Source organism: Triticum urartu, chromosome 4A (assembly GCF_056163025.1).
Source record: "Triticum urartu cultivar PI428250 chromosome 4A, HENAU_Tu73, whole genome shotgun sequence".
Lineage (NCBI taxonomy): Eukaryota > Viridiplantae > Streptophyta > Magnoliopsida > Poales > Poaceae > Triticum > Triticum urartu.
Window position 1 is genome coordinate 517,306,891 of NC_141876.1, and position 72,089 is coordinate 517,378,979.

Consider the following 72,089-nt stretch of genomic DNA (forward strand, 5'->3'; position numbering starts at 1 on the left):
TTTCCATTGATGAGTGCAAAGAAAGAACCACTAGGATGCGTGCTAAGAAAGATTGCTTTATAAAAGTGTGTTCTTCTAGTTTCCATGATAATAAAGATGAAGATCTAAAAGTTATTGGTGTGTCCCCTATTAAATCTTTGTTTTGCAATATGAATCTTGATAATGATGGGACTGAATATGATCCACCTTTACCTAGACGGCATTCCAAAAATTCTGAGTTTTTAGATCTTGATGCTAAAATTGTTAAAAGTGGGATTGAAGAAGTCAAAACTTTAAATATTAATGAACCCACTATTTTGGATCTCAAGGAATTTAATTATGATAATTGTTCTTTGATAGATTGTATTTCCTTGTTGCAATCTGTGCTAAATTCTCCTCATGCTTATAGTCAAAATAAAGCTTTTACTAAACATATCGTTGATGCTTTGATGCAATCTTATGAAGAAAAACTTGAGTTGGAAGTTTCTATCCCTAGAAAACTTTATGATGAGTAGGAACCTACTATTAAAATTAAAATTAAAGATCATGAATGCTATGCTTTGTGTGATTTTGGTGCTAGTGTTTCCACGATTCCAAAGACTTTGTGTGATTTGTTAGGTTTCCGTGATTTTGAAGATTGCTCTTTAAACTTGCACCTTGCGAATTCCACCATTAAGAAACCTATGGGAATAATTAATGATATTCTTATTGTTGCAAATAGGAACTATGTGCCCGTAGATTTTATTGTTCTTGATATCGAATGCAATCCTTCATGTCCTATTATTCTTGGTAGACCTTTCCTTAGAACGATCGGTGCAATTATTGATATGAAGGAAGGAAATATTAGATTCCAATTTTCGTTAAGGAAAGGCATGGAACACTTTACTAGAAAGAAAATTAAATTACCTTATGAATCTATTATGAGAACCACTTATGGATTGCCTACCAAAGATGGCAATACCTAGATCAATACTTGCTTTTTATGCCTAGCTAGGGGCGTTAAACGATAGCGCTTGTTGGGAGGCAACCCAATTTTATTTTTATTCCTTGCTTTTCGATCCTTTTAGTAATAAATAATTTATCTAGCCTCTGTTTTGGTTGTGTTTTTTGTGTTTAATTAGTGTTTGTGCCAAGTAGAACCGTTGAGAAGACTTGGGGGAAGTCTTTTTAATCTTGATGTAAAAAACAGAAACTTTAGCGCTCACGAGAACTGCTGCCATTTTTTATTTGGAAAGTGCTATTTAGTTAATTATTTTTTCAGAAGATTAATAGATAAATTATGCTAAAAAATATTAATAGATAAATTCCTCACGTCCAACAATTTATTTTAGAATTTTTGGGGTTCCAGATCTTGCGTTAGCTACAGATTACTACAGACTGTTCTGTTTTTGACAGATTCTATTTTTCGTGTGTTGTTTGCTTATTTTGATGAATCTATGGCTATTAAAATAGTTTATAAACCATAGGGAAGTTGGAATACAGTAGTTTTATCACCAATATAAATAAAGAATGAGTTCATTACAGTACCTTGAAGTGGTGTTTTGTTTTCTTTCGCTAACGGAGCTCACGAGATTTTCTACTTTAAGTTTTGTGTTGTGAAGTTTTCAAGTTTTGGGTGAAAGATTTGATGGATTATGGAACAAGGAGTGGAAAGAGCCTAAGCTTGGGGATTCCCATGGCACCCCCAATATAATCTAAGGACACCTAAAAGCCAAAGCTTGGGGATGCGCCGAAAGGCATCCCCTCTTTCGTCTACTTCTATCGATAACTTTACTTGGAGCTATATTTTTATTTACCACATGATATGTGTTTTGCTTGGAGCGTCCTGTATTATTTGAGTCTTTATTTGTTAGTTTACCATAATCATCCTTTCTGTACACACCTTTTGAGAGAAACACACATGATTCAGAAATTGTTAGAATACTCTATGTGCTTCACTTATATCTTTTGAGTTATATAGTTTTTGCTCTAGTGCTTCACTTATATCTTTTAGAGCACATCGGTGGATTTGTTTTATAGAAACTATTGTTCTCTCATGCTTCACTTATATTATTTTGAGAGTCCTACAAAACAGCATGGCAATTTGCTTTAATTATTTTAGGCATTCAAGATTAATAATAATAATGATCTTATGAGTGTGTTGAATACTATGAGAAGTTTGATACTTGATAATTGTTTTGAGATATGGAGATGGTAATATTAGAGTCATGCTAGTTGAGTAGTTGTGAATTTGAGAAATACTTGTGTTAAAGTTTGTGATTCCCGTAGCATGCACGTATGGTGAACCGTTATGTGATGAAGTCGGAGCATGATTTATTTATTGATTGTCTTCCTTATGAGTGGCGGTCGGGGACGAGCGATGGTCTTTTCCTACCAATCTATCCCCCTAGGAGCATGCATGTAATACTTTTATTTGATAACTTGTAGATTTTTGCAATAAGTATATTAGTTCTTTATGACTAAGGTTGAGTCTATGGATCATACGCACTTTTCTTCCTTCCACCATTGCTAGCCTCTCTAATACCGCGCACCTTTCGCCGGTATCATACACCCACCATATACCTTCCTCAAAACAGCCACCATACTTACCTATCATGGCATTTCCATAGCCATTCCGAGATATATTGCCATGCAACTTTCCACCATTCCGTTTACTATGACACGCTCCATCATTGTCATATTGCTTTGCATGATCATGTAGTTGACATTGTATTTGTGGCAAAGCCACCGTTCATAATTCTTTCATACATGTCACTCTTGATTCATTGCATATCCCAGTACACCACCGGAGGCATTCACATAGAGTCATATTTTGTTCTAAGTATTGAGTTGTAATTGTTCAGTTGTAAGTAAATAAAAGTGTGATGATCATCATTTTTAGAGCATTGTCCCAAGTGAGGAAAGGATGATGGAGACTATGATTCTCCCACAAGTCGGGATGAGACTCCGGACGAAAAAAAAGAAGAGGCCATAAAAAAAGAAAAGGCCCAAATAAAAAAATGAGAGAAAAAGAGAGAAGGGACAATGCTACTATCCTTTTACCACACTTGTGCTTCAAAGTAGCACCATGATCTTCATAATATAGAGTCTCCTATGTTATCACTTTCATATACTAGTGGGAATTTTTCATTGTAGAACTTGGCTTGTATATTCTAATGATGGGCATCCTCAAAATGCCCTAGGTCTTCGTGAGCAAGCGAGTTGGATGCACACCCACTTAGTTCCTTTTGTTGAGCTTTCATATACTTATAGCTCTAGTGCATCCGTTGCATGGAAATCCCTACTCACTCATATTGATATCTATTGATGGGCATCTCCATAGCCTGTTGATACGCCTAGTTGATGTGAGACTATGTTCCCCTTTTTGTATCCTCCACAACCACCATTCTATTCCACATAAAGTGCTATGTCCATGGCTCACGCTCATGTATTGCGTGAAGATTGAAAAAGTTTGAGAACACCAAAAGTATGAAACAATTGATTGGCTTGTCATCGGGGTTGTGCATGATTTAAATACTTTGTGTGGTGAAGATAGAGCATAGCCAGACTTATATGATTTTGTAGGGATAACTTTCTTTGGCCATGTCATTTTGAAGAGACATAATTGCTTAGTTAGTATGCTTGAAGTATAATTATTTCTAAGTCAATATTGAACTTTTGTCTTGAATCTTTCGGATCTGAATATTCATACCACAATTAAGAAGAATTACATTGAAATTATGCCAAGTAGCATTCCACATCAAAAATTCTGTTTTTATCATTTACATACTCGAGGACGAGCAGGAATTAAGCTTGGGGATGCTTGATACGTCTCCAACGTATCTATAATTTTTGATTGTTCCATGCTATATTATATTCTGTTTTGGACATTATTGGGCTTTATTATACACTTTTATATTATTTTTGGGACTAACCTATTAACCGGAGGCCCAGCCCAGAATTGCTGTTTTTTTGCCTATTTTAGGGTTTCACAGAAAAAGAATATCAAACGGAGTCCAAACGGAATGAAACCTTCGGGAACGTGATTTTCGGAACGAACATGATCCAGAGGACTTGGACCCTACATCAAGACATCAACCAGGAGGCCACGAGGTAGGGGGCGCGCCTACCCCCCCTGGGCGCGCCCTCCACCCTCGTGGGCCCCCTGTTGCTCCACCGACGTACTCCTTCCTCCTATATATACCTACTTACCCCCAAACTACCAGATACGGAGCCAAAACCCTAATTCCACCGTTATAACTTTCTGTATCCACGAGATCCCATCTTGGGGCCTTTTCCGGAGCTTCGCCGGAGGGGGCATCGATCACAGAGGGCTTCTACATCAACACCATAGCCCTTCCGATGAAGTGTGAGTAGTTTACTTCAGACCTACGGGTCCATAGTTATTAGCTAGATGGCTTCTTCTCTCTTTTTGGATCTCAATACAAAGTTTTCCCCCTCTCTTGTGGAGATCTATTCGATGTAATCTTCTTTTGCGGTGTGTTTGTTGAGACCGATGAAATATGGGTTTATGGTCAAGTTTATCTATGAACAATATTTGAATCTTCTCTGAATTCTTTTATGTATGATTGGTTATCTTTGCAAGTCTCTTCGAATTATCAGTTTGGTTTGGCCTACTAGATTGATCTTTCTTGCAATGGGAGAAGTGCTTAGCTTTGGGTTCAATCTTGCGGTGTCCTTTCCCAGTGATAGTAGGGGCAGCAAGGCACGTATTGTATTGTTGCCATCGAGGATAACAAGATGGGGTTCATTTCATATTGCATGAGTTTATCCCTCTATATCATGTCATCTTGCTTAAATGTTACTCTATTCTTATGAACTTAATACTCTAGATGCATGCTGGATAGCGGTCGATGTGTGGAGTAATAGTAGTAGATGCAGGTAGGAGCCGGTCTACTTGTCTCGGACATGATGCCTAAATACATGATCATACCTAGATATTCTCATAACTATTCTCAATTCTGTCAATTGCTCAACAGTAATTTGTTTACCCACCGTGAATACTTATGCTCTTGAGAGAATCCACTAGTGAAACTGATACGTCTCCAACATATTTATAATTTTTGATTGTTCCATGCTATTATATTATCAACCTTGGATGTTTTATATGCATTTATATGCTATTTTATATGATTTTTGGGACTAGCCTATTAACCTAGAGCCAGTGCCAGTTTCTGTTTTTTACCTTGTTTTAGAGTACCATGGAAAAGGAAAATCAAACGGAGTCCAATTGACCTGAAACTTCACGGAACTTATTTTTGGAAGGAAACCAACCCGGGAAACTTGGAGTCCACGTAAGGGAAGCAACGAGGAAGCCATGAGGCAGGGGCGCGCCCTCCACCCTCGTGGGTCCCTCGTGGTTCCCCTGATGTATTTTCTTCCGCCTATATATCTCCATATACCCTAAAATGATTGGAGAGCACAATAGATCGGTAGTTCCGCCGCCAGAAGCCTCCATAGCCACCGAAAGCCAATCTAGACCCGTTCCGGCACCCTGCCGGAGGGGGAATCCCTCTCCTGTGGCCATCTTCATCATCCCGGTGCTCTCCATGATGAGGAGGGAGTAGTTCTCCCTCGGGGTTGAGGGTATGTACCAGTAGCTATGTGTTTGATCTCTCTCTCTCATGTTCTTGATTTGGCATGATCTTGATGTATCACGAGCTTTCCTATTATAGTTGGATATTATGTTTCTCCTCCCCCTCTACTCTCTTGTAATGAATTGAGTTTCCCCTTTGAAGTTATCTTATCGGATTGAGTCTTTAAAGATTTGAGAACACTTGATGTATGTCTTGCCGTGCGTATCTGTGGTGACAATGGGATACCACGTGATTCACTTGATGTATGTTTTGGTGATCAACTTGCGGGTTCCGCCCATGAACCTATGCATAGGGGTTGGCACACGTTTTCATCGTGATTCTCCGGTAGAAACTTTGGGGCACTCTTTGAGGTTCTATGTGTTGGTTGAATAGATGAATCTGAGATTGTGTGATGCATATCGTATAATCATACCCACGGATACTTGAGGTGACATTGGAGTATCTAGGTGACATTAGGGTTTTGGTTGATTTATGTCTTAAGGTGTTATTCTAGTACGAACTCTAGGGATGTTTGTGACACTTATAGGAATAGCCCAACGGATTGATATGAAAGAATAACTTTGAGGTGGTTTCGTACCCTACCATAATCTCTTCGTTCGTTCTCCGCTATTAGTGACTTTGGAGTGACTCTTTGTTGCATTTTGAGGGATAGCTATGTGATCCAATTATGTTATTATTGTTGAGGGAACTTGCAGTAGCGAAAGTATGAACCCTAGGCCTTGATTCAATGCATTGCAATACCGTTTACGCTCACTTTTATCATTAGTTACCTTGCTGTTTTTATATTTTCAGATTACAAAACCCTTTATCTATTATCCATATACCACTTGTTTCACCATCTCTTCGCCGAACTAGTGCACCTATACAATTTACCATTGTATTGAGTGTGTTGGGGACACAAGAGACTCTTTGTTATTTGGTTGTAGGGTTGCTTGAGAGAGACCATCTTCATCCTACGCCTCCACGGATTGATAAACCTTAGGTCATCCACTTGAGAGAAATTTGCTACTGTCCTACAAACCTCTGCACTTGGAGGCCCAACAACGTCTACAAGAAGAAGGTTGTGTAGTAGACATCAAGCTCTTTTCTGGCGTCGTTGCCGGGGAGGTTAGCGCTTGAAGGTATATCTTTAGATCTTGCAATCGAGTCTTTTAGTTTCTTGTTTTATCACTAGTTTAGTTTATAAAAGAAAATTACAAAAAAATGTAATTAAGTTTGTCTCATACGCTTCACCTTTTTAATATCTTTCGTGAGTGTGATGGAAAGGATAATTGTGCTCAAGTGCTAGAAGAAGAAATCTATAAAATGTTTGGCACTAAATATTTGAATGATGAGCATGATTGCAATGTTGTTACTACGAATTCTTTGAATATCCATGATACTAATGATGATTGCACTAGTTATGATGTCTCCTATAAACATGTCAATTTTTGTGGAGTACATTGGGTTTGTAAGTACACACCAAATAGGGAAGATAGATATTGCAAGAGGCATAAGTACTTAGAAACTAAATTGTTGCAAGAAAGGCTAGATGAATGTGCTGAAAATTTAAATTATATTGGCCATACTTGTGAGCTTTGCAATGAACATGATCATTTCAATACCCAATGCAAATTGTTTAATGATCGTATCGTGTCCAAAAATTGTGATGACTTGATTTCCCATGTACATCATAATGAATTTAGTTTGCTCTTGGGTTATGAAGAAATGAAACGTATAACTAAGGATATTCCAAAATTTGCCCTTAATAGAGTTCTTCATTTTGATCTAGAGGAAATTTATATGTATTGTGCGGTGAATTGTATTGAAAATCCTTATATTGCCAACTACATAAAGAAAAGAAAACAAATAGAAGATGAAGAGAATACTAATGAAAGGGGAGAGATTTCCCAATATCCTCCTATTATTTCTTATGATGAATCAGGTAACGAGGAGGAGCCTCCTATTCGACCAATCTCATTAATAAGGAGCTCCAAAAAGAGGATTGAACCCACACATGATGTGGTGAAGAAGAAGAAAAGAAAAAGGAAGAGAGGTAAAAATATATATCCCCCAAATAATGCTGCTCCTATTATTATTGTGCCTCATGAAAATATAATTGTGGAAGCTAAGGATACTTCTTATGATCTTGAAAATCTTTTTGGCACTTGCTTAAAATATTATGATAATTGCTATACTATTGGTGCTATCCATACTATTAATGATGAGAGTGATTATGCTTATGATATGAAAAGGCCCAAGCTTGGGGATGCTATGTTTGATGAAGATGATGTTTTTGAGAATATATTTGCTGCAATTAATGTTTGTCCCAAGCTTGGGGATGCTACGTTTAATGAAGATGATATTTTTAGTCTCCCAAGTTTTGATATGCAAATTTATAATGATGATAGCATGCCTCCTACTTATGATGATTATTGTGATGATACTTATGCTATAAAAAGTAGTGATTATATTTGTAAAACTTGTCATGATTATGATTACCCTTTTTCTGAACATTACTCTTTTAATGTGGAAACAATTTATAGTATTCAAGTCTCTTATGATACTCCCACTATTCCGAATGAGAAGAATTTTGCTTGTGTGGAATGTATTAAAATTTCTATGCTTGTAGATCATGAAAAGAATGCTTTAGGTGCTGGTTATATTGTTGAATTCATTCATGATTCTATTGAAAATTATTATGAGGGAGGAACATATGCTTGTAGGAATTGCAATAATATCAAGTTTCCTCTCTATGTGCTTCAAGTTTTGAAGTTATGCTTGTTTTGCCCTCCTATGCTAGTTGATTATTGTTCCCACAAGTTGTTTGCTCACAAAATCCCTATGCATAGGAAGTGGGTTAGACTTAAATGTGCTAGTCATATTCTTCATGATGCTCTCTTTATGTTACAATTCTTATCTTTTATGTGAGCATCATTGAAATTATCATGCCTAGCTAGGGGCGTTAAACGATAGCGCTTGTTGGGAGGCAACCCAAATTTATTTTTGTTACTTGCTTTTTGCTCCTATTTAGTAATAAATAATTCATCTAGCCTCTTTTTAGATGTGGTTTTATTCTTTTATTTAGTGTTTGTGCCAAGTAGAACCTTTGGGAAGACTTGGGGAAAGTCTTGTTGATCATGCTGTAAAAAACAGAAACTTTAGCGCTCACGAGAATTGCTTCCATTTTTATTTGAAGAGTGATATTTAGTTAATTCTTTTTGAAGATGATTAATAGATACATTACGCAGGTCCAACAATGTATTTGAGAATTTTATGAGTTCCAGAAGTATACGTTTGATCCAGATTACTACAGACTGTTCTGTTTTTGACAGATTCTGTTTTTCATGTGTTGTTTACTTATTTTGATGAATCTATGGCTAGTAAAAGAGTTTATAAACCATAGAGAAGTTGGAATACAGTAGGTTTAACACCAATATAAATAAATAATGAGTTCATTACAGTACCTTGAAGTGGTGATTTACTTTCTTATACTAACGGAGCTTACGAGTTTTCTGTTAAGTTTTGTGTTGTGAAGTTTTCAAGTTTTGGGTAAGGATTCGATGGACTATGGAATAAGGAGTGTCAAGAGCCTAAGCTTGGGGATGCCCAAGGCACCCCAAGGTAATATTCAAGGATAGTCAAGAGCCTAAGCTTGGGGATGCCCCAGAAGGCATCCCCTCTTTCGTCTTCGTTCATCGGTAACTTTACTTGGAGCTATATTTTTATTCACCACATGATATGTGTTTTGCTTGGAGCGTCAATTTATTTTGTTAATATTTTCTTTCTGTTATTTAGAACAATGTTTTGCATCTTTTATTTCAATAGAAGTGGAATTCATAGCCTTGACTATGCCAATTTTAGAAGTCCACATGTTGCTGTTTGAAAACAGAAAGTTTACCGCTGTTGCAATAATTCCCTAGAAAATTAAGAATGTGATAAAATGTTGAAACCTTTTGCATATTAAGCTCTGATAAATTTACTACAGTGGGAATTTTCTTTCATAATTTTTGGAGCTAGGGAAGTATGGATATTGCTGCATTCTTTACAGACTGTCCTGTTTAGGCAGATTGCTGTTATGTTTGCATTGTTTGCATATGTTTGCTTCTTTAATGATTCTATTTGAGGATAGGACTATTAAATATGCAGAGGCATTTAGTATGCAATGTTGAACAATAATTTTAGTGATTTGCTATAGTAGATTATGATAAGGTTTTTGCAATGGTTTATACTAACTTATCTCACGAGTCCTTGTTGAGTTTTGTGTGGATGAAGCTTTTGAGATTTAGGGAGACCGTGATATGAGAGGAATTAAGGAGACACAAAAGCTCAAGTTTGGTGATGCCCAAGGCATCCCAAGATAATATTTCAAGAAGTCTCAAGCTTCTAAGCTTGGGGATGCCCCGGCTGGCATCCCACCTTTCTTCTTCAACAACTATCGGTTAGTTTCGGTTGATCCTAAGTTTTTGCTTCTTCACATGATGTTTGCTATTCTTAGATGTCATTTTCTTTTGCTTTGCTTGTTGTTTGAATAAAATACCAAGATCTGAAATTATTAAATGTTAGAGAGTCTTTACATAGTTGCATAATTATTCGACTACTCATTGATCTTCACTTATATCTTCACTTACAATGCTCTAATAATGATGATCATCACACTTTTATTTAGTTAAAACTCAAGAATTACAACTCGATTCTTAGAACAAAATATTACTCTATATGAATGCCTCCGGCGGTGTACCGGGATGTTCAATGACTATGATTCTCGTAAGGAAAGGATGATGGAGACTATGATTCCCCCACAAGTCGGGATGAGACTCCGGACGAAAAAAAGAGGCCAAAGAAGCCCAAATAAAAAAAGAGGCCATAAAAAGAGAAGGCCCAAATAAAAAAATAAAAAAATGAGAGAAAAAGAGAGAAGGGACAATGCTACTATCCTTTTACCACACTTGTGCTTCAAAGTAGCACCATGGTCTTCATGATAGAGAGTCTCCTATGATATCACTTTCATATACTAGTGCGAATTTTTCATTATAGAACTTGGCTTGTATATTCCAATGATGGGCTTCCTCAAAATGCCCTAGGTCTTCATGAGCAAGCGAGTTGGATGCACACTCACTTAGTTTCTTTTTGAGCTTTCATACACTCATAGCTCTAGTGCATCCGTTGCATGGCAATCCCTACTCACTCACATTGATATCTATTGATGGGCATCTCCATAGCCCGTTGATACGCCTAGTTGATGTGAGACTATCTTCTCCTTTTTGTCTTCTCCACAACCACCATTCTATTCCACCTATAGTGCTATGTCCATGGCTCACGCTCATATATTGTGTGAAGATTGAAAAAGTTTGAGAACATCAAAAGTTTGAAACAATTGCTTGGATTGTCATCGGGGTTGTGCATGATTTAAATATTTTGTGTGGTGAAGATAGAGCATAGCCACACTATATGATTTTGTAGGGACAGCTTTCTTTCGCCATGTTATTTTGAGAAGACATGATTACTTGGTTAGTATGCTTGAAGTATTATTATTTTTATGTCAATATTAAACTTTTGTCTTGAATCTTATGGATCTGAATATTCTTGCCACAATAAAGAGAACTACATGGATAAATATGTTAGGTAGCATTCCACATCAAAAATTCTGTTTTTATCATTTACCTACTCGAGGACGAGCAGGAATTAAGCTTGGGGATGCTGATACATCTCCAACGTATCTATAATTTTTGATTGTTCCATGCTATTATATTATCAACCTTGGATGTTTTATATGCATTTATATGCTATTTTATATGATTTTTGGGACTAACCTACTAACCTAGAGCCCAGTGCCAGTTTCTGTTTTTTACCTTGTTTTAGAGTATCGCAGAAAAGGGAAATCAAACGGAGTCCAATTGACCTGAAACTTCACGGAACTTATTTTTGGAAGGAAAGCAACCCGGGAGACTTGGAGTCCACGTAAGGGAAGCAACGAGGAAGCCTAGAGGCAGGGGCGCGCCCACCCCCTGGGCGCGTCCTCCACCCTCGTGGGCCCCTCGTGGCTCCCCTGATGTATTTTCTTCCGCCTATATATCTCCATATACCCTAAAACAATCGGAGAGCACAATACATCGGGAGTTCCGCCGCCAGAAGCCCCCATAGCCACCGAAAGCCAATCTAGACCCGTTCTGGCACCCTCCCGGAGGGGGAATCCCTCTCCGGTGGCCATCTTCATCATCCCGGTGCTCTCCATGACGAGGAGGGAGTAGTTCTCCCTCGGGGCTGAGGGTATGTACCAGTAGCTATGTGTTTGATCTCTCTCTCTCTCTCTCTCGTGTTCTTGATTTGGCACGATCTTGATGTATCGCGAGCTTTGCTATTATAGTTGGATCTTATGTTTCTCCTCCCCCTCTACTCTCTTGTAATGAATTGAGTTTCCCCTTTGAAGTTATCTTATCGGATTGAGTCTTTAAAGATTTGAGAACACTTGATGTATGTCTTGCCGTGTGTATCTGTGGTGACAATGGGATACCACGTGATTCACTTGATGTATGTTTTGGTGATCAACTTGCGGGTTCCGCCCATGAACCTATGCATAGGGGTTGGCACACGTTTTCGTCGTGATTCTCCAGTAGAAACTTTGGGGCACTCTTTGAGGTTCTATGTGTTGGTTGAATAGATGAATCTGAGATTGTGTGATGCATATCGTATAATCATACCCACGGATACTTGAGGTGACATTGGAGTATCTAGGTGACATTAGGGTTTTGGTTGATTTGTGTCTTAAGGTGTTATTCTAGTACGAACTCTAGGGCTATTTGTGACACTTATAGGAATAGCCCAACGGATTGATTGGAAAGAATAACTTTGAGGTGGTTTCGTACCCTACCATAATCTCTTCGTTCGTTCTCCGCTATTAGTGACTTTGGAGTGACTCTTTGTTGCATGTTGAGGGATAGCTATGTGATCCAATCATGTTATTATTGTTGAGGGAACTTGCACTAGCGAAAGTATGAACCCTAGGCCTTGTTTCAACGCATTGCAATACCGTTTACGCTCACTTTTATCATTAGTTACCTTGCTGTTTTTATATTTTAAGATTACAAAAACCTTTATCTATTATCCATATACCACTTGTTTCACCATCTCTTCGCCGAACTAGTGCACCTATACAATTTACCATTGTATTGGGTGTTTTGGGGACACAAGAGACTCTTTGTAATTTGGTTTCAGGGTTGCTTAAGAGAGACCATCTTCATCCTACGCCTCCTACGGATTGATAAACCTTAGGTCATCCACTTGAGGGAAATTTGCTACTGTCCTACAAACCTCTGCACTTGGAGGCCCAACAACGTCTACAAGAAGAAGGTTGTGTAGTAGACATCAGAAACCTATGGCCCCGGGGTTTATCTTCCATCATATTAATCTTCCAATACTTAGTTATTTCCTTTGCCTTTTATTTTACTTTGCATCTTTATCATAAAAATACCAAAAATATTATCTTATCAAATCTATCAGATCTCACTCTCGTAAGTGACCGTGTAGGGATTGACAACCCCTTATCGTGTTGGTTGCAAGGATTTATTTTTTTGTGTAGGTGTGAGGGACTCGTGCGTGGCCTCCTACTGGATTGATACCTTGGTTCTCAAAAACTGAGGGAAATACTTACGCTACTTTGCTGCATCACCTTTTCCTCTTCAAGGGGAAACCAACGCAAGTGCTCAAGAGGTAGCAGACCCCCACTTAGATTTTCATGCCGCCATAGCCCCCATGCCCGGGGTTATCCGGGACAACCTGGCGTACTGGGTGGCCGATCATGTGGACGCTCTAGTCACAGGTTTCGCCCCCGAGGACGACGCGGCGATGATTGTGGCGGATGAAGATGGCATGGACAACGATGTTGAAGACGACGTCAGTGGCAGCACAGGTAGCGCGGACGAAGGCGACCAGGACGGTACTGGAGGTAGCACGTCCAGTTAGGCCTACATTCCTTCGCGTTGATCTGTACGCAAAAACTCGTACATGGCCCCGCAGGGCATGAGATCATTTTGGAGGGGGAGCCCCTTGTAATGTATAAACCAATGTCCCGTCTTTTTAAAGTAGGACTTGAAATGTGCTATCGCGAGCTTGTGAGCCCACAAGCAGGGTTGTTGATGAGACTTATCTTGATTTTAGTAGGCCTTGAGCGGGTCCTGTGGTCACAGAGGTGCCTTCCTTCTAAGGCGAGCTCTTCGGGGCTCGCGCGGTTTTAGGTCTCCCGAGGGGCCTGCTGGCTCGCCCAAGAGGGCCTCACAAGGAACGGATGCCAGACTATGACAGGGTATGCGCGTGGCGATCCTACGGTCATTGCATCCTTGGCCTGGGGTTATCTGGGCCAACCCGAGCGTGCTTGGCGCGCCATACCACGCCCAGCCCCCGCTCGCGAGGCGCTCGCAGGGGGGAGCAGGTGTGAGCCCCTCAGAAAAACATGCAACCGGAAAGCGAGAAACCGACACAAATCAAGAGAAAATTCCCCCCGTTTTTTATAAACACGAAGAACTTCAAATCTCAGTCCAAAAAGCGGTGAATCGAGTTACAGAAGAAGGTACAAAAGCAAACAGCCGTGTCTGGCACCTAGCTAGTCTTCTTGTCTTCTCACCAGCGCGGAGCTAAGTGCTTTCACTGGATGTGAGCAAAGTCATTGGGGGACAGTGTCGACGGCTAGCGCAGAGCATGGTGCTTCCATTTGGACGTGGGCGGGAGCCCCGTGAGGCCCGACGGCGACACTCAGGAGACTTCGGGGCGTGTACAGCCCCACTCATTATTACGTGAGAGTGTCATGAGCGGAGACCATCACAGGCGTTAGCCTTGCTTCATGTCACCTGACGAGGGCCCCGCCCTACGCCTCCCCCGACCAATGTTGAGGTGTCCGAAAACCAGGATGAGACCAAGGGGCAAGGGGGACACTGGCGGCGCCCTCGGCGACCACGGGCCCTCTGCCAAGGGGAAGGGCTCGTCGGCGCCTTCCCCGGCATAGTTCCTACCTCCGTGTTGCGCCTTGCTCCATGCCGCGCGGGGGAGGCCTTGGCTCTGGGCCCCTCCCGCGCAGCCCCCAATGTGCCTTCCCTGCCGGGGGCAGAGCCACTGCCCTGGGGTCTCTGGCCGCTGCTGTTGCCTGGTTCACTTGCGGTCCATGGTTAGCATAAGCATGCTCCTGAGATACTGGTTGTACCCAACGGTTATTGTCATTGAAGGGGTCGACGATTCTTCCTGGCGCCTCGTGGAAAGCCTCAGCCTGTTGCGTCCCTTCTGCCCAGCCTGGCTCGGGGGACAAGCCGAGGCCTTCCCCTGGCGTGTACTCCAGGTCCATCATGCAGGGCACGTAGGCGTCTGGGGTTGTTGTGCCGGGGCCATCGCTTGGGTGTCCCACGCCATGGGCCACCAGGCCCGGCGCCTGGCCCTAATGTCCATGGGGTGACATCCCGCCGCAGCCCCGCAGGGGACTGCCAGAGCTTGTCTCGCCTGGAGGCGGCGCAGTTGTGGTAGGACGAGCGGCGCCGCGGGCCATGTTGATGCTGTCGGGTCCCCCAAGCGCTCTGGAGGGCACGCAGGCACGCCGAGATCCAACGCGCGCTCCTGTCACAAACCTGCGGCATGGGCAGGGTGCAGAAGGGTGCCGCGCCCCTACAGGCAGCGTCAAGCAGCTCGGCGACCTGCTCCAGCAGGGCGTCGCGACCGCCCTCCGCCAACCTGCAGTGCAGCAGCTCTCGCGCCACGATAAGGGCAACCCGCATGTTCGCCTACTCCCGACAAGTGTGTGGTGCTGTCGCCACGACGTAGCCCGAAGATCGTGTGGTGGCGCGTGTACGCCGCAGTGCGAGGGCGGACGGCGCCGGCCCACGCCGCCCGCATCCGGCGGTGTTGGGCGGTGCGCGGGCCGCCTGGAGCACGGAGTGGTGGTCTTCTTGGGCGGACGGCACTGCCCGAACGGTCCAAGCAGCCCAGTGCTTGACATGAGCCCTCGGATCATCGGCCATCAGAGCTGTGGGGCGATGGCGGGCCGACTGGAAGAAGAGAAGTTCTGACGCACACTTACCTGGCGTGCCAAATGTCAGATTCGGGGTTCCGCAGACCCTTGAGAGGTTCGAACACTAGGGTGCGTGCGAAGAACTCGTCCCCCGCAACCTGCCTGCTCGCTAATCCCACGGCCTAGCTCGACGAACCCAACGAACAAGAGACTTAGCAGTTTACCCAGGTTCGGGCCACCTTGCAGTGTAAAACCTTACTCCTGCTTTGTGGTGGATTGGCCTTGAGGGGCTGAGGATGAATTAGTATAGTGGAGAACAACCTCCGGGGGAGAGGTGTTCTTGAGCTCAATGAGCTGGTGGGTGTGAGGGAGGTCTGAATGATCCGTCCCCCTCTATGGTGGCGGCTAAGTCCTATTTATTGTGGCCTTGGTCCTCTTCCTAAATGAAAGGTGGGAAGGGATCCCACAATGACCAAATTCAAAGGGAGACAACTAGTACATGCTATCCTGACAAAAGTAGTCTTCGCCTGCAAAAGCTCTTGGTCGTGACGCCGCAGTGGGCTCTGCGGCGACCTCCGTCCTGCCGTCCTAGCGGTCTTGGTCTTGTTGCACCGGAATGGAAACCTTTGCTTGACGCCTCGGGACTCCGCGCCTGTGCTTGCCTCCTTAGCACCAAAGAGGAAACGGGCACACTTTGCCCACTAACGCCCGCCTGGCCTTGGTCGTCATGGCTCACGTCATATGAACCTCGCGAGGTGCACCTTGCATTGATATCTCCACTCCTCGGGAGCCAGCCTGGTGAAGCTGCCTCCCAGGGGGGTCTTGGTGTCGTTCGCCTCGTGAGGCTTGGTGAGGGAGTCCTGGATTAGGGGGTGTCCAGATGGCCGTACTATACCTTCAGCTGGATTCCTGGACTATGAAGATACAAGATTGAAGACTTCGTCCCGTGTCCGGAAGGGACTTTCCTTGGCGTGGAAGGCAAGCTTGGCGATACGGATATGTAGATCTCCTACCATTGTAACCGACTTTGTGTAACCCTAACCCTCTCCGATGTCTATATAAACCGGAGGGTTTTAGTCCGTAGGACAACATACAGAACAATCATACCATAGGCTAGCTTCTAGGGTTTAGCCTCTCCGATCTCGCGGTAGATCTACTCTTGTACTACCCATATCATCAATATTAATCAAGCAGGACGTAGGGTTTTACCTCCATCAAGGGGGCCCGAACCTGGGTAAAACTTCGTGTCCCTTGCCTCCTGTTACCATCCAGCCTAGACGCACATTTCGGGACCCCCTACCCGAGATCCGCCGGTTTTGACACCGACATTGGTGCTTTCATTGAGAGTTCCTCTGTGTCGTCGCCGTCAGGCTTGATGGCTCCTACTATCATCGATAGTGATGCGGTCCAGGGTGAAACTTGTCTCCCCGGACAGATCTCTGTCTTCGGCGGCTTTGCACTGCAGGCTAATTTGCTTGGCCATCTGGAGCAGATCGAAAGCTACGCCCCTGGCCGTCAGGTCAGGTTTGGAAGTTTAAACTACACGGCTGACATCCGCGGGGACTTGATCTTCGACGGAGTCGAGCCACTGCCGAGCGCGTCGCACTGTCACGACAGGCATGATCTAGCTCTGCCGCCGAACAGTGCCCTGGAGGCCGCACCCGCATCGGCTTCGACCCTTAATTCGGAGCCAACTGCGCCGATCGAGGATGGGTGGTTGGATGCCGCGTCGGGGGCTGCGATCCCAACGACAATCGAGCCGAACACCAGCCCCGCACTCCGCGAGACTCGTGACTCCAAGGAGCCGGACTCCTCCCCGAACTCCGAACATTCCGCGCCCTTGCCGATCGAATCCGATTGGGCGTCGATCATGGAGTTTACCGCCGCAGACATCTTTCAGCACTCGCCCTTCGGCGATATTATGAAATCACTAAAGTCTCTCTCTTTGTCTAGAGAGCCCTTCCCGGATCATGGCCAGCAGGATTGGGATGCGGAAGACGAAGAAATTCAACGCCCACCCACCACCCACTTTGTAGCCACTGTCGACGATTTAACCTACATGCTCGACTTCGACTCTGAAAACATCGACGGTATGGACGACGATGCGGGAGGCAAAGAAGAACCACCGCCCACAGGGCGCTGGACGCCCACCTCATCATATGACGTATACATGGTGGACGCACCAAAAGATGACGACGAGGAGCGGAAGGACGCACCGAAGGCGCCACCCCAAATCCCGCCTCGACAGAAATAACGATCACACAGACCTAGCGCTGGAGCAGGGCGAACCACTGCCAGACAATGGCAATCCGGATAATCAAACCGAACAAACAAATTCTACCAAGGATAATAGTCCGGACGACATAACGCCGGACAGGCACCCGGAGCAGCAGAATGCCCGTAAAAGGCTTGTTGCCACCGCAAGGAGTCTTAAAAAGCAGAAGCAAAGGCTCAAGGCTGCGCAAGACACACTCCAAATCATATGGAGTAAAATATTCAACATAGCAGCGAGGTACGGCGACAATCGCCCCTCCAAGAGCTACCCAAAGCAGAAGCTGCTACCTGAATTCGATGAGGAGGCCTCAGACCCCCCACAACCAAATATCAAAGCAGCCACCTGGCCGGATAGACGACCTCTCTACCAACACAGAGCGGCATACAACGCCACTCACAATACAACACGCGACCCATGCGAGGGCTCGCACCCAAAGGACGGCGCAACAAGATCCATCTATGGACCACGCAAGCGCGCCCCAGCATACAATGCAACACAACAAACATCCGAACAACGCGGTACACCCAGCTACAGGGGTTCCGCACACCCCCTATGTTTCACCGATGAGGTGCTGGACCATGAATTTCCAGAGGGATTCAAACCCGTAAACATAGAGACATACGACGGAACAACAGACCCTGGGGTCTGGATTGAGGACTACATCCTTCATATCCATATGGCTCGAGGAGATGATCTCCACGCCATCAAGTACTTACCCCTCAAGCTCAAAGGGCCAGCTCGTCAGTGGCTTAAAGGCCTCCTCGAAAGCTCCATTGGAAGTTGGGAAGAGCTCGAAGACACCTTTCGGGCAAATTTTCAAGGGACTTATGTCCGACCTCCGGATGCGGACGATTTGAGTCATATAACTCAACAGCCCGGAGAGTCAGCCCGAAAGCTTTGGAACAGGTTTCTTACTAAAAAGAACCATATTGTCGACTGTCCGGACGCCGAAGCCTTGGCAGCTTTTAAACATGGCGTCCGTGACGAATGGCTCGCCAGACACCTCGGCCAAAATAAGCCGAGAACGATGGCCGCATTAACAAGCCTCATGACCCGCTTTTGCGCGGGTGAGGACAGCTAGCTAGCCAGATGCAGCACTAGCGACCCCAGTACATCTGAAGTTAGAGATGGAAACGGGAAATCACGGCGCAATCGCAATAACAAACGCCGGAATAAAGAAGACAACACGAAGGGCACGGCAGTAAACGTCGGATTCAAAAGCTCTCGGCCAGGTCAGCAAAAGCCGCCCTCTAAAGGCACCAGGGATGAACTGTCTGGTCTCAACAAAATTCTGGACCAAGTATGTCAGATCCATAGTACCCCTGGTAAACCTGCTAATCATACCCATAGAGAATGTTGGGTCTTCAAGCAGTCCGGCAAGCTTAACGCCGTACACAAGGGGGACGATACACCAAGTGAAGACGAGGACGAGCCTCCCAAGCAAGACACTGGGGAACAAAAGAAATTTCCACCAGAAGTCAAAACAGTAAACGTGTTACACGTGATCAAGGGAAAAAACAACGCGGCACTCCCAGGAAAATATACCCAAGTGCCTGTCACCGCGAAGTCCTGCCACTGGTCGTCTCAACTGATCACTTTCGACCATCGCGATTACTCAGCAAGTATCCGACGCGCAGGATGGGCTGCCCTGGTATTAGACCCAGTAATTGGCGGATATCACTTCACACGAGTCTTGATGGACAGTGGCAGCAATCTAAACCTAATATATCAGGATACAATCCGCGGGATGGGGTTAGACCCAACAAAAATTCGCCATAGCAATACTACCTTTAAAGGAGTAACGCCAGGCCCAGGGGCTCGTTGTACGGGCTCTCTCCTACTACAAGTTATATTCGGCTCCCCCGATAACTTCCGTCGCGAGCATTTAACCTTCCACATCGCTCTATTCCAAAGTGGCTATCAAGCACTGCTCGGACGCGAAGCTTTCGCTCGCTTTAATGCAATACCACACTACGCCTCCCTCACACTCAAGATGCCCAGTCCACGTGGCATCATTTCAGTGAACGGAAATATCAAGCGATCTCTGCACGCCGAAGAGAGTGCGGCTGCCTTGGCAGCCGCACACTAAAGGCGCTCGGACCAGCGAAAGCATCCAATAGGTCGTCAAGACCTCAGACACAACTAATCAAGTCCGGCGCCGCTATTTATACCGAATAAATGGTCACACCCCTATTTTTCAATACAAGGGGCTCAACGCACGCAGACAAGTGGCAATTTTTTCTCATCTTGAATTATACATGGTTTCTTTAAAAACTATATTTTTGCACGATAACTTTTTCACCTAAATTCCTCTCTTTTATAGACGATCATCGTGCTACACCCGTCCAGGATACGGCACAATGGAGACACAGGCGCAGACGTGCAGCAGGGACCCGCTCCAAGGATTCTTTTTAGATTAAGACCCTGCGTAAACCTTTTTTACTGTCTCTTGTTGATACGTATCCACCGTTGAGAAGGATGCTGACGTCTTGGCATGTGGCCACGCCAGAACAATGCACGTAGCTGGACACAAGGGGCTTCTTACAAAGGCCATTATTTAGGCCCGGTTTATACCACAAAGACCGAATACCTTAGGGAGTGTTCGGCGTCGCGAGTTTGGCCCTATATGCATCAGCTCCGAATCATTGTCTTTGGTCAAATGTTGGGTTTGCCTGGCTCCTGTGTTTTGGTGCCTTACGTTCTGCTTTACCGGCTAAGGTAGCACCAGGAGAACTACTGCGATTGTGCCCTGGTTCATCCGGACGAGCACCTCAGTAGAGATAGCCGAAAACTAACTGTCATGATATAGCGTGAGACTAGTCAACCACTCGATGACCTGTTGGAATGTTAGAATTCCTCCGCCTTAACGAAGGGGCATTTTCCGGCCAGGCATGTACGCACCCCGGGATTGGGAGAGTGCGGAGCCACCAGGGGCTATCTAGTAGCCCCACTGTCAAACTCCTATGGCTAAGTGAAAGTGCTAAAGCATTATAGTCCGGTTGCCTCGCTCGCTCCGCTATCACCTCCTTAATAGGACCAAGATGTTGGGTTAAGTGTGAACGCGTGTTTTTTGCGAGCACCTCCGCATTATATGCGTGGGGGTTGAAGCCGACGGCTGCAATATTTCAGGTTATACACATGTATACATAAACGGCCGCCCAGGAGGCATCATATTACTTTCAGGCAAAAGTATAAAAATAGCCTTATAAAAATTTATAAAAGCATTTCGCTTACAATGAGATTACATATCACTCAAACATAATATTTTTTGAGCATTGGGTCTCTATCAAACGAGCACCCTCAAGAACTTCTTCAAAGTAGTGCTTAGCAGCCATTCGGCCTATGGCCGAATCCCGCGCTGCAACAGTGGTAGCATCCATCTCCGCCCAGTATGCTTTAACACGGGCAAAGGCCATCCGTGAGCCCTCTATGCACGCCGACCTCTTCATCGCATTAATGCGCGGCACCACGTCAAGGAACTGCTGCACCAAGCTGAAATAGCTGTTCGGTTTTGGCCTTTCCGGCCATAGCTGATCCACAACAGACCTCATGGCGAGTCCGGACAACCTATTCAGTTCGGCCCATTCGGCTAATTGGTCAGTCAATGAAAGCAGACACTCGGGAGAATGGAATTGTGTCCAAAACAGCTGGTCCACTTCACGGTCCGTCTGACCCTGGAAGTACTTGGCCGCATCGGCAGCGCTCGCCGCCAAATCCATATACACATCCTCCGAACTCCACGGCCAATCCAGAGGGGCATACCGTGGATCTCCGAACTTCCTCCACAACATAAAGGATTTCCCATCTACAATATCCCCGGCTTCCCGCAGCTCCTCCTTCTTCGCCCTCATAGCAGAGCGGATGTCTTTTCTCGTCGCAGCAGCCTTCTCAAGGTCTGATGCCTTCGCTAGGTTTTCCTTTTCAAGAACCCGGCAACTGTCGGCGGCGGCTTTTAATTCTATGGCCATCTTGGCCATCTTATCTCGGCTCTCGACATGCGCGGCCTTCTCGGCTTTCAACTCTTCGGCCGCCTTCAAAGCAGCTGCATTACCAAACCTCGCTTGTTCCTTGGCTCGGGCAAGTTCTGCCCGCAAGGCTTCAACAATGGCAGCTCCATCTGCAGTCACAACATATTAAAGATACTGGCATCATGCTGCTCTTACTATGTGGCGTTTACCAGATAATGACACTTACCCTGTGCCTCGTCAAGCCTTTTGTTAACAAGCTCGATGTCGGCGTCTGCCGCATCCAACTGCCGTTTTAAATGGGCAAACTCGCTAGTCCGGCTAGCCACCGGAGCTTCCGTCACCTGCACATAGAGGCAGTATGGTTATTACCTGGGAATATGATCCTCTGTTCATCCTTGTTCCCGACGACAACCAGAGTCTCAGGGGCTACTATCTACACAGGGCACACCTAGCATGTGCAGGACTATCATACATTATTTTACGTACCTCAAAGCCTGTCAGTAGACTCATAAAAGCTTCATGCAATCCGCTTTCGGCGGACGAGATTCTCTCCATCACCGTATTCATCAGCATACGATGTTCATCTGAGATGGCCGCTCGCCCCACCTACTCCCTCAGAACATCCGATCGCACACTAGACGGTGCCGGACTCTTTTGTCTGCTCTCTTTGGGAGCCGGACACAGGGAGCTTGGGGAGTCAATGGGATTATCTTCTGGCCTCACCGGACTCGGAGAGGCCCTCCGCGATGACACTTCGGGTCGCCCGCTTCCGGAGCGGAGGAGTCCGGAGGAGGCGTTTCGCTCTCCATCATCTCTGGAAGAAGATCCCCCGAAGACGAGCTCATTTGAGAGGGGCTAAGGCCCGAACTGCAAAGATATATGCGGTGGTTATTTTCTCAGAAGAAAAAGATGGCATACCTGTACTATTAAAGTATTTCGGGTCACTTATGACTCGCTGGAGAATTGATCCCCCCGCGGACTTTGTGCGGCAAAAGCACCCCCCCAAGGTAGTACCCTCTGTGGGAGACTTCTTCTCCCGTTTGGAAGCTTCGGCTTCCGAATCCCCGGGCGCAGTCCTTTTCCTCCTTCGGTCGTCTTCCTTCATGAAGACGCTCGCTCCCTCGGTTAGAATGGGCAGCGTTGGGGGCCCGCGTCCGCCCGTATTATCCTCCCCAGTATCTTCCTTCAAGGGCTCCGGGCAAGGTGTGACCTGGAGCATCTTTTCCAATACCGGATTGTCCAAACCCTCAGGGAGGGGGGCCGAACACCGAATCAACTTCGCCTTTGTTAGCCAGTCCTAGTCAAAAAGCAAACTCTCAGAAATAACTTCGTAACAAATGAGAGATAGTATGTTTGGCCGAAAGATTCCTTACCTGTTCGGCGGCACGGTTACTGCTCAGGCCCACGTCCTCGGTGATTTCCGGACACTCTACCTGAGGTCCGAAGAATGACTTGTACATCTCCTCGTGCGTCAGGCCGAGGAAATTTTGAATGCAATGCGGCCCCTCGGGATTGAACTCCCACAAGCGAAGGGGCCGGCGTTTGCAAGGCTGGACTTGACGAACCAGCATAACTTGTATTACCGCAACCAAACTAAAATCTCCATTGAAGAGATCTCGAATGCGGCTTTGCAGTATAGGCATGTCCTTGGCTGGACCCCAGCTCAGACCTCTGCTGATCCATGACATCAGTTGTGGTGGAGGGCCCGAGCGGAAAACAGGGGCGGCCGCCCACTTGGCACTTCTAGGAGCCGTGATGTAGAACCACTCATGTTGCCACAATTCAGACACCTCTGGAATGGAACCTTTGGGCCATGGAGCTCCCGTCATCTTGCATATTGAGGCACCTCCGCACGCTGCATGTTGCCCCTCGATCATCTTCGGCTTTACTTCAAGGGTCTTGAGCCATAGGCCAAAGTGAGGGGTAACCCGGAGGAAGGCCTCACACACGACAATAAATGTCGTGATATGAAGAAAGGAGTTCGGAGCTAGATCATGGAAATCTAGCCCGTAATAAAACATCAAACCCCTGACGAAATGATCCAGAGCAAGGCCTAGACCTCGGAGGAAGTGGGGGACGAACACGGCGTTCTCGTTGGGTTCGGGGGAGGGGACGACCTGCCCTCGGGCAGGCAGCCGATGCGAAACCTCGACGGTCAGATATCTGGCCTCCCTCAACTTTTTGATGCCTTCTTCCGTAACGGAGGAAGGCATCCATCGGCCTTGAAGGCTAGATTTGGACATGATTGAAGGTTCGGAGCACCTGACCTGAACTTTGGGTGTTTGAGCTTGAGGTGGGGGAAGGATTCGATTGAGCACGGGAGGGAAAAAATAAAAGCCTTGTCCCTTTATAAAGAGGGTGAATATCAAGCGTCCTCTCCGTGGCCGTTTGGACTTGCCTATAGTCTAGGAGTCCTAGAAGCGGTTGGGTTACCCATGCTCGTATCGATGAGAATCCCGGAATAAGGGGACACGATCTCTGCTTTAACAAGACGTGCCAAGGAAACCGCCTTGCATGACACGCTGAGGTGGGATAATAAAACGATTCGAATAAAGGCTTGGCTGTGGTGTTGTCATGCTACGGAATACATCAGCAGATTAGATTGGTGTGAACATTATTCTCTCTATGGCAATATGTGGAAATTTATTTTGCAGAGCCGGACACTATTCTTTGTGTTCAAAATCTTCTATGAAGTACTTGGAGGAGGAACCCACCTTGCAATGCCGAAGACAAACTGCGCGCCGGACTCGTCGTCATTGAAGCTTGGTTCAGGGGCTACTGAGGGAGTCCTGGATTAGGGGGTGTCCGGATGGCCGGACTATACCTTCAGCCGGATTCCTGGACTATGAAGATACAAGATTGAAGACTTCGTCCCGTGTCCAGAAGGGACTTTCCTTGGCGTGGAAGGCAAGCTTGGCGATACGGATATGTAGATCTCCTACCATTGTAACCGACTTTGTGTAACCCTAACCCTCTCCGGTGTCTATATAAACCGGAGGGTTTTAGTCTTTAGGACAACATACAGAACAATCATACCATAGGCTAGCTTCTAGGGTTTAGCCTCTCCGATCTCGTGGTAGATCTACTCTTGTACTACCCATATCATCAATATTAATCAAGCAGGACGTAGGGTTTTACCTCCATCAAGAGGGCCCGAACCTGGGTAAAACTTCGTGTCCCTTGCCTCCTGTTACCATCCAGCCTAGACGCACAGTTCGGGACCCCCTACCCGAAATCCGCCGATTTTGACACCGACACTTGGCCCCTCGTGAGGGTCTTGGGTTGTCGATGTTGAAGTTGGGTCGTACTGGGCTGCTGACAGAGCCACGCCGTGGGCCGCAGGCAGGCGAGTCTGGGTACCCCCATTCCCAGAACGCCGACAGGGTATTAACCCGGTCGGCCCATTCTCCCCGGGTTGGGCCGGTAATCGTGACAGGATAACTTAGTCTGCCGCGATTTGGGGGAAGCGATAACTGCTCCACCTATCGTGGGGTGAGTCATTTCGATAAAGTTGTCAGACTAAGTGGGATTATCCACACCGAGATGGTTGGCCTTCGAGGCTAAGTTATCCGACCTCTTCGGGAAGATAGTACAAGTTCGGCTGAGCCTCGGCTGGCATCGCTCATTTGAAGGGGTGATCTAAGGATTATAAGGTGGAACTCATCTATCGAGCCAAGGACTCCGGATCCGAGGTTATTATTATCGGGAAAGACATCGTTGACATAGAAGACCAGTTCGTGGGCTACTGACGGTGTCCTGGATAAGGGGGTACTAACCCAGTCAGCCCATTCTCCTCGAGTTGGGCTCATGGGCCCTCATTTGTGGTCAAGATGGACTCCTGAGGCCCTACGCAGGAGGCGTGATCAAGACTACCTCCACCGAAGACTTGACGTATACTCCAAGATCCCTCCTGCCGCCTTGCTCCTAGATGCTAGCCTTGTAACCCTAGATACCCTCCCTGGCGTGTATGTAAGCCAGAGGTTTTAGCCTGTAGAGGGGACATCAACGCAAAATCATTCACCTAGCCTTAGAGTTAGACCACACATTACGATCTTGAGGTAGATAAACTCTATACTTGATACAACTTCATAAATATAAAAAAGAGCAGGACTTAGGGTTTTACCTCCATCGAGAGGTCCCGAACCTGGGTTACCTCCATCGAGAGGTCCCGAACCTGGGTAAACATCGTCTCCTCCGTTCATGTTACCCTCGATCCAAGATCCACAGCTCGGGACCCCTACCCCGAGATCTGTCAGTTTTGACATTGGCAGGCCCCCTTCAAGATGTTTATGAAAATTTAATGAGCGAAGGCGAGCAGGAGACGCCTTGCGTCGGAGGCGTTGTGTGCCACCGCAATGGCAAACACACTACACGACCAAGCTAATATAACAAGCTACATGATTGTGCCGCTGGTCTAAGTCAGCAAGCTGATACACCTCATGCCTCTGGTACTATACGCTTGTGCCTATAATAGAGGCTTCATTCAAATCTGTGCGCTTGGACGGTCGACACCCATGCCTGAACATGCTTCCCACCCTAGTGCGTGCATGATAAAGTTTATCTTTGCTTACTTGAAAGCTGACATTCGATAGTGTTGGAAACCCCCGCCCGTAATTACCCTATAAATCTTCATTTCCTGGAAATATAATGCGAAAAGAAAGGGAAATAGAGAACCAACAACGCGGTAGCCTGGTATTTGTGTCTGTTATCACGCGAAAAGGAAAAAACAAAAATAGAAGTACTACGAGGGTTAGACTTCAAAACGTACGAAACCAGCGACTCCCCCTGAAAACCAGCGATACTATTGCCTCGGTTAAAGGGAAAACCAGCGACTCCCCCTGTTGGAAGGCAATAATGAAAGTAAAAGACCTTTATATGGCAGGTAGACGTGTGGTGATACAATCTGGTAATATAGCCAGACTTTGGAAGGACCCTATTGGGGATCAAGTTCCATTTTGTGAACAATTTCCCAGATTGTTCTCTATATGCAATTTTCCTGAATGTACTGTCAATACTTGTCTTACGGCTGATCCCATGTCTTTCTTTCGAAGAAGGCTAAACCATGAAATGGGGGAACAGTGGCATCAGATAGTAGATACAGTCAGTAAGATTTGCGTTTCTGGTGAGGAGGACAAAATCAAATGGGGGCTGGGGTCTAAAACTTACTTCACCACCCGCTCAGTTTACACTTTCTTGGAAAAGCATATTGTGGGGTGTGACTATAACTCGATCTGGAGGGCAAGTATACCTCTGAAGATCCAAATTTTTATGTGGCAACTATCGCAAAATGCTATTTTAACTAGAGATGTGATGAAGCACAGGGGGTGGAAAAAAGACCCAAAATGCTCCTTTTGTGCAGCAAAAGAGACATCCCAGCATCTCTTTTTTACCTGCCCAGTGGTGTGATAGTCTGGCTTATTAGGGATGATAGACTACTCATATCAATAAGGAATTCCTTCTTTTCCGGGAGCCCATTCGGACAGAACTCCAAAGTTAAGCGTGCTCAGCTTGGAGTAGTGTCAGGATGGGTGACCGACCGGGAAGTTGCTCCTGGGTGCGCACGAGTGAGGACAAAGTGCGCAGAAAAGACTAGTATTGATCTGTGGGGCCAGTCTAGATCCCGCCAGGAGTAACGACCACCGGCGGGTGTGTCCGGGGCGTTACAAGTGGCCAGGGTAACTTGGAGAGCAATGGCTTGTATGTTTGGGACTAACTTATGCCCAAATGATCTATGGCAAGCATATGTGTGGTGCCACTCATTTTTCCCAGAAGGAGAAGTTTTTTACACAGTGGGCATTGCTGCCATATGTTGGGCGATTTGGACGTGTTGTAACAGAGTTACATTCGAATTTGTACCTCTGAGAAACCCTTTTGAATGCATTTTCTCTGCTTGTGCTCTCCTTTGTTACTGGGCAGGGTTGATGAAACAGCAAAAGGACGCAGAGGACTAGGACTGGAGCGAACATGTTGAAGAGCAATGCTTCAAGACTGATGCAGATATGTGCTGGGGCGCATCAGGATGAGGGAGCCTGCTGAGGCCAGAACAAATGAAGAAGACCAAGTACAAAAGAGGTGGTTCCTGCTGCTGTTGCTCTGAGAGGGAAGCTGTTTATGCTGGTTGTGTGTGGGTTGGGTGATTAGGCCCTTTTATCCTTGCTTACTAAAAACAGTCTGGTAGTTTTGGTTTGATACTGTGATGTAATGGTGTCGCCGGGTTTTCGTCCCACAGTAGGTAATCTCGATGGCGAGTGCTTACAGTGGGTTTCCCGGCGATGCCTGAACTCGCTTTCCCCTTTCCTGCCTCTTTCTCTGGACATTTGATATATTTCTGTTATGTTGCAGTAATGGAAAGGGATAATGCCCGGTTCAAAAAAAACGTACGAAATCAGAAAACGAAAAAGAAAAATCGGGACCACATTGGCTGGTTTCTTTTCTGAAAGCTCCGCGCGCGACAAGTGTTGTGCGCGGAGCGCTCCCGAACCATTCATTTGTAAACACTCCGATGAAACGCTCGCCGACTAGCTGCTCACCGTCTCACCTCACGGGTTTTCTACCTCCGTGTATTGCGGATGGGGCATATGCCGAGCCCTCGAACCGAGTCAGCCAGAGAAAAGTAGAGCGACTGACCACCAGATCCCCTCCACTCAAAGGAAAAAAAAAAGACCACCAGATCCCCAATGGCCGCAGCTCACTCCACCGAACACGCCGAAATCCCTCATCCACTCCTCCTAAACCCCGGCCGGCCATGGCAGCAGCACTGCCGTATCTCGTCCTCCTCCTGCTGCTCCTCCGCCCAGCGGCCGCACCCGCCGCCCGCCCGCCGCCGCCCTCGAAGCCTCCTCCGCCGCAGCCGCACCAGAAAGTGTTCGTCTGGCCCAAGCCGACGTCCATCTCGTGGCCGTCCGTCGTGTACGCGCCGCTCACCCCGACCTTCAGCATCCGCGCGGTGCCGCCCCACCCGGCCCTCCGCCACGCCATCGCCTACTACACCCGCCACATCCGCGCCGAGCGCCACACGCCGCTGGTGCCCCCCGCCAACTACACGGTCGCCCGCGTCCCCGTCCGCCTCCTCACGCTCTCCGTCGCCGACGCCAAGGTCCCGCTCGGCCCCGACGTCGACGAGTCCTACACGCTCTCCGTGCCCGCGGACTCGGCCTCCGCCGACATCTCCGCGGCCACGCCCTGGGGCGCCATCCGCGGCCTCGAGACCTTCTCCCAGCTCGCATGGGCCGGCGGCGGCGAGGCTGCGGCCGGCCAGTCGATCGTCCCCAGCGGCATCGAGATCTCCGACCGCCCCCTCTTCACCCACCGCGGCATCCTTCTCGACACCGCCCGCAACTTCTACCCCGTCCGCGACATCCTCCACACCATCCGCGCCATGGCGTTCAACAAGCTCAACGTCTTCCACTGGCACATCACCGACGCCCAGTCCTTCCCCATCGTCCTCCCCACCGTCCCCAGCCTCGCCCACCTCGGCTCCTACTCCCCCTTCATGCGCTACACCGACAAGGACGTCCGCCGCATCGTCAACTACGCCGCCGCCTTCGGCGTCCGCGTCATCCCCGAGATCGACATGCCCGGTGAGTAAGAAACCCCTAGCTCGTCTTCCCCGCATTTGGCCACCGCAATATCTATCTTCAATGCCATTGTTTCGCACATTTCATCAGGGCACACGGGTTCGTGGGCGGCAGCGTACCCGGAGATCGTGACCTGCGCGAACAAGTTCTGGGCGCCCACGGCGAGCCCCGCGCTGGCGGCGGAGCCCTGCACGGGGCAGCTGAACCCGCTGAACCCCAAGGCGTACCGCGTGGCGCAGGACGTGCTGCGTGACCTGTCGGCCCTGTTCCCGGACCCGTTCCTCCACGGCGGCGCCGACGAGGTGAACACGGCGTGCTGGGAGGACGACCCGGTGGTGCGGCGGTTCCTGAGCGAGGGCGGCACGCACGACAACCTCCTGGAGCTGTTCGTGAACGCGACGCGGCCGTTCATGGTGCACGAGCTGAACCGCACGGTGGTGTACTGGGAGGACGTGCTCCTGGGGCCCAAGGTGATGGTGGGGGCGACGGCGCTGCCCAAGGAGACGACGGTGCTGCAGACGTGGAACAACGGGGCCGAGAACACGAAGCGGATCGTGGCGGCCGGGTACCGCGCCATCGTCTCCTCGGCGGCCTACTACTACCTGGACTGCGGGCACGGCGGGTGGGTGGGCAACGACAGCCGGTACGACAAGCAGGAGGAGGAGGGCGACGGCGCGCCGCTGTTCAACGACCCCGGGGGCACGGGCGGGTCGTGGTGCGCGCCCTTCAAGACGTGGCAGCGCGTGTACGACTACGACATCCTGCACGGGCTCACCGAGGAGGAGGCCAACCTGGTGCTGGGCGGCGAGGTGGCGCTGTGGTCGGAGCAGTCGGACGCCGCGGTGCTGGACGGCAGGCTCTGGCCCAGGGCCGCCGCCGCGGCGGAGACGCTCTGGTCCGGGAACAAGGGCGCCAGCGGGCGGAAGCGCTACGCCAACGCCACGGACCGGCTCAACGACTGGAGGCACCGGATGGTGGCGCGCGGCATCCGCGCCGAGCCCCTCCAGCCGCTCTGGTGCCCGCTGCACCCCGGCATGTGCAACCTCTCGCAGTAGCCAGCAGCAGACCGGCGAAGCCTGGCCGCTGCTTTGCTGCCTGCCGTGCCGCAGAGCGAGCGGCGTGGTGGGAAGGAATGTTCACAGATCGAACTGGCACGGGGACCGAGAATTTGGAACGTGGAAGCAGCAGCGGCTATCCGTGGATCGACATGGTGATGAACATCCTTGTTTCAAAAAAAAAACATGGTGATGAACAGCAGCGGGTGACCAGCCAAGAAACTGCAAAATAAACCATTCTATGCTGCTAGCTTCCACCTCTTGACAGTCTCGTGGTACTGGCGGTAGGATCAAAGTGATGTGCGTCAGTGCGTGTTTTACTGTATTTGACACTGAACAATTCATTGCATGTAGGAGTACTTTTCAATAACATGAGTAGATAGATAGGAGTAGCTAGCTATTCGATTAGTGCACAGCAGAGTCCCATCGTGAGCAGTGGTGCCAGCGGCTAATCCCAAGCATCATGGCTGCGTGCCTTCACATCAAGATAGCCAGCACCCCTGCCGTTGAACTCATCAGTGAACGGCGCCTTCGACGATAGCGTCTTGTTGCGGTCTCACGACGGCAGCGACGCATCGTCCCTTCGCCATCATGGTGGCAGCATTCGGTTTGGCACCGGTGGTGGGAGCGAGACATGGTCCAGGTCGTCCACGCCCAGTGATTTTGTCCCTACGACCGGTGGCTTTCCGACGTGCGTGCGGTGTAATCCATCCATCCATCGCTTTCCGCTAGCTCGCGAGTCCGGTAACGCCGCCGTGCAGCCTCGCTCCTTCTTCTCCCCTCCAACCTTTTCCCCCCTGTTCTGCAAGCCCTTTCCGTCTCCTTCTGGCTGCTTCCTGGCGCAGGTGCTATTATTTCTGAGCTTCCGAGGCCACAGAGCTGCACAGCAGAGCAGAGCTGATCAGATTGAGCGATGAGGGAGATCATAAGCATCCACATCGGGCAGGCGGGCATCCAGGTGGGGAATTCCTGCTGGGAGCTCTACTGCCTCGAGCATGGCATCCAGCCCGACGGCCTCATGCCCAGGTCAGCTACTCCTCCTCTGCTCCGATTTGTTGCCCTCTTCCTTACAGAGCTCCGAGAAATACTCATGGTCACCCTTTCTCTTGATCGGAGTTCTTCTCCTGAAGAATAATTTATCTTGATTAGATTCTATCCGATGGTGTTCTTGAATTGTGGGTGCTGAACATATGTAAATACTCTTGGATTTTATTTACTAGATGGATTGGATGATCCGGTTTAATTTTAGCGTGCCCCTGAGCAGCACAGCCCGAAGTATTGTTTGTGATTTGGTGACACCACTTGCTTCAGGATCAATTTGGTTTTTGCATGATAGAATCTGAAAAAACTGACCAGCTCCATCTGAAGTTTTTATCATCGGATTGCAGTGATACCTCGGTTGGGGTTGCAAAGGATGCATTCAACACATTCTTCAGCGAAACGGGTTCAGGGAAGCATGTTCCGAGGGCCCTGTTCGTCGATCTGGAGCCCACGGTCATCGACGAGGTGAGGACGGGGGCATACCGCCAGCTCTTCCATCCTGAGCAGCTCATCTCCCACAATGAAGATGCTGCTAACAACTTTGCCCGCGGACACTACACAGGTAGAGTACCATGCTTCGGCCTCACCTACCTTTTTGCCAAAAAGATCTTTTCTGAACACCAACTATTTAGAAGTCAACTGAGCGATTCTTATTTATAATTTGAGGATCTTGAATGTTGATCGTCGATTCGTCATCTAATGAAATTTGGGTAGTTGAACATTTTATAATTTCTGTTCTAACTTATGTTTGGAAATGAGCAACTGGTCAGTTCTTTTTGTCAGTTGTGCACAATATAATTGGTTATTTTTAATACGGCTGAGAAATAGAAAATATATTTTTCTTATTGTTTAAGATAAAGAACTTTAGTCAAGAGTCCATATGGAATTTCGAGCTCAGAAGCGTTATACTGAATTTCAGTATAAATAATGGGTATTGAAAATGTCTCTAATTGTAATACGAGTAGAATTCACGAATTGCAAGCAACATGCTACAGGTGTCAGGTGGGAGTCATGTCCATAACTTAATCATTTCATGCTGAGGTTTAGTGCCCATACAAGGAATAGAACACCCTTTCATCCTTGAGGCAACCCAGTTTAACTACTGCCTCCGTTCTTTTTTATAAGTCGTTTCAGACAGCTGAAATTGAGCTGTTTGCACGCTGTCTGAAATGTCTACAAGGTCGAGTACTAAAATTGTCATGCTTGGGAAACAGCCCTATGTTCCTACTAACAAATACTCCTTTCTGTAAACCCTGTTTCTGATGCTGCAGTTGGAAGAGAAGTGGTGGACCTTTGCCTTGACCGGATCAGAAAATTGGCGGACAACTGCACTGGCCTCCAAGGTTTCTTGGTTTTCAATGCTGTCGGTGGCGGAACTGGCTCAGGACTTGGTTCATTGCTTCTGGAGCGCCTATCGGTCGACTATGGCAGGAAATCCAAGCTCGGTTTCACCATCTATCCTTCACCACAGGTACTATTACTCCCTCTCTATTTATTTACTTTTCATATTAGCTCTGTCCTGAGTCAAACTTCACAAAATTTGAGCAAGTTTCAGCTAGACCATTTTCACTGAAACCATTGCCTGTTTCAGATTTCGACGGCCGTTGTGGAGCCATACAACAGCGTGCTCTCGACCCACTCGCTGATCGAGCACACCGACGTGGTGGTGCTCCTGGACAACGAGGCCATCTACGACATCTGCAAGAGGTCCCTGGACATCGAGCGCCCGACCTACACCAACCTGAACCGGCTGATATCCCAGGTGATATCGTCCCTGACCACGTCGCTGCGGTTCGACGGCGCCATCAACGTGGACATAACCGAGTTCCAGACCAACCTGGTGCCGTACCCGAGGATCCACTTCATGCTCTCCTCCTACGCGCCCATCATCTCCGCGGAGAAGGCCTTCCACGAGCAGCACTCCGTCCCCGAGATCACCAACTCCGTGTTCGAGCCGTCCAGCGTCATGGCCAAGTGCGACCCCCGCCACGGCAAGTACATGGCCTGCTGCCTCATGTACCGCGGCGACGTCGTCCCCAAGGACGTCAACTCCGCCGTCCACTCCATCAAGACCAAGAGGACCGTGCAGTTCGTCGACTGGTATGTCCGAAATCCCTTCTCGAGTTTCTCCATTGTTATCACCTGACATTGAGACTCTGTTTCTCCTTCTTCCTTGCGTTGCTGCTGCGTGCAAATTGAAGGTGTCCGACTGGGTTCAAGTGCGGGATAAACTACCAGCCGCCGACGGTGGTTCCGGGAGGGGACCTGGCCAAGGTGCGGCGAGCGGTGTGCATGATCAGCAACAACACGGCCGTGGCCGAGGTCTTCTCGCGCATCGACCGCAAGTTCGACCTCATGTACGCCAAGCGCGCGTTCGTGCACTGGTACGTCGGGGAAGGGATGGAGGAGGGGGAGTTCTCGGAGGCCAGGGAGGATCTGGCCGCGCTGGAGAAGGACTACGAGGAAGTCGGAGCCGAGGGTGAAGACGACGACGACGAAGGCGATGAGTACTGAGTTGAGTACTGAGTAGTGATACATCATAATAATGAACGGAGAGTTTTTGTACTGCGAGAAATTGCAGGGTATGACTTCATTTGTTTTATTGTGAAAGCAAAGCATCTAGTCCATACGATGCAGATTTTATTAAGTCCCAACGAAGCATTTATTTCAGTCGCTTTTGTTTTAAACAACGAGCTACCTTGTCGATTTTCATTATAGAAATCTCTAGAAATAGGCAAGTGCTTTATAAATAAAGCAAACATTCATACCATCCATACAACCAGATCCAAAGTTTTACTCATTGTAGCAGAGAAGCTAATATGGTAGCGGATGACTTAGCAAAGCATAGTTTTAGTCTTAGCAAGTCTAAAACTTGGGACGCTGTCCCGGACTTTATTCTGCATTCTTATGTAAATGATCTTGCTCTTATTTGATGAATAAAGTTTTAATGCTAAAAAAAAAATCCAAAGTCACAAAGCAACTAAGGCGACCAGGGCAACAACATAATCATGCCCCAAAAAAAAAGCATAAACAAAATAGGAAAAAAAAAAGCTACCGAGTGGCATGCAGCATCATGAAACTACGAAGAGGAGAGACGACGTGCGGTAGCCAGAAGCGCATCCAACATGAAGAAAGCAATGAATCGCCAAAGTCTTTAGAGCAAAGAAACTAAAGCAAAAGGAAACAAAGAAATGCTGAGACATGGGTGAAGGTAGAGAGTGCAATCTCTAGCTACAGTTTTGTCCACACTTCCCAGGTACTCACGAGAGGAAATGCGATCAGATGTAGCTCATAAGGTGAAGATTTCGAGAACTCAAAGATTATGCTTCAACCTCATCACAAGATGTAGACATCTTGAATCACCATCTTGATCAGCTTCACAGTTCACACGCACTTCAATGCTTTCGCGTCCGGGGCTTTTCCCAAGATACTCCAATTACTCAAATTATAGCAAAATCTGAAAATTACAGTTCCAGGATCATCAGGGTTTTTTCTCTTAAAACACGCATAATTTCTAGTTTTCCACATAGTCCAGCAAATAGTCACTCCTCCACATAGCACTATTTTTTGCTGAATTTTTGGGAAAGATCTCAACATCCCTCAACCATGTCTCCAACATCATCGGGGGTCTAGGAATGTCAAATGCGCATAAGATTACTTGTTCAATTAGCCTGGAAAAGGCACAATCGAACATAAGATGGGTAATGGACTCTTCCTGCGCATAGAAAAGATATTTTTTTTCCATTTCCAACCCGGTCTCTCTTGATCAGGTTATGTTTGGTAAGTATGCTACTTCTAAGCATGAGCCAAGCCAACAAAAAACTTTGTTCTTCAGAGGGATCATCAATTTGCATATGAATATGTATCCAACAAGATCATTCCCTTTCAGTTGAAGGTAGAAATCTCTAACAGTGAAATTATGTTTGCTTCCGATCTTTGATGCCACTTTATCTTATCTCCACTCAATGACACATTATCCACCAACTCCTTGGGCTTGCTCCACTTATCTGTAGTCTCTCCATGTAAAAATTTCTGAATTTGAATAGATCCCACCCTTTAGTTTTAGCTTGCTTCAGAGTAGCTTCACTAGTGAAGCATACATCACACGGCCTAGGGAATTTTGTAGCAAGTGATTCATCTCCAAGCCAAATATCTTAACAAAATAGTGTTTTAGCCCCATCTCCAATAATCCTCTTAGCATATTACTAGAATATGAACTTGATTCCCATCAGGCTTTGCCAAAAATGAGAGCCACCAGGTGTAGTTCCAATCTCTGACAAGGTTTGGTTCTCAAGGTATTTTTATACAGTATTTGCCGTCGTATCCCTTCAGAAATCTCCAATTTCCAAAACCATTTGCAGATAAGGCTTTTGAAGGAAATATGCCCTACAGGCAATAATAAAGTTGTTATTTATATTTCCTTATATCATGATAAATGTTTATTATTCATGCTAGAATTGTATTAACCGGAAACTTGATACATGTGTGAATACATAGACAAACAGAGTGTCCCTAGTATGCCTCTACTTGACTAGCTCGTTAATCAAAGATGATTAAGTTTCCTAGCCATAGACATGTGTTGTCATTTGATGAACGGGATCACATCATTAGAGAATGATGTGATGGACAAGACCCATCCGTTAGCTTAGCACTATGATCGTTTAGTTTGTTGCTATTGCTTTCTTCATGACTTATACATGTTCCTATGACTCTGAGATTATGCAACTCCCGAATATCGGAGGAACACTTAGTGTGCTATCAAACGTCACAACGTAACTGGGTGATTATAAAGATGCTCTACAGGTGTCTCCGATGGTGTTTGTTGAGTTGGCATAAATCAAGATTAGAATTTGTCACTCCGATTGTCGGAGAGGTATCTCTGGGCCCTCTCGGTAATGCTCATCACTATAAGCCTTGCAAGCAATGTGACTAAAGAGTTAGTTATGGGATGATGCATTACGGAACGAGTAAAGAGACTTGCGGCTAACAAGATTGAACTAGGTATTGAGATACCGACGATCAAATCTCGGGCAAGTAACATACCAATGACAGAGGGAACAACGTATGTTGTTATGCGGTTTGACCGATAAACATCTTCGTAGAATATGTAGGAACCAATATGAGCATCTAGGTTCCGCTATTGGTTATTGACCGGAGATGAGTCTTGGTCATGTCTACATAGTTCTCGAACCCGCAGGGTCCGCACGCTTAACGTTCGATGACGATCGGTATTATGAGTTTATGTGTTTTGATGTACCAAAGGTAGTTCGGAGTCCCGGATGTGATCACGGACATGACGAGGAGTCTTGAAATGGTCGAGACATAAAGATCGATATATTGGAAGGCTATGTTTGGACATCGGAATGGTGGATGAGTTCGAGCATTTTTCAGAGTATCGAGGGGTTACCGGAACCCTCCCCCCCGGGGGAGTCAATGGGCCTTATTGGGCCTTAGTGGGAGAGAGGAGGAAGCGGTCAAGGTGGGGGCGCACCTCCCCCAAGCCCAATCCGAATTGGGAGGGGGGCCGGCCCTCCTTTCCTTCTCTCCTTCTCCCTCTTCCTTCTTCTCCTACTCCAACTAGGGAAAGGGGGGAAACCTACTCCTACTAGGAGTAGGACTCCCCCTTGGGCGCGCCGTAGAGAGGGACGGCCCTCCCCTCCTCCACTCCTTTATATACGGGGGAAGGGGCACCCTATAGACACACAAGTTGATTGTTTAGCCGTGTGCGGTGCCCCCCTCCACAGATTTCCGCCTCGGTCATATCATTGTAGTGTTTAGGAGAAGCCCTGCATCGGTAACTTCATCATCACCGTCATCATGCCGTCGTGCTGATGAAACTCTCCCTCGGCCTCAACTGGATCAAGAGTACGAGGGACGTCACCGAGCTGAACGTGTGCAGAACGCGGAGGTGTCGTGCGTTCGGTACTTGATCGATTGGATCACGAAGATGTTCGAATACATCAACCGCGTTTCATAACGCTTCCGCTTTCAGTCTACGAGGGTACTTAGACATCCTCTTCCCCTCTCGTTGCTATGCATCACCTAGATGAATCTTGCGTGTGTGTAGATTTTTTTTTTGAAATTACTGCGTTCCCCAACAATGGTATCAGAGCCAGGTCTATGCGTAGATGTTATATGCACGAGTAGAACACAAAGGAGTTGTGGGCGTGGGTATATACATATTGCTTGCAGTCAGTAGTTGATTCTTGATTCAGCGGTATTGTTGGATGAAACGGCTCTGACCGACATTACGCGTACGCTTACGTGAGACTGGTTCTACCGACGTGATTCACACACAGGTGACTAGTGGGTGTATGTTTCTCCAACTTTAGTTCAATCAGATTCAATGAACAAGGTTCTTTCTGAAGATCAAAAAGCAATCACTATACCGTGTTGTGGTTTTTGATACCTAGGTAAGAACGGTTCTTGCTAAGCCCGTAGCAGCCACGTAAAACTTGCAACAACAAAGTAGAGGACATCGAACTTGTTTTTGCAGGGCATGTTGTGATGTGATATGGTCAAGATGTGATTATATAAATTGTTGTATGAGATGATCATGTTTTGTAACACTGTTATCGGCAACTGGCAGGAGCCATATGGTTGTCGCTTTATTGTATTAAATGCAATAACCATGTAATTGCTTTACTTTATCAATAAGCGGTAGCGATAGTCGTAGAAGCAATAGTTGGAGAGACGACAACGATGCTTCAATGGAGATCAAGGTGTCAAGCCGATGACGATGGTGATCATGACGGTGCTTTGGAGATGGAGATCAAAGGCACAAGATGATGATGGCCATATCATATCACTTATTTGATTGCATGTGATGTTTATCCTTTATGCATCTTATATTCCTAGTACAGCGGTAGCATTATAAGATGATCTCTCACTAAATTTCAAGGTACAAGTGTTCTCCCTGAGTATGCACCGTTGCTACAGTTCGTCGTGCTGAGACACCACGTGATGATCGGGTGTGATAAGCTCTATGTTCACATACAACGGGTGTAAGCCATTTTTGCACAAGCAGAATACTCGGGTTAAACTTGACGAGCCTAGCATATGCGGATATGGCCTCGGAACACTGAGACCGAAAGGTCGAGCGTGAATCATATAGTAGATATGATCAACCTAGTGATGTTCACCATTGAAAACTACTCCATCTCACGTGATGATCAGACATGGTTTAGTTGATAAGGATCACGTGATTACTTGGATGATTAGAGGGTTGTCTATCTAAGTGGGAGGCATGTCTATGTTGTTGTAGATAGATGGCCCGTGCTGTTGTTTCGTTGAATTTTAATGTGTTCCTAGAGAAAGCTAAGTTGAAAGATTATGGTAGCAATTACACGGACTGGGTCCATAACTTGAGGATTATCCTCATTGCTGCACAGAAGAATTACGTCCTGGAAGCACCGCTGGGTGACAAGCCTGCTGCAGATGCTGCTGACGACGTTAAGAACGTCTGGCAAAACAAAGCTGATGACTACTCGATAGTTCAGTGTGCCATTCTTTACGGCTTAGAACCGGGACTTCAACGATGATTTGAACGTCATGGAGCATATGAGATGTTCCAGGAGTTGAAGTTAATATTTCAAGCAAATGCTCAGATTGAGAGATATGAAGTCTCCAATAAATTCTACAGCTGCAAAATGGAGGAGAATAGTTCTGTCAGTGAACATATACTCAGAATGTCTAGGTACCACAGCCACTTGACTCAGCTGGGAGTTAATCTTCCTGATGATAGTGTCATTGACGGAGTTCTTCAATCACTACCACCAAGCTACAAGAGCTTCGTGATGAACTATAATATGCAAGGGATGGATAAGACAATTCCCGAGCTCTACGCAATGCTAAAGGCTGCAAAGGTAGAAATCAAGAAGGAGCATCAAGTGTTGATGGTCAACATGACCACCCGTTTCAAGAAGAAGGGCAAAGGGAAGAAGGGGAACTTCAAGAAGAACAGCAAGCAAGTTGCTGCTCAAGTGAAGAAACTCAAGTCTGGACCTAAGCCTGAGACTGAGTGCTTCTATGGCAAAGGGACTGGTCACTGGAAGCGGAACTGCCCCAAGTATTTGGCGGATAAGAAGGATGGCAAAGTGAAAGGTATATTTGATATACATGTTATTGATGTGTCCCTTACTAATGCTCGCAGTAGCACCTGGGTATTTGATACTGGTTCTGTTGCTAATATTTGCAACTCGAAACAGGGGCTACAAATTAAGCAAAGATTAGCTAAGGACGAGGTGATGATGCGCGTGGGAAATGGTTCCAAGGTCGATGTGATCGCCGTCGGCACGCTACCTCTACATCTACCTTTGGGATTAGTTTTAGACTTGAATAATTGTTATTTAGTGCCAGCGTTAAGCATGAACATTATATCTGGATATTGTTTGACGTGAGACGATTATTCATTTAAATCAGAGAATAATGGTTGTTCTATTTATATGAGTAATATCTTTTATGGTCATGCACCCTTGATGAGTGGTCTATTTTTACTAAATCTTGATAGTATTGAAGCCAAAAGATATAAGTTTAATAATGATAGTGCAACTTATTTGTGGCACTGTCGTTTAGGTCATATTGGTGTAAAGCGCATGAAGAAACCCATGCTGATGGACTTTTGGAATCACTTGATTATGAATCACTTGATGCTTGCCAACCATGCCTCATGGGAAAGATGACTAAGATTCCGTTCTCCGGAACAATGGAACGAGCAACAGACTTACTTGAAATAATACATACTGATGTGTGCAGTCCGATGAGTGTTGATGCTCGTGGCGGGTATCTAACCTTCACAGATGATTTGAGCAGATATGGGTATATCTACTTGATGAAACATAAGTCTGAAACATTTGAAAAGTTCAAAGAATTTCAGAGTGAAGTGAAAAATCATCGTAACAAGAAAATAAAGTTTCTACAATCTGATCATGGAGGAGAATATTTGAGTTATGAGTTTGGTCTTCATTTGAAACAATGCGGAATAGTTTCGCAACTCACGCCACGTGGAACACCACAGCGTAATGGTGTGTCTGAATGTCGTAACCACACTTTATTAGATATGGTGCGATCTATGATGTCTCTTACTGATTTACCGCTATCGTTTTGGGGTTATGCTTTAGAGATGGCTGCATTGCGTTAAATAGGGCACCATCGAAATCCGTTGAGACGACACCTTATGAACTGTAGTTTGGCAAGAAACCCAAGTTGTCGTTTCTTAAAGTTTGGGGCTCCGATGCTTATGTGAAAAGAATCAACCTGATAAGCTCGAACCCAAATTGGAGAAATGTGTCTTCATAGGATACCCAAAGGAAACTGTTGGGTACACCTTCTATCACAGATCCGAAGGCAGGATATTCGTTGCTAAGAATGGATCCTTTTTAGAGAAGGAGTTTCTCTCGAAAGAAGTGAGTGGGAGGAAAGTAGAACTTGATGAGGTAATTGTACCTGCTCCCTTATTGGAAAGTAGTCCATCACAACAATCAGTTCCTGTGATTCCTACACCAATTAGTGAGGAAGCAAATGATGATGATCATGAAACTTCTGATCAAGTTACTACCGAACCTCTTAGGTCAACCAGAGTATGGTCCGCACCATAGTGGTATGGTAATCCTTTCTAGAAGTCATGTTACTAGACCATGACGAACCTACGAACTATGAGGAAGCGATGATGAGCCCAGATTCCGCTAAATGGCTTAAGGCCATGAAATCTGAGATGGGATCCATGTATGAGAACAAAGTATGGACTTTGATTGACTTGTCCGATGATCGGTGAGTCATTCAGAATAAATGGATCTTCAAGAGGAAGACGGACGCTGATAGTAATGTTACTATCTACAAAGCTCGAATTGTCGAAAAACGTTTTTGACAAGTTCAAGGTGTTGACTACGATAAGATTTTCTCACTCGTATCGATGCTTAAAAGTCTGTCCGAATCATGTTAGCTGTTGCCGCATTTTATGAAATCTGGCAAATGGATATGAAAACTACATTCCTTAATGGATTTATTAAAGAATAGTTGTATATGATGCAACCAGAAGGTTTTGCCAATCCTAAAGGTGCTAACATAGTGTGCAAGCTCCAGCGATCCATCTATGGAGTAGTGCAAGCATCTCGGAGTTGGAATATACGCTTTGATGAGTTGATCAAAGAATATAGTTTTATACAGACTTTTGGAGAAGCATGTATTTAGAAGAAAGTGAGTGGGAGCTCTATAGCATTTCTGATAAGTATATGTGAATAATATATTGTTGATCGGAAATGACATAGAATTTTCTAGAAAGCATAAAGGAGTGTTTGAAAGGATTTTTTCAAAGAAAGACCTTAGTGAAGCTGCTTACATATTGGGCATCAAGATCTATAGAGACAGATCAAGACGCTTGATAAGATTTTTTAATGAGTACATACCTTGAAAAGATTTTAAAGTAGTTCAAAATGGAACAGTCAAAGAAGGAGTTCTTGCCTGTATTGCAAGGTGTGAAGTTGAGTAAACACTCAAAACCCGACCATGGCAGAAAATAGAAAGAGAATGAAAAGTCACTCCCTATGCCTCAGTCATAGGTTCTATAAAGTATGCTATGTTGTGTACCAAACCTATTGTATACCTTAGCATGATTTTGGCAAGGGAGTACAATAGTGATCAAGGAGTAGATCACTGGACAGCAGTCAAAATTATCCTTAGAGGACTAAGGAATTATTTCTCGGTTATGGAGGTGATAAAATAGTTTGTCGTAAAGAGTTACGTCGATGCAAGCTTTTGACACCGATCTAGATGACTCTAAGTCTCGATCTAGATAGATATTGACAGTGGGAGCAATTAGCTAGAGTAGCTCCATGCAGAGCATTGTAGACATAGAAAAATTTGCAAAATACATACGGCTCTGAATGTGGCAGACCCATTGACTAAATTTCTCTCACAAGCAAAACATGATCACTCTTTGGGTGTTAATCACATAGCAATGTGAACTAGATTATTGACTCTAGTAAACCCTTTCGGAATTAGTCACATGGAGATGTGAACTAATCACATAAAGATGTGAACTATTGGTGTTAAATCACATGACGATGTGAACTAGATTATTGACTCTAGTGAAAATGGGAGACTGAAGGAAATATGCCCTAGAGGCAATAATAAAGTTGTTATTTATATTTCCTTATATCATGATAAATGTTTATTATTCATGCTAGAATTGTATTAACCGGAAACTTGATACATGTGTGAATACATAGACAAACAGAGTGTCCCTAGTATGCCTCTACTTGACTAGCTCGTTAATCAAAGATGGTTAAGTTTCCTAGCCATAGACATGTGTTGTCATTTGATGAATGGGATCACATCATTAGAGAATGATGTGATGGACAAGACCCATCAGTTAGCTTAGCACTATGATCGTTTAGTTTGTTGATATTGCTTTCTTCATGACTTATACATGTTCCTATGACTATGAGATTATGCAACTCCTGAATACCGGAGGAACACTTAGTGTGCTATCAAACGTCATAACGTAATTGGGTGATTATAAAGATGCTCTAAAGGTGTCTCTGATGGTGTTTGTTGAGTTGGCATAGATCGAGATTAGGATTTGTCACTCCGATTGTTGGAGAGGTATCTCTGGGCCCTCTCGGTAATGCTCATCACTATAAGCCTTGCAAGCAATGTGACTAAAGAGTTAGTTATGGGATGATGCATTACGAAACGAGTAAAGAGACTTATCAGTAACAAGATTGAACTAGGTATTGAGATACCGACGATCAAATCTCGGGCAAGTAACATACCGATGACAAAGGGAACAACGTATGTTGTTATGCGGTTTGACCGATAAAGATCTTCTTAGAATATGTAGGAACCAATATGAGCATCCAAGTTCCACTATTGGTTATTGACCGGAGATGAGTCTCGGTCATTTCTACATAGTTCTCGAACCCGTAGGGTCCGCACGCTTAACGTTCGATGACGAACGGTATTATGAGTTTATGTGTTTTGATGTACCGAAGGTAGTTCGGAGTCCCAAATGTGATCACGGACATGATGAGGAGTCTCGGAATGGTCGATACATAAAGATCGATATATTGGAAGGCTATGTTTGGAAATCGGAATGGTTCCGAATGAGTTCGGGCTTTTGCCGGAGTATCAGGGGGTTACCGGAACCCCCAAGGAGTCAATGGGCCTTATTGGGCCTTAGTGGGAGAGAGGAGGAAGCAACCAAGGTGGGGGCTGAGGGAGTCCTGGACTAAGGGGTCTTCGGGCGTCCGGCCTGTTAGCCATGGGCCGGACTGATGGGCTGTGAAGATACGAAAAGTGAAGACTGTACCCGTGTCTGGATGGGACTCTCCTTGGCGTGGAAGGCAAGCTTGGCGACCGGATATGTAGATTCCCTTCTTTGTAACTGACCTTGTGTAACCCTAGATCCTTCCGGTGTCTATATAAACCAGAGGACTTAGTTCGGATAGGGGAGATTCATTATCATAGCCATACAAGCTAGACCTCTAGGGTTTAGCCACTACGATCTCAAGGTATATCAACTCTTGTAATACTCGTATTCATCAATATCAATCAAGCAGGACGTAGGGTATTACCTCCATAGAGAGGGTCCAAACCTGGGTAAACATCGTGTCCCATGTCTCCTGTTACCATTGACCTTAGACGCATAGTTCGGGACCCCCTACCCGAGATCCACCGGTTTTGACACCGACATTGGTGCTTTCATTGAGAGTTCCACTGCGTTGTCGCCAAAATCTTTGTGTTTGGCGGCTTCGCATTGTCGGCCAATTCTCTTGGCCATCTGGAGCAGATCAAAAGCTACGCCCCTGGCCATCAGGTCAGATTTTGGAGCTTGAACTACGTTGCGGACATCCATGGAGACTTGATCTTTGCTGGATTCGAGACCGCGGCTGCCACCCCCGGTCACCCCGATGATCATGACATAAATCTATCATCAGACCGCATCCAGGAGATCGCTCCTATAACCGCTGTCGGTGTTCTGGGAACGGGGGTCCCCAGACTTGCTTGCCTGCGGCCTGCGGCGTGGCTCAAAAGGGGGCCCAGCGCGGCCCATCTTCATCAACACAGACCCAAGACCCTCGCGAGGGGCCAAGCCTCACGGGGCGGACGACACGGAGCTTCCTTAGGCACGGCCTCATCAGGCTGGCTCGCGAGGAGGCGGAGAGATCAAGGCGGGGTACCTCACGAGGTGCCCGTGACGCAAGCCATGACGACCAAGGGTGCCAGGCGGGCGCCTGCCCGCGCAGTGTCCTCCTTTCCTCTTTGCTGCAAAGGGAGCAAGCGCAGGCGAGAGCATCAAGCAAAGGCACCCGTTTCGGTGCAACGAGACCAAGACCAGTCCAACGGCAGGGAGGAAGTCATTGTGGAGCCCAAGCCAGCGTCACCACCAGAGCCTTTGGCAGGCGAGGACCAACTTTAGTCAGGATAAGTATACCAGATGTTCCCCTTCAAAATGGCCAATTGTTGGCGCCCTTCCCGCTCAATATTTGGGAAGAGGCGCAGGGCCTTTGCCTATAAATAGGACTAGCCACCCACAGGGTAGAGGGATGGAAATCGGAGAGAGAATCGAAGAGAGAGAGAGAGAAGGGTAACTGAACCCCTCCTAGCAGTTCATCCCCCCAGCCAAGAACAGACCCTCGCGAGGCTATTCTTCCTTGTATTGTTCATCACCATCATCCCAAGAGGCAATCCACCACACCACACACTGGAGTAGGGTATTACACCACAACGGTGTCCCGAACCAGTATAAACCCTGTGTCTCTTGTGCTGTTCTTTCCATAGCTTAGATCTTAGCGAGGCGGAGGGGTGCAGGTAGGTAGAAGGCGAAATCTCCGCGCGCACCCCAGTGTTCGAACCTCAAGGGTTAGCCGGAACCCGAAATCCGACATTTGGCGCGCCAGGTAGGGGTGCGCCGGAGTTTTCCCTTCCGCCACCACCACGACCTGCCTCGCGATGAGTAGCGCGTCGCCCGCTCTGGCCGCCAGCGCTAGCACGGGGGCCAGGGGACTCCGAGCCCTGGCCCCAGCCCTGCAACGGGCACGGTGGCCGGACAAGTTCAGGCCAACGACGCCGCCGCGCTACAGCGGCGCGACTGATCCACTGGCCTTCTTGCTGGCATACGAGGAGGCCATCCTCGAAGCTGGAGGTGACGATAGGGTCATGGCCAACTGGCTCCCCATGGCCCTCACCGGCGCTCCGCGCGCATGGCTGCTCCACCTGCCGGCAACCTCCGTGGCCTCTTGGGAAGAGCTCCGCAGCCTCTTCCCCGCCCACCATGCTACACCAACACCCCCAGTCATCGCGGCCCTCCTGGGCGGCTCGCAGGCGCCGCCTACAAGTCACCACGTCAAGCCGTTCATCCGCTGGGTCAGCGCCGCTTCCACGCGGCAGGGGGCTCTCCCGGACCGGGCGGCGCCCAAGGCCGGCCTGACCTTCAGCTCGGAGGACCACCCCTCCAACTCGACCTGCTCGGGTGCGCTCCCCATGCTGTGCACCCCCACCATCTGCCAGGTGGCCGTCACCAAAACACTCATCGATGGCGGTGCGGGCCTTAGCATGCTCTCGGTTGAGGCCTTCAACCTCCTCTGCATACCCCTGGAACGGCTGCAACCCAGCCGGCCCTTCTCAGGCGTTGGGGGCGGATCATCCAGCTCCTTGGGACAGATCTGGCTCCCAGTAACCTTCGGCACCTACAAAAACTTCCGCACGGAGCTGGTCGACTTCGACATCGCCCCCATCGGTCTCCCCTACAACACCATCCTCGGCTACCCAGCGTTGGCCCAGTTCATGGCCGCGACGCACCCGGCGTACAACCTCATGAAGATGCCCGGGAGCAGCGGTGTCCTCACCGTGCACGGGGACACCGGAGACGCGCTGCGAGTGCTCAAGCTCGCCTTCAAGACGGCGGCATCGGCACAGCCCGCCGACTCGGAGACCCCCGAGCCCAAGGGGGCTGCACCCGCCAAGAAGAAACAGTTGTTCACCCAAGACAAGGCAGAAACCAAGCAGATACTCATCGATGAGGACGGGTCCACCAATGCCACTTTCACCATAGGCGCCAACCTCGAGCCCGAGCAGGAGGAGGCCCTAGTCAGGTTCCTGCGCGCAAACAAGAAGGTATTCGCTTGGGAGCCTGACCAGTTGGCGGGGATCCCTAGGAGCATAATCGAGCATCACCTCAACGTGTGCCCCAACATGCGCCTTGTGAAGCAGAAGACAAGGAAGGCCCACAGAAACCGCCACCGCGGCTGAGGAGGATCAGCCGCCACAGAGGAGTGCACCGGAGGCGGAAGAGGCCCCTCTCCCAGATGGCCAGCCTCAGGAGGCCTCATCGCCTCAGGAGGCGCCATGGTCTCCGGAGGGCGCCACCAGCACTGACGCACCCAACCTCGTTGAGCACCCAGTGTACTTCGTCAGCACGGTGTTGCGGGATGCGAGGGCACGGTACCCCATGGCTCAGAACCTCCTCCTCGCGCTACTGGTGGCCTCGTGCAAGCTGCGGCACTATTTTCAGGGTCACCCCATCAAGGTCGTCTCATCATACCCCCTGGAGAGAGTGCTCAGGAGCCCTAACTCAGCTGGAAGGGTCGCTGAGTGGAACATAGAACTGCAAGCGTTTCAGCTCGAATTCAGCACGACCAGAGTCATCAAGGGAGCAGCATTAGCGGATTTTGTGGCAGAATGGATGGAGGCACCAGGCCTCAAGGCTGACGAGGATCGGTCCCTCTCCCCGGGAAGCGAGGCGCCAGAAGGCTGGGTCATGTACTTCGATGGGGCGTTCTCCAGGCATGGCGCTGGGGCTGGGGCGGTGCTTATATCGCCCACTCAGGACAAGCTCTACTACGCTGTACAGCTCCGTTTCCAGCAAGGTGAAAAGGTCTCCAACAACATAGCGGAGTATGAAGGTTTAATGGCGGGCTTGAAGGCCGCAGCTGCCCTGGGGGTGAAACGCCTCACCATCAAGGGCGATTCACAGCTCCTTGTCAATTTCTCCAACAAGGTGTACGAGCCGAAATATGAGCACATGGAAGCCTACCTTGCAGAGGTTCGCAGGATGGAGAAGCAGTTCTGGGGTTGGAGTTGTAGCATGTGCCCCGCGGCACCAATCAGGAGGCCGACGACATCGCCAAACGGGCGTCCAGGCGGTTACCTCAGGAGCCTGGCGTCTTCGAGGAGCGGCTCTTCAAGCCCTCAGCCCTGCCATCATTGTCAAACACGGCTCAGCCTCGGGAGGAGCTCCCCCAGCCACCTGCCTCAGGAGCCCCGGTCTGTGGCCCGGCCTCAGGAGCACGCCTGCTCCTGACGATGGAACCTCAGGAGGGGTGCTGGATCACGGAGCTTCGGAGTTACTTAACATAAGGGACCCTGCCGGAGAAGGAGGAGGAAGCAGAGCGTGTGGCACGGCAGGCCACGGCATACCGCATCAAGGATGGAGAGCTCTACCGGAAGCGACAAAATGATGTATCCCTGCGCTGCATCTCCAGGGAGCAAGGAAAGGAACTGCTGGAAGATATACACGGCGGAGACCGTGGACATCATTCATCATCACGGACCCTCGTCGGCAAGGCGTTCCGCAGTGGGTTTTATTGGCCCACCGCACTCAATGACGCCATCGAACTGGTGAAAGCTTGTGAGGCCTGCCAGTTCCATGCCAAGTAGATCCATCAGCCGGCAGGAGGCCTGCAGACTATACCCCTTTCGTGGCCATTCGCAGTCTGGGGGCTGGACATCCTGGGCCCGTTTCCTCGGGCGCCAGGGGGCTACCGCTACCTCTACGTCGCCATGGACAAGTTCACCAAGTGGGCTGAAGTAGAGGCCGTCTGCACCATCCCCACGGGTTCCGCGGTCAAGTTCATCAGGGGCATCGTGAGCCGGTTCGGGGTGCCGAACCGCATCATCATAGACAACGGTTCGCAGTTCACTAGTAACCTCTTCAAAACATACTGTGCTAACCTTGGAACGCAGATATGCTACGCTTCGGTGGCGCACCCCCGAAGCAACGGCCAGGCCGAGCAAGCCAACGCAGAGGTCCTGAGGGGCCTCAAGACCAGGACGTTCAAGAAGAAGTTGGAGGCCTGCGGCAGAGGTTGGTACGATGAGCTTCAGTCCGTGTTGTGGTCCATCCGCACAACCGTGACCAAGCCGACTGGAGAGACCCCGTTCTTCCTGGTCTACGGAGCCGAAGCGGTCCTCCCTCACGAGGTCAGACGTCGCTCCACGCGGGTCCTGGCATTCGACGAGGCACAGCAAGACGCCATGCGGGGGATGGACCTCGTGCTTGGGGAGGGACGTCGCCGAGAAGCCGCGCTGCAAGCGGCGAGGTACCAACAAGCACTGGGACGATATCACTGCTGCAACATCCGCCCCAGAACTCTCGAGGTAGGAGACCTCGTGCTCAGGCGGGTTCTCTCCGGGGAGGGACTGCACAAGCTCTCTCCCATGTGGGAGGGCCCGTTCAAGGTTGTTCATGTTTCCAGGCCCGGCTCCGCGCGCTTGGAGACTCAGGAGGGGGTGCCGGTCCAGAATGCATGGAACATCCAGCACCTGCGGAGGTTCTACCCCTAAAAAGGCCCAGAGCCTGTGAAGAAGGCGAATGCCTGTGAAGCTGTCACGTTTTGGAAAAGGCCCAGAGCCTGTGAAGAAGGCGAATGCCTGTGAAGCTGTCGCGTTTTGGAAAAGGCCCAGAGCCTGTGAAGAAGGCGAATGCCTGTGAAGCTGTCACATTTTGGAAAAGGCCCAGAGCCTGTGAAGAAGGCGAATGCCTGTGAAGCTGTCGCATTTTGGAAAAGGCCCAGAGCCTGTGAAGAAGGCGAATGCCTGTGAAGCTCGCCGCCCGTGACACTCTCACGTAATAATGAGTTGGGGCTGTACATGCCCCGGAGTCTCAAGAGCGCCGACCTCAGGCCCTGGGGCTCCCTCCCACGCCCAGTGGCAGCACTTAGCTCCGCGCTGGTGAGAAGACGTCGAAGACTAGATTAGGTGTCGGATGCGGCTTTTTCATTTGCTTTCCACAGTTGGCTTGTTCATTCTCATTCGAAGTTTTATTGAAGCTGTTGCCTCCTCTGGCTTGTGGTTCTTCGACTTTTCACTCTCCTGCCTCGATTTCTCTTATGCAAGGCCTCGCGAGGGGGGCAGCCGAGCGCCCTCGCGAGTGTTCCTGTCCTAGTCGTTCAAAGGTTTCGCGACCTGGGTCCATTACAGGAGCACCCCTCCAGTCCGTGCCCCATGGGCACCGCGACACGAACACAGGGCCTGGGTCGGTCGCCCCCCCATGGCTGGGGCCGGGAACTATCCACACGCGGGCATGTAGCCGGAAGGCACGATAACGGAAGCAAAGCGATGATTAACAGCAATAACCCAAACACGCCCCCGCGGGGCTCCACGCTATTGTCTTTTTACGCAGGAAAAAGGAAAAGAAAGAACAAATCAGGTGCAGCTCGCCTCACACCGGCCTGCAGGGAAGACTCGAGCTGCCTCCGGGGCTCAGGCAGACTCCCTCTCGCGCTTCACTGAGGCGCGACGGCGGGCAGACACGCTACCACCTCCCAAGCAGGTACGACGGCGTGGAGGCTGACCACGGCCACCGCTAGAAGAGTCGCCACCTGAAGAAGAACCGGTGAAGCTTGGGGAACCCTGAGCGCCGCCAATCACGCGAGCGCTGTCCTCTCCATCATCGCCGGGGATGGGTTCCCGGCCGCGGTCGTCGTCCTCAGGGCAGCACCCTGCGCGGCGACCATCTTCCCCAAACACCCTCACATAGAGGGTGGCATCGCCGTCAAACTTGAAGTGCAGGGTGCACCGACGGCTCAGGCCACGCGCGCAGGCAAACGTCTGCCAACCACGGGTCAAGGCCAGGCTCCCGGCTGCGGAGACCTCCAGTGAAGCCCATGAGGCCCGGCTGCAGCAGCCGTCTGCCTGAAGCCAGTGGCCGCCCGGGGCGCCGGCCGGGAGCTCGCCGAGGAGGAAGCGAGGAAGTTGAAGCCGGGTGCTAGTCGGCTCCGCCGACCACACAACGAACTCCGGCAGCACCTTTGCAGCGCGAAAGCGCGGCCTAGGGGAACGCACGACCGAAGCGCACCCCCCGGCCGTAGCAGTCCGCCCGACACCGTGCTGGAAATCGTCTCCACGGCCGCGGGGAGCTGCCGTGGTGGCCACAGGATGTTTGCGAGGGCGCCCTCGGCCGCGCTTGGGCGGGGGAGAGGCAGGCTCAACCTGGCGAGCCTTCCCCTTCTCTGCGGCCGAGAACCTCCTCGACTGGGCCATGAAGAAGAAGGAGAAGCAAGGGGGGATGAATTGGAAGGGCGCGCGCCGATCCATACTTATAGTCGGCGAGGGCCAACCGTCGGCCTCCACGATCGCAGGTAATCATGACTCGCTTTGCATGCAGGGACTTGTCCAATCCGTGCAGTTGCCGAGGCGCCGTGGGGAAGTGGAGACGCCCACGTCCAATCAACCTCCATGCGGCGCCCAAGGCCGCAGGCTGTTAGGGCCCACGGTGCTTCGCTCTTGCCCTTTCGCCTCCCTGCACGGCCAAGTCCGGACGCGCCTTGGGCCCGGGGGCTACTGTTGGTGTTCTGGGAACGGGGGTCCCCAGACTTGCCTGCCTGCGGCCTGCGGCGTGGCTCAAAAGGGGGCCCAGAGCGGCCCATCTTCATCAACATAGACCCAAGACCCTCGTGAGGGGCCAAGCCTCGCGGGGTGAACGACACGGAGCTTCCTTAGGCACGGCCTCATCAGGCTGGCTCGCGAGGAGGCGGAGAGATCAAGGCGGGGTACCTCACGAGGTGCCCGTGACGCAAGCCATGACGACCAAGGGTGCCAGACGGGCGCCAGCCCGCGCAGTGTCCTTCTTTCCTCTTTGGTGCAAAGGGAGCAAGCGCAGGCGAGAGCATCAAGCAAAGGCACCCGTTTCGGTGCAATGAGACCAAGACCAGTCCAACGGCAGGGAGGAAGTCATTGTGGAGCCCAAGCCAGCGTCACCACCAGAGCCTTTGGCAGGCGAGGACCAACTTTAGTCAGGATAAGTGTACGAGATGTTCCCCTTCAAAATGGCCAATTGTTGGCGCCCTTCCCGCTCAATATTTGGGAAGAGGCCCAGGGCCTTTGCCTATAAATAGGACTAGCCACCCACAGGGTAGAGGGATGGAAATCGGAGAGAGAATCGAAGAGAGAGAGAGAGAAGGGTAACTGAACCCCTCCTAGCAGTTCATCCCCCCAGCCAAGAACAGACCCTCGCGAGGCTATTCTTCCTTGTATTGCTCATCACCATCAGCCCAAGAGGCAATCCACCACACCACACACTGGAGTAGGGTATTACACCACAACGGTGGCCCGAACTAGTATAAACCCTGTGTCTCTTGTGCTGTTCTTCCCATAGCTTAGATCTTAGCGAGGCGGAGGGGTGCAGGTAGGTAGAAGGAGAAATCTCCCCGCGCACCCCAGTGTTCGAACCTCAAGGGTCAGCCAGAACCCGAAATCCGACAACCGCTCTGGCCGTGGAGCCGGAGCAGACCGCGCCATTCGAGGACGGGAGGATCAACCCCACCACGGAGGCCACAGATTCTACGGCGTTGGAGCCACACATAGACTTAACCTCTCATGACATCTTTATCACCAGAACTCCGGACTCGTCTCCGGCCGTAAGTTCCGAGCCACGTGAGCCCGCGGACGCCAAACTTGGTCGTTTATTGATCTTTGAGTTTAGCGCCACAAACATCTTCCAGCACTCGCCTTTGGGCGATGTGCTAAACTCGTTAAAGAAACTGTCCTTGGCAAAGGACTCACAGCCGAACTATATTCGGTTCGAACTAGGGGCTGATGTTGGAGAATTTTGCTTCCCACTCGCCATCCACTTCATCTCCACGGTCGAGGATTTGACCTACACACTTGATTACGACTCCGAGGACATCGACGGTATGGACGATGATGCCGGAGAAGAAGAGGCCCAGAACCCGCCGTTCACCGGACGTTGGACGGCCACTTCCTCGTATGATGTATACATGGTGGATGCACCAAAGGAGAACATCGGCGATGACAAGGAAGATCCAGCCGAGGATAAACCTTCCGAAATACAATCCAAGCGCCGGCGTCAGCGGCGCCGCTCTAAGTCACGCCGCAGTAAAGACAACAACACCGGCACATGAGAAGATAATACTCCAGAAGGTGCCGAAGACAACGAAGACCCCGTTGAAACAGCTAATGAACAAGATGAATGGGAAGATGGGTAGGCTAGCCCTGGTAAGCAGGCCACGAATGAAGACTCAGAGGACGAAAGTTATCTTCCGCTCTCCGAGGATGAGGTGAGCCTCAGCACCGATGATTTCATCATGTACGCGGAACCTCTCAAGCAGGAGCGCTTCAAGTGCCAGCTAATCGCCACTGCAAGGAGCCTGAAAAGGAAGCAGCAGCAGCTTCAAGCTGACCAAGATCTGCTCAATGATAAATGGACCGATGTCCTAGCAGCCGAAGAATACTGCCTCAAGCGCCCAACCAAAAGCTACCCAAAGCGCAAATTGCTACCTCAGTTTGACGAGGAGGCGCCGGCATACATACCTCCATCGTACAATGCGGCTGACCGACCACCACGTGGTCGGGACAAAACGGGAACTCACGTCGAACACCAACCAGCCCCGCCTCATCGCACAAGTAGAGCTAAATTAGCCTACGGTCATACATATGACCTCCGGCAAAACCTGAACAATAAAGCAGGACATACTAGATCAATCTATGTATCGCGAGGACGTGCCTCGACACGCGACAACGGCCACCTGTTCGGACGTGACAAACTTAGTCATGCACGGGCTGAAAACCGCAGACGGACTCCATTAGAGCTACGTCGTGATACGTCCCGATATAGACGTGCTGCACACCCTCATTGCTTCACTAATGAGGTTCTGGATCACGAATTCCCAGAAGGGTTCAAACCCGTGAATATAGAATCATACGATGGAACCACGGACCCCGCGGTGTGGATCGAAGACTTCATTCTCCATATTCATATGGCCCGCGGAGATGACCTCCATGCCATCAGTACCTCCCTTTAAAACTCAAGGGGCCAGCTCGGCACTGGCTCAATAGTCTGCCTGCAAATTCTATTGGCAGCTGGGAGGACTTGGAAGAGGCCTTCCTCGATAATTTCCAAGGTACATATGTTCGACCTCCAGACGCTGATGACTTAAGCCATATAGTTCAACAGCCCGGAGAGTCCGCCAGGAAATTCTGGACTAGGTTCTTAACTAAAAAGAACCAAAACGTTGATTGTCCGGATGCCGAAGCCCTAGCAGCCTTCAAACACAGCATCCGCGATGAATGGCTCGCTCGTCACCTTGGCCAAGAAAAGCCAAAATCCATGGTAGCCCTCACGGCACTCATGACCCGCTTTTGTGCGGGCAAGGACAGTTGGTTGGCCCGTAGCAAAAACAATGCAAGCGACGCCGGCACCCCTGAAGCTAAAACTAGCAAAAACAAGTCTCGACGCAACAGATACAAGCGTCGAAACAACAGTGATAACACCGAGGACACGGCAGTCAATGCCGGATTCAGGGGCTCTAAGTCCGGTCAGCGGAAGAAGCCGTTCCAAAAGAACAATTCAGGCCCATCCAGCTTGGACCGCATACTTGATCGTCCGTGCCAGATTCATGGCATCCCAGACAAACCACCCAATCATACAAATAGAGATTGCTGGGTTTTTAAACAGGCCGGCAAATTAAACGCCGAAAACAGGGAAAAGGGATCACAAAGCGAGGACGATGATGAAGAGACCTAGCAATCGAACACAGGGGGACAGAAGAAGTTTCCCCCTCAGGTCAAAACGGTGAACGTGATATACTCTACCCACATCCCCAAGAGGGAGCGCAAGCGTGCGCTCAGGGACGTCTACGCGATTGAGCCAGTTGCCCCAAAATTTAATCCATGGTCGTCATGCCCGATCACTTTTGATCGCCGGGATCATCCGACCAGTATCCGTCATAGTGGCTCAGCCGCACTGGTCCTAGACCCAATAATTGATGGGTTCCACCTGACTCGCGTCCTTATGGACAAAGGTAGCAGCCTCAATCTGCTTTATCATGATACAGCGCGAAAAATGGGCATTAACCCATCTCGAATCAAGCCCACCAGGACTACCTTCAAAGGAGTCATACCAGGTGTAGAGGCCCGTTGTACGGGCTCAATCACACTAGAGGTTGTGTTCGGATCTCGGGACAACTTCCAAAGCGAGGAGTTAATCTTCGATATCGTTCCTTTCCACAGCGGTTATCACGCACTGCTCGGACGAACTGTGTTTGCTCGATTCAACACAGTACCACACTATGCTTATCTCAAGCTCAAGATGCCCGGTCCACGTGGCGTCATAACAATCAACGGAAATACGGAACGCTCCCTCCGTACAGAAGAGCACACAGCTGCCTTAGTAGCAGAAGTACAGAGCGGCCTTCTCAAGCAGAACCTTAATTCAGCTGCCGAGCCCACGGACACCGTTAACAGGGTCCGAACTACTCTGCAGCAGGAGACCTCGGCTCGTCAGGAGCTCGACTAGCAATCCGGCCCATGTCCCTATCCCGATCAAGTGGTGGCATTCGTGCCGCGCGTACATAACTACGCACTCAAAATCCCATGGGCATCGACGGAGGCATAGCTAGCTTGTGGTCCGTAGTACGGCTCAATCGACATCGGATACACACATACTTTCATGTTTAGTTGTTTCCTTTTCAGGTCTCAATCCCACAGGCACCATCTGGTGGTCTGGTCATCGGTCCTCTCGAAGGATAAACACACCAAGACGGCGAGAAACGCAGTCATATGGGGGACTTTTTAGGTGATTCCGTTAACGATAACTCTACCTGTTTTTCAAGACCTGCGTGCAGCTCTCCCTTGGTTTCGGCATGTCAAATAGCCTGTTGCTTATTGCACTACCTGTATCAATGTGCCTTGATATACTAATTAAATTACAATGAGAACAGTCTGCGTCTGGAGCTGTAGGACTCCAGCTTTTTACCTTCGTACCTTTTCTGTTTTCTTTTTTTCCAGCTCCCCTGTGGATAATCCTATCAGGTAGCACCTGTACACTTTGGTACGTTTGATGTTGCCAGGGGCTTCATAGCACCCCACATTACGGCGACAAAAGTCCGAACACTTTTTATAAGTATAGTTCGGCACCCCGAATTTAGCATTATATGCATTGGCTCCGAATCATGTCTTTGGTCAATAGTTGGGTTGCCCGGCTCCTGTGCTTGCTACCTTACGTTCCGCTATATCGGCTAAGGTAGTAAAGGGAGAACTACTATGATTGTGCCTTGGTTTATCCAAAGGAGCACCTCAGTAGAGAAAGCCGAAAACTGACTGTCATGATGCGGCGAGAGCCGGTCAGCTATTCGGAGGTTGCAAATCGTTGGAGATTTCTTCCGCATTACGTGAAGGATTGGTACTTCCCGATCAGACGCTTATAGCACTCTAGTTCAGATACTAGGGGCTGCGCCCATGTTTTTATTGTCGCACTCCTATGGCTAAGTGAGGGCGTTACAGCCGCATAGTCCGGTTGCCTGGTTCGTTGCGCTAAACAACTCCTTCAAGGACCATCTAATTGGATCAAGATTGTTTAGATTCCATCCCGAACACCCCCGTACTACCTACGTGGGGGCAGAAGCCGATGTCTGGTTAACCCTCAGATTTCATACAACACGGCCGCACAGGAAGTAAAAAATTAAAAACATAATAAGCATTATATTGCATAAACACTTTGTTTCATCATACAAGGCAGAGGGAGCTCGAATAAATTCATTCAAAGATGGTGTCCTTCGCACAATGATCCGCAACAATGCGGGACCCCTCTAAGACATCACCGAAGTATCGCTCAGGTGTGTGGTGCTCCTTGCCCTCCGGCGGCCCCCCGATCGCTAACTTGACAGCGGCCAGCGTCGCCCACCAGACCTTGCAATAAGTGAAGGCCAGACGCGCGCCCTTGATGCAGACGGGCCGCTTGATGACATCCAGCCGAGGACAGGCATCCACCAGCTTCTTCACGAGGCCAAAGTAGCTGCTAGGAATAGCTTCGGTTGGCCACAGCCGGATTATCATATCCTTCTTGGCCAGTTCGGCCACCCTATGCAGGTCGACCAGCTGTTTCAGCTGATCGCTGAAGGGCACCGGATGTTCTGGCGCACAACCAGAACAGCTTCTCCGCGGAGCTCCCTTCTTCGGCTCGGAAGAACTCCATAGCGTCGGTCACACTGCGTGGCAGATCAGCAAAGGCCCCTGGAGAACTCCGAATCCGAGTGAGTAAAAGAAATTTCCTCTTCACACTCCTGCTTTGCATATTGAATGCCTTACTCGCCGCGATCTTCCGGGCCTCCTGGATCTCATGAAGGGCGACCTGGGCTTCAATCCGGGCCGTTTCCGCACTCTTACGAGCCTTGGCGAGTTCGGCCTCTTGAGCCGGCGCATTGTGCTCCAAGGTCTCGCACTTCCTCACTGCGTCCTGGAGCTCATGTTGGACTTTGTTGACCCGGGCCTTGAGCCTCTTACGGGCGGCCTGCTCCTTGACAGCCTTCCCCTCGACTTCGACCAGGGCCGCTTTCAGGGCCTCGACCTCGGTCGTCGCCTCTATTCACATCATGGTATTTCAGTCATTGCATATCATTTTCCCTTTTTTGAATCCATAACAGGTTATTACTTACCTTGTTTTTCCTGGAGCTGCCTCTTCACCTGGCCCAGCTCCTCCTCGGCATCCGCCAGTTTCTGCTTCAGTCCAGAGACTACGGTAGTATGCGAGGCCACGGCTAACAGCGACGCATGCGCATACATTTCAGACAAATTTAGTTAGTTTCCTGCAATAGGAGATTGATCCTCTGCCCGGTTTTTTCTTTTCGAACACCGGACAGTGTCTCAGGGGCTACTGTCTATATTGGGATTTTCTCCTTTTTGCGCTGCTTACCTCAAAACCTGTCAACGGGCTGCTCCAGGCTTCGGTTAGTCCGCTCTTGGAGGACTGAACCCTTTCAATTACCGTGCCCATAAGGACACAGTGCTCATCCACAATGGAAGCGCCTCGCAGCGCTTCCAGCAGATTATCCAGTGCCCCTGGTTGGACAGGGGTCACCGGGGGAACAGGCATCCCCCTTCTTTCGAAGGAGGTCGCGTGCCGGATTCTGGAGTAGCCTCAGTCTCCGGAATTGAGTCCGGCTGAGGGTCGAACTGAGTACGGCCCTCCCCACCAGTCCCCATGGGGATTGATTCCCCTTGGTGTCCGGCGACGGGGATTTCGCCTTTTGACGCCTCCTGAGCATCTCCCCTGCCTGGAACAGTCCTTCAGGACAGCACCTCCACATCATCCTTGGCCTTGGGGGAGTGAGCGGCTGGCGGTGAGTCGCTAGCCATCGCCTTGGAATCCAGCGAGCCTCCTGACGAGGATCGCGGGGAGCTGTTGTAGGCCGGACTACAATAACATAACCAATCATGTTAATACAATGAGGGGGAGACACTTTATAGGCGGATATAAGTCTTAGCACTTACGATGTGGCCCGAGGCTTAGTGCGAGGGCGTCTCTCCGGACTGTTGTCAACGTCCCATGCGGAGTTATCCGCGAGGGAGCCTTTCCCGTTCTTGGGTGCCTCCACCTCCAGAATTGTGGAGGCCGCCCTCTTATTCTTCCCCCCATCAGGGGGGAGTCGCTTTCCTCCTCCTCATCATCCTTGTCGTCTTCGGCGGCAGGGGAACGGGTCTTGTCTTCGGACGTCACGTCCGATGTGCCCTTGCGGCGGGGGCCACTCTGGACCCCCTTGGCCTTTCTTGTGGCCTTCTTCTCTGGTGCCTTATAAGGCGCCGGCTCCAGCATCTTCGCTAAACGCGGGATGACTGGTTCTTCAGGCAGGGGAGTCGGACACCGGATCTGCTTCGCCCTCTTCAACCAGTGCTAAAAAAGCGATGATAATAAAAGCTTAGATATCGTCCTTGAAACAAGCAAGTAGGGGATGTGTTGAAAATAACATACCTCATTGGGGAGGTGATTTATGTCGTGACCACGGTCCGAATCCGTGGCCGGCGGTATCTCGTTGCCCTTGAAGAGCAACTTCCAGGCATCTTCGTGAGTTCTTTCGAAGAGCCTCTCCAGGGTGTGGTGTTTTTCCGGGTTGAAACCCCATAGAGGGTGGCTTTGGCTATGGTAGGGGAGGATCCGGCGCACCAGTATCACTTGGATTACGTCGACAAGCTTGATATCCCTATCGATCATGCTTTGAATGCGCATTTCCAGCGCAATCAGCTCGTCTGACGAACACCAGTTCGGGCTCTTCTCGACCCAGGAGGTGAGTCGCACGGGAGCGTCGGAGTTGAATTCGGCAGCCGCGGCCCAGGTGGCATCGCGGGGTTTGGTAATGTAGAACCATTGTTTCTGCCATTCCTTCACAGACTCCACGAATGTGCCTTTTGGACAAGAGACATTGGTGAGCTTGCTCACCATGGCGCCCCTGCACTCTGCGTGCTGGCCATCCACCACCTTTGGCTTCACATTGAAGATTTTTGAGCCACAGCCCAAAGTGGGGTTGGATGCGGAGGAAGGCCTCGCACACGACGATAAACACCAAGATATTGAGGAAGGAGTTCGGGGATAGGTCGTGGAAGTCTATCCCGTAGTAGAACATTATCCCGCGGACGAAGGGGTGGAGTGGAAACCCTAGCCCGCGGAGGAAATGGGGGATGAATAATACCCTCTCATTGGGCTTCGGCGTGGGAATGATTTGACCCTGGGCTGGAAGACAGTGGGCGATTTCCTTCGCCAGGTACCCGGCCGCCCGAAGCTCGGCGATGTCCTCCTCCTTGATGGAGGAAGCCATCCACTTGTCTTGACCTCCGGGTCCGGACATGGTTGAGTGCTTTCTCGAGTGGGAACAGATGAGAACTTGGGCGCTGGAGCTCAAGAGTGGAAAGGTAGAAGAAGAGAGAAGGCGTGGGAGAAGAAAGGGGATTCTTATCTCCTTATAAGGGCAGCGAATATCAAACGCCTTCCTGCTCGCCTTAAAACTCGCCTATTCCCGAGGGCTGTGTAAATGGCACGGTTGGGTTACCCATGCCCGTATTGATGAGAATCCCGTAATAAGGGGACACGATCTCTGCTTTGACAAGACGTGCCAATGGAAACCGCATCTCGAAACACGGGATGGCAGACAAAACGGTTTGATATAGTGACCGGGCAGACGTGATGTCATATTGTAAAAAAAATATTATCAGCAGACTGGATTCGTAAAATATTATATTCTCTCTACGATTGTGTGTGGTGTGTGTTACAGATCTGGACACGATCAATTCGTGTGAGGACTATTTTGGAGTTCGGAAGGAGGAACCCGCCTTGCAATGCCGAAGACAGAACTACGCGCCGGATATCTTGTCATTGAATCCAGGTTCAGGGGCTACTGAGGGAGTCCTGGACTAAGGGGTCCTCGGGCGTCCGGCCTGTTAGCCATGGGCCAGACTGATGGGCTGTGAAGATACGAAGACCGAAGACTGTACCTGTGTCCGGATGGGACTCTCCTTGGCATGGAAGGCAAGCTTGGCGACCGGATATGTAGATTCCCTTCTTTGTAACCGACCTTGTGTAACCCCATATCCTTCCGGTGTCTATATAAACCGGAGGACTTAGTTCTGATAGGGGAGATTCATTATCATAGCCATACAAGCTATACCTCTAGGGTTTAGTGATGACCCACAAGTATAGGGGATCTATCGTAGTCCTTTCGACAAGTAAGAGTGTCGAACACAACGAGGAGCAGAAGGAAATGATAAGCGGTTTCTAGCAAGGTATTCTCTGCAAGTACTGAAATAAGTGGTAACAGATAGTTTTGTGATAGGATAATTTGTAACGAGCAACAAGTAACAAAAGTAAATAAAGTGCAACAAGGTGGCCCAATCCTTTTGTAGCAAAGGACAAGCCTGGACAAACTCTTATATAGAGAAAAGCGCTCCCGAGGACACATGGGAATATCTTCAAGCTAGTTTTCATCATGCTCATATGATTCGCGTTCGGTACTTTGATAATTTGGTATGTGGGTGGACTGGTGCTTGGGTGCTGTCCTTACTTGGACAAGCATCCCACTTATGATTAACCTCTATTGCAAGAATCTGCAACTACAACAAAAGTATTAAGGTAAACCTAACCATAGCATGAAACATAAGGATCCAAATCAGCCCCTTACGAAGCAACACATAAACTAGGGTTTAAGCTTCTGTCACTCTAGCAACCCATCATCTACTTATTACTTCCCAATGCCTTCCTCTAGGCCCCAATAATGGTGAAGTGTCATGTAGTCGACATTCACATAACACCACTAGAGGAGAGGCAACATACATCTCATCAAAATATCGAACGAATACCAAATTCACATGACTACTAATAGCAAGACTTCTCCCATGTCCTCAGGAACAAACGTAACTACTCACAAAGCATAAACATGTTCATAATCAGAGGGGTATTAATATGCATATAGGATCTAAACATATGATCTTCCACCAAATAAACCAACTAGCATCAACTACAAGGAGTAATTTACACTACTAGCAACCTACTAGCACCAATCCCGGACTTGAAGACAAGAATTGGATACAAGAGATGAACTAGGGTTTTGAGAGGAGATGGTGCTGGTGAAGATGTTGATGGAGATTGCCCTCTCCCGATGAGAGGAGCGTTGGTGATGACGATGGCAATGATTTCCCCCTCCCGGAGGGAAGTTTCCCCAGCAGAACAGCTCCGCCAAAGCCCTAGATTGGTACCGCCAAGGTTCTGCCTCGTGGCGGCAGAGTTTTGTCCGAGACAATGGCTTATTATTTTTTCCTCATCGAAAGACCTCATATAGCAGAAGATGGACGTCGGAGGGCCACCAGGGGGCACGAGGTAGGGGCGCGCCCCCGACCCTCATGGGCAGGGTGTGGCCCCCTTGGTGAACTTCTTGCTCTCAGTATTTATTATACATTCTGAAATTGACTTCCGTGAAGTTTCAGGACTTTTGGAGTTGTGCAGAATAGGTCTCTAATATTGGCTCCTTTTCCAGCCCAGAATCCCAGCTGTCGGCATTCTCCCTCTTTATGTAAACCTTGTAAAACAAGAGAGAATAGGCATAAGTATTGTGACATAATGTGTAATAACAGCCCATAATGCAATAAATATTGATATAAAAGCATGATGCAAAATGGACGTATCAACTCCCCCAAGCTTAGACCTCGCTTGTCCTCAAGCGAAAGCCGAAATCGAAAAATATGTCCACATGTTTAGAGATAGAGGTGTCGATAAAAATAAAATACGGACATGAGAGCATCATGATCATTCTTACAACAACAACTTATATAATTCTTGTCATATGATTTCTTATGCTAGAGTAATAATTCAATCACAATTTCAAGTATGAATCATAAACTTCATTGAAAACTAACAAACTATAATCTCAGTCATTGGAGCAATTGCAATTTATCATAACATAGGAAAGAGTCAATATATAAGAGCTTTTCAGCAAGTCCACATACTCAACTATCATATAATCTTTCACAATTGCTGACACTCATGCAATACTTATGGGTATGGAGTTTTAATCGGACACAGAGAAAGATAGGGGCTTATAGTTTTGCCTCCCAACGTTTTACCTCAAGGTAATGTCAACAATAATAGTTCATGAAAACTCACATCCAATTAGCCATATATACCAGGATATTTCTAACATACTGTGCTTGCCAAAGGATGAAATGTAAAAAGGAAGGGTGAAGATCACCATGACTCTTATGCAGTGTAGGAGATAGAAGTAAAAGATAGGCCCTTCGCAGAGGGAAGCGAAGGTTGTCATGCGCTTTTATGGTTTGATGCGCAAAATCTTAATGCAAGAGAACGTCACTTTATATTGCCACTTGTGATATGGACCTTTATTATGCAGTCTGTCGCTTTTATTTCTTCCATATCACACGATCGTATAAAGCTTATTTTCTCCCACACTAATAAGTCATACATATTTAGAGAGCAATTTTTATTGCTTGCACCGATGACAACTTACTTGGAGGATCTTACTCAATCCATAGGTAGGTATAGTGGACTCTCATGATAAAACTGGTTTAAGGGTATTTGGAAGCACAAGTAGTATCTCTACTTGGTGCGATGAATTTGGCTAGCATGAGGGGGAAAGGCAAGCTCAACCATGTTGGATGATCCATGCCAATATAGTTTATTTCAGATGTAAGAAAACATAACCCATTACGTTGTCTTCCTTGTCCAACATCAACTCTTTAGCATGTCATATTTTAATGAGTGCTCACAATCATAAAAGATGTCCAAGATAGTATATTTATATGTGAAGACCTCTCTTTCTTTATTACTTCCTATTAATTGCAACAATGACCAAAACTGTGCTTGTCAACTCTCAACAACTTTTATTCATCATACTTTTTTCTATGTGAGCTCATTACTCTCCATAAGACTCACATGATCTCTTTGTTTCTTTTTATTTCTTTCTCTTTTCTTTTTATTCCCTTAGGATCATGGCAAAATATTCAAGCCCTTGACTCAACACTAATCTTTATTATATAGCTCACGGACTCGATTACATAGAAGGATTATAAAGAAAAACTCACAACTAGATCATACTAAGAACTTTTATTCTACTAGATCAAGATATTACCAAAAATATCGAACTAAGGAAAACGGTAAAGATAAAAGTGATGGTGATACGATACCGGGGCACTCCCCCAAGCTTGGCAGTTGCCAAAGGGAGTGCCCATACCAGATACTCAATTCTTCTTTGTTGGTGGAGAAGGTAATGGTTTTGTTGATGGCGTAGGCTTGTCGTCCTTCTTCCACGGCATGGGCTCACCATCATAGAAGGATGATCGAGTCTCCTGAAACCTCAAATCTACAGCCAAACTTATCCTCTTGAATCTATATTCATACTCACAGTTTTGATTTTGCAGGTCATAGATCTGGGCTTGGAGGTGCTCGTTTTTCTCATGAAGCTTGAAGATGGCCTCCCCAATGTCCTTGACGTCCAGCTTGTGGTTGTTGGTGAACTCCCTGATCATAATGTGATTGGAATCGAGTCCACGCTCCACCATCTCCTGACACTTGAAAACTTCTTGCTCCAATGCCTCGAGCCTTGCCTCCGTGCTTCCGGTCTTCCTTGGTCCCTCAGCATCGCGGATGTGTAACAACCCCTCATGCATCTCAATGGTTTGAGGGTGTTGCAGCACTTCTGCGAGGTAGGGGTTGATGACCTTCTCGAAGAACTGGTCCTTGGGGGCGCTTGAAGACGACATGGCGACCTGGATCTGTCAGAAAAATAGCTCAAAACAAAAACAGGAGATTTTTGCGTGATACGGGAGTCAAAACCCCCGGGAGATTATATAATGAATTTTTACCGACCAAAATACGTGTCGTGTATGAAAACGGAGTCCGGAGAGCACACGAGGTGCCCACGAGGTAGGGGGCGCGCCCAGGGGGTAGGGCGCGCCCTCCACCCTCGTGGAGGCCTCGTGTCCTTCCCGGACTGCTACTTATTTTTATATTTTTCTAAATATTCCAAAACGGAGAAATATTGCCTTAAAAACTGTTTTGGAGACGGTTTACTTACCGTACCACATACCTATTCCTTTTCGGAGTCTGAAACGTTCCGGAAAGTGTCCCCTATGTATTCCTCCGGGGTTACGGTTTCAATAACATTGGTTTCAACATTTATGGGATTACTTGAGATATAATGTTTAATTCTTTGACCGTTCACCACCTTCGGATTTGTGCCTTCGAAATTGTTAATTTTTATGGCATCGGAACGATAGACCTCCTCGATAACGTAAGGACCTTCCCATTTAGAGAGAAGTTTTCCTGCAAAAAATCTTAAACGAGAGTTGTATAGCAACACATAATCACCTACATTAAACTCCCGCTTTTGTATCCTTTTATCATGCCATCTTTTAACTTTTTCTTTAAACAACTTGGCATTTTCATAGGCTTGGGTTCTCCATTCATCAAGTGAGCTAATATCAAATAACCTCTTCTCACCGGCAAGTTTCAAATCATATTTGAGTTCTTTAATAGCCCAATATGCCTTATGTTCTAGTTCGAGAGGTAAGTGACATGCTTTTCCATAAACCATTTTATACGGAGACATACCCATAGGATTCTTATATGCAGTTCTATAGGCCCATAATGCATCATCAAGTTTCTTGGACCAATTCTTTCTAGATCTATTAACAGTCTTTTGCGAAATTAATTTGAGCTCTCTATTGCTCAATTCTACTTGACCACTAGACTGAGGATGATAAGGAGATGCAATTATATTATTAACATCATACTTAGCAAGCATTTTATAGAAGGCACCATGAATAAAATGTGAACCACCATCAGTTATAAAATATCTAGGGACTCCAAATCTTGGAAAAGTAACTTCTTTAAGCATTTTAATAGAAGTGTTATGATCAGCACTACTAGTTGGAATAGCTTCTACCCACTTAGTAACATAATCAACAACAACTAAAATATGTGTATATCCATTAGAGGAAGGAAAAGGTCCCATATAGTCAAAGCCCCAAACATCAAATGGTTCAATAACGAGAGAATAGTTCATAGGCATTTCTTGACGTCTACTAATATTACCAATTCTTTGACATTCATCACAAGATAAGACAAACTTACGGGCATCCTTGAAGAGAGTAGGCCAATAAAAACCAGATTGCAATACCTTATGTGCAATTCTATCTCCAGCATGGTGTCCTCCATAAGCTTCGGAGTGACACTTGCGTAGGATCTGTTCCTGTTCATGCTCAGGTACACAACATCTAATAATACCATCTACTCCTTCTTTATAAAGATGTGGGTCATCCCAAAAGTAATGCCTCAAATCATAGAAGAACTTTTTCTTTTGCTGGTATGTGAAACTAGGTGGTATAAACTGAGCAACAATGTAATTAGCATAATCAGCATACCATGGAATAGTATGAGAAGCATTTATGACATTTAGTTGCTCATCCGGAAAGCTATCATCAATAGGAAGTGGGTCATCAAGCACATTTTCTAACCTAGACAAGTTGTCTGCAATGGGGTTCTCAGCTCCCTTTCTATCAACAATATGTAAGTCAAATTCTTGTAGCAAGAGAACCCATCTAATAAGTCTAGGTTTAGCATCTTTCTTTTCCATAAGGTATTTAATAGCATCATGATCAGTGTGAATAGTTACTTTAGAATCAACAATATAAGGTCTGAACTTATCACAAGCAAATACAACTGCTAAGAATGCTTTTTCAGTAGTAGCATAATTTCTTTGAGCATTGTCTTGGGTTTTACTAGAATATTGAATAACATTTAATTTCTTATCAACTCTTTGTCCTAGAATAGCACCTACAGCATAATCACTAGCATCACACATAATTTCAAAGGGTAAATTCCAATCAGGTGGCTGGACAATAGGTGCAGAGACCAATGCTTTCTTAAGTATTTCAAATGCTTCTACACAATCATCATCAAAGACAAATGGTATATTTTTTGTAATAAATTAGTCAGAGGCCGAGAAATTTTTGAGAAGTCCTTAATGAACCTCCTATAAAATCCGGCATGACCAAGGAAACTTCTTATACCTTTGATGTCCTTGGGACATGGCATCTTCTCAATAGAATCAACCTTGGCTTTATCAACCTCAATACCTCTTTCAGAAACTTTGTGCCCCAAGACAATTCCTTCATTAACCATAAAGTGGCACTTTTCCCAATTCAAGACAAGATTAGTTTCTTCACATCTCTGCAAAACTCGATCAAGGTTGCTCAAGCAATCATCAAAAGAAGATCCATAGATGGAGAAATCATCCATGAAAACCTCACAAATCTTTTCACAAAAGTCAGAGAATATAGTCATCATGCATCTTTGAAAGGTAGCATGTGCATTACATAAACCAAAAGGCATACGTCTATAAGCAAAAGTACCAAAAGGGCAAGTAAAAGTAGTCTTTGATTGATCTTTGGCTAACACAGGTATTTGAGAGAAACCATAATAACCATCTAGAAAGCAAAAATGAGTATGTTTGGATAATATTTCTAGCATTTGATCGATAAAAGGTAAGGGGTAATGATCCTTTTTAGTGGCCTTATTTAATTTGCAGAAATCAATTACCATCCTATAACCTGTAATAATTCTTTGAGGAATCAATTCATCTTTATCATTAGGAACGACAGTAATACCTCCCTTCTTAGGGACACAATGGACAGGACTTACCCACTGACGATTATACCTGCCTCAAGGAGCTTTAGCCTTTCTTACCACTTCATTCATTTTACGATTCAGCCATCGTTGATGATCACGAACTAGTTTAGCACCTTCTTCCAAATTTATTTTATGTTGACATAGAGTGGGACTAATGCCCTTAAGATCATCAAGAGTATACCCAATAGCAGAACGGTGCTTCTTCAGAGTTTTCAATAATCTCTCTTCCTCATGCTCTGAAAGGTTAGCACTAATAATAACATGATATATATATATATATCTTTTTCTCATCAAGATAAGCATATTTAATAGTATCAGGCAACGGTTTAAGCTCAAACACGGGATCACCCTTGGGTAGAGGAGGATCCCCTAGGATTTCAACAGGCAAATTGTGTTTCAGAATATGTTCTTGTTTAAAGAATACTTCATCTATTTCCATTCTTTCATTCATAAACATGTCATTTTCATGGTCTAGCAAATATTGTTCTAAGGGATCACTAGGAGGTACGGCAATAGAAGCAAGACCAATAATTTCATCCTTACTAGGTAATTCTTCTTCACAGTGTTGTCTACTAAACTTAGAGAAATTAAATTCATGAGTCATATCATCTAAACCGATAGTAACAACATCCCTTTTGCAATCTATGGTAGCATTAACAGTGTTCAGGAAGGGTCTACCAAATATAATGGGACAAAAGCTATCTTGTGGGGAACCAAGAACAAGAAAATTAGCAGGATATTTAGTTTTCCCACACAAGACTTCAACATATCTAACAATTCCCATTGGTGAAATAGTATCTCTATTGGCAAGTTTAATTGTGACATCAATATCTTCTAATTCAACAGGTGCAATATCATGCATGATTTCTCTATATAGGCTAATAAGTATTGCACTAGCACTGGCACCCATATCACATAAGCCATGATAACAATGATCTCCTATTTTAACAGAAATAACAGGCATGCCTACCACAGGTCTAGGTTTATCTTTAGCACAAGGTTTAGCAATTCTAGCAGTTTCATCACAGAAATAAATAACATGCCCATCAATATTATCAGACAAGAGATCTTTAACAATAGCAATATCAGGTTCAACTTTAATTTTCTCATGAGGTGTATAAGTTTTAATATTGCTTATGAACCACAGTTGAAGCTTTAGCATGATCCTTTATCCTAACAAGAAAAGGTGGTTTCTCAACATAAGTAGGAATAATAGGATCATTATAAGTGACAATCTTTTCTTCAACTTTAATAGGTGCAGCTACTTTTACTTCTATGGGAGGATGATATTTAAACCACTTCTCCTTGGGGAGATCAACATAAGTAGCAAAAGATTCACAGAAAGAAGCTACTATCTCAGAGTCAACTCCATATTTAGTGCTAAATTTATGGAAAACATCGGTATCCATAAAAGATTTAACACAATCAAACCTAAGTGTCATACCTGAATCCTTACCTTTGTCGAGGTCCCAATCTTCAGAGTTGCGTTTAATTCTTTCCAATAAATCCATTTGAATTCAATAGTCTTCATCCTAAAAGAGCCAGCACAAGAAGTGTCAAGCATGGTGCGATTGCTATCAGAAAGCCGAGCATAAAAAATTTGAATAATCATTTCTCTTGAGAGCTCATGATTGGGGCATGAATATAACATTGATTTAAGCCTCCCCCAAGCTTGAGCGATGCTTTCTCCTTCGCGAGGCCAAAAATTATATATATGATTGCGATCACGATGAACAAGATGCATAGGATAAAACTTCTGATGAAATTCCAATTTCAATCATTTGTAATTCCAAGACCCCATGTCATCACATAGCCTATACCATGTCGATGCATATCCCTTAAAATATAAAGGGAAGACCTTCTTCTTAACAACATCTTCGGGTACACCTGCAAGCTTAAATAATCCACAAACTTCATCCACATATATTAGATGCTCATCAGGATGCTTTGTTCCATCTCCTAAAAAAGGATTAGCTAGCATTTTTTCTATCATACCCGAAGGAATTTCAAAGCAGACATTTTCATTTTCAGTATGTTCAGTAGGTTGAGGAGCAACTCTTTGCTCTACTGGTCAGGGTGAAGATACCCCGAACAAGCCCCTCAGAGGATTACTTTCCATAGTAACAAGTGATAGTAAATTTCAGCACAATATATAAATTTTCCTTACCAAATTCCACCTACCAAAGGCGCTTCACTCCCCGGCAACGGTGCCAGAAAAGAGTCTTGATGACCCACAAGTATAGGGGATCTATCATAGTCCTTTCGATAAGTAAGAGTGTCGAACCCAACGAGGAGCAGAAGGAAATGATAAGCGGTTTCCAGCAAGGTATTCTCTGCAAGTACTGAAATAAGTGGTAACAGATAGTTTTTTGATAGGATAATTTGTAACGAGCAACAAGTAACAAAAGTAAATAAACTGCAGCAAGGTGGCCCAATCCTTTTGTAGCAAAGGACAAGCCTGGACAAACTCTTATATAGAGAAAAGCGCTCCCGAGGACACATGGGAATATCGTCAAGCTACTTTTCATCACACTCATATGATTTGCGTTCGGTACTTTGATAATTTGGTATGTGGGTGGACCGGTGCTTGGGTGCTGTCCTTACTTGGACAAGAATCCCACTTATGATTAATCTCTATTGCAAGAATCCGCAACTACAACAAAAGTATTAAGGTAAACATAACCATAGCATGAAACATATGGATCCAAATCAGCCCCTTACGAAGCAACGCATAAACTAGGGTTTAAGCTTCTGTCACTCTAGCAACCCATCATCTACTTATTACTTCCCAATGCCTTCCTCTAGGCCCAAATAATGGTGAAGTGTCATGTAGTCGACGTTCACATAACACCACTAGAGGAGAGACAACATACATCTCATCAAAATATCGAACGAATACCAAATTCACATGACTACTAATAGCAAGACTTCTCCCATGTCCTCAGGAACAAACGTAACTACTCACAAAGCATAAACATGTTCATAATCAGAGGGGTATCAATATGCATATAGGATTTGAACATATGATCTTCCACCAAATAAACCAACTAGCATCAACTACAAGGAGTAATTAACACTACTAGCAACCTACTAGCACCAATCCCGGACTTGAAGACAAGAATTGGATACAAGAGATGAACTAGGGTTTTGAGAGGAGATGGTGCTGGTGAAGATGTTGATGGAGATTGCCCTCTCCCGATGAGAGGAGCGTTGGTGATGACGATGGCGATGATTTCCCCCCTCCCGGGGGGAAGTTTCCCCGGCAGAACAGCTCCGCCAGAGCCCTAGATTGGTTCCACCAAGGTTCCGCCTATGGGCGGCGGAGTTTCGTCCGAGAAGATGGCTTATTATTTTTTCCTCATCGAAAGACCTCATATAGCAGAAGATGTTCGTCGGAGGGCCACCAGGGGGCCACAAGGTAGGGGGGCGCGCCCAGGGGGTAGGGCGCGCCCCCCACCCTCGTGGGCAGGGTGTGGCCCCCTGGTGAACTTCTTGCTCTTAGTATTTATTATATATTCTGAAATTGACTTCCGTGAAGTTTCAGGACTTTTGGAGTTGTGCAGAATAGGTCTCTAATATTTGCTCCTTTTCCAGCCCAGAATCCCAGCTGTCGGCATTCTCCCTCTTTATGTAAACCTTGTAAAACAAGAGAGAATATGCATAAGTATTGTGACATAATGTGTAATAACAGCCCATAATGCAATAAATATCGATATAAAAGCATGATGCAAAATGGACGTATCGTTTAGCCACTACGATCTTGAGGTAGATCAACTCTTGTAATACTCATATTCATCAATATCAATCAAGCAGGACGTAGGGTATTACCTCCATAGAGAGGGCCCAAACCTGGGTAAACATCGTGTCCCTTGTCTCCTGTTACCATTGACCTTAGACGCACAGTTCGGGACCCCCTACCCGAGATCCGCCGGTTTTGACACCGACAGCCCCCCCCCCCAAGCCCAATCCGAATTGAGAGGGGGGCCGGCCTCCCTTTCCTTCTCTCCTTCTCCCTCTTCCTTCTTCTCCTACTCCAACTAGGGAAAGGGGGCAAACCTACTCCTGCTGGGAGTAGGACTCCCCCTTGGGCGCGCCATAGAGAGGGTCAGCCCTCCCCTCCTCCACTCATTTATGTACGATGGAAGGGGGCACTGATACGTCTCCAACGTATCTATAATTTATGAAGTATTCATGCTATTATATTATCAACCTTGGATGTTTTATATGCATTTATATGGTTTTTGGGACTAACCTATTAATCTAGAGCCCAATGCCAGTTTTTGTTTTTTCCATGTTTTAGAGTATCGCAGAAAAGGAAAACCAAACGGACTCCAATTGACCCGAAACTTGATGGAGCTTATTTTTGGACTAGAAGAAGACCAGGAAGTAAAAGAACTGGGCCAGAAGAGTATCGGGCTGCCCACAAGGGTGGGGGCGCGGTCCCCTGCCTCGTGGACAGCCCGGAGACCCCCCTGCCTTGTTTCGGACTCCAGCACCTCTTATATAACCCAAAACTTCCAGAAAGAAACCTAGATCCGGAGTTCCGCCGTCAGAAGCCTCCGTAGCCACCGAAAACCAATCTAGGCCCTCTCCGGCACCCTGCCGGAGGGGGCCATCATCACCGGAGGGCATGGAGGAGGATCCCGGAGGGGACATCATCACCATGAAGGCCAAGGACCAGAGGGGGAAGCCATGGACGAGGAAGCACAAGGGGGAGAACCTCTCCTTCTCTCTCTTGGTGGCACCGGAGTACCATCGGGAGGGGAATCATCGCCACGGTGATCGTCTTCATCAACATCACCATCATCATCACCATCCTCATCTAATTTACGCGGTCCACTCTCCCGCACCCCGCTGTAATCTCTACTTGAACATGGTGTTTTATGCCACATATTATGATCCAATGATGTGTTGTCATCCTATGATGTTTTGAGTAGATATCTTTTGTCTTTGGGTTGATTGATGATCTAGATTGGTATGAGTTGTATGTTTTACTTTGGTGCTGTCCTATGGTGCCCTCCATGTCACGCAAGCGTGAGGGATTCCCGCTGTAGGGTGTTGCAATATGTTTATGATTCGCTTATAGTCGGTTACGTGAGTGACTGAAACACAAACCCGAGTAAGGGGGTTGTTGCGTATGGGATAAAGAGGACTTGATGCTTTAATTCTATGGTTGGGTTTTACCTTAATGATCTTTAGTAGTTGCGGATGCTTGCTAGAGCTCCAATCATAAGTGCATATGATCCAAGTAGAGAAAGTATGCTAGCTTATGCCTCTCCCTCATATGAAACTGCAATAGTGATTACCGGTCTTGTTAATGATTGCCTAGGACAATTCCACACACCGATCCACCATTATTCCACACTCGCTATTTATAATATTTAGTAATATATTCTAACTTCATGATAACATCACCTACTTTTATATTTT

The 72,089-nt window shown here is 47.6% G+C and overlaps 2 protein-coding genes across 2 annotated transcripts; both read left to right on the forward strand.

The window, feature by feature from the left end:
• The first annotated feature begins 28,283 nt into the window (after positions 1–28,283).
• On the forward strand, positions 28,284–30,788 carry LOC125552487 (beta-hexosaminidase 2). The gene is made up of 2 exons (XM_048716061.2): positions 28,284–29,366; positions 29,454–30,788. Exons 1-2 carry the CDS (start codon positions 28,289–28,291, stop codon positions 30,416–30,418), a joined length of 2,043 nt encoding a protein of 680 aa, XP_048572018.2. The 5' UTR covers positions 28,284–28,288; the 3' UTR covers positions 30,419–30,788.
• A 251-nt stretch (positions 30,789–31,039) lies between these two features.
• On the forward strand, positions 31,040–34,129 carry LOC125552488 (tubulin alpha-2 chain). The gene is made up of 5 exons (XM_048716063.2): positions 31,040–31,444; positions 31,807–32,021; positions 32,731–32,930; positions 33,051–33,559; positions 33,661–34,129. The coding sequence occupies exons 1-5, from the start codon at positions 31,332–31,334 to the stop codon at positions 33,971–33,973; spliced, it is 1,350 nt and encodes a 449-aa protein (XP_048572020.1). The 5' UTR covers positions 31,040–31,331; the 3' UTR covers positions 33,974–34,129.
• The last annotated feature ends 37,960 nt before the right edge of the window (positions 34,130–72,089 follow it).

Bases quoted from the DNA above. Each gene is read 5' to 3' on its own strand.
- LOC125552487 (XM_048716061.2), top strand. From the start codon at position 28,289: ATGAAACGCTCGCCGACTAGCTGCTCACCGTCTCACCTCACGGGTTTT. The intron at 29,367-29,453 runs GTGAGTAAGAAA...ACATTTCATCAG, and splicing joins CCCCGAGATCGACATGCCCG to GGCACACGGGTTCGTGGGCG.
- LOC125552488 (XM_048716063.2), top strand. From the start codon at position 31,332: ATGAGGGAGATCATAAGCATCCACATCGGGCAGGCGGGCATCCAGGTG. The intron at 31,445-31,806 runs GTCAGCTACTCC...ATCGGATTGCAG, and splicing joins CCCGACGGCCTCATGCCCAG to TGATACCTCGGTTGGGGTTG. The intron at 33,560-33,660 runs GTATGTCCGAAA...TGCAAATTGAAG, and splicing joins ACCGTGCAGTTCGTCGACTG to GTGTCCGACTGGGTTCAAGT.